General features: G+C 43.3%; 1 protein-coding gene across 1 annotated transcript; it reads right to left on the minus strand.

Annotated features, from left to right (window-relative positions):
* Positions 1 to 14,946: 14,946 nt before the first annotated feature.
* amotl2a (angiomotin like 2a) lies at positions 14,947 to 56,208 on the minus strand. Its single transcript, XM_080184954.1, has 12 exons — positions 56,030 to 56,208; positions 51,024 to 51,865; positions 46,763 to 47,012; positions 41,390 to 41,534; positions 40,692 to 40,784; positions 31,618 to 31,763; positions 31,370 to 31,519; positions 28,689 to 28,879; positions 27,268 to 27,405; positions 24,645 to 24,862; positions 18,258 to 18,467; positions 14,947 to 17,910 (listed from the first exon to the last, which is right to left on the minus strand). Exons 2-12 carry the CDS (start codon positions 51,839 to 51,841, stop codon positions 17,822 to 17,824), a joined length of 2,448 nt encoding a protein of 815 aa, XP_080041080.1. The 5' UTR covers positions 51,842 to 51,865; positions 56,030 to 56,208; the 3' UTR covers positions 14,947 to 17,821.
* Positions 56,209 to 72,089: the final 15,881 nt, after the last annotated feature.

Genomic DNA, 72,089 nt, shown 5'->3' on the forward strand with positions numbered 1-72,089 from the left:
TCCCTGCTTAAAAGGCCAGAATTGAATGGCCTTGTGCAATATTCTGGTACTCAGTGTGGGTCACATTCAATTAACATTACCAGTTTAGAAATATTTAAAGGCATATCTGGGAGCTACTTGCTTGATGCGAGATATTGAAAAACTGCTCAAGCAGTGGGAGAAAAAGTTGACATCTTGACAATAATGTATTAGATGTGGACTGAGTGATCACAGACAAGTTTATCCTGAAGACTGACCACAACAAACATCTGACAAACAGACTGGTGTTGGTCTGAGGCCGTAGATTTGACAAACAGGAATTAATGATCAATTACAATATTACTGCTATCCAACCTGGAGAAAAACCACTGAGGAATTTTAAAAGTAGTGTGCTTTATTTTGTCTTCTTCAGTCACATTCATCAATTGTGTGTGAATACCGAGGAGAGAACAACATTTCCCTCTGTCTAACAGCAAAGATTTATCCAATACAGTGATGAAAAGACTGCTCTTCTGGTGTGGGGAGCCAGTGCTCCAAGGATTTGCATTTTGTATGATTAATGGCGGAAGAGTGGCAGGTCAAGTGGTAAATCCTCCTGGAATACATCAGACCAGAGTTAGCAACCCGAGCTGGTGATCACAAAAATGTCAATGACTGGCGAGCTCAGTCACAATTATCTAGCATTTACTTACATCCCCAGAGCCACACATTGCCGCAAACAAATGACTTTTGAAATTTAGCCACTGTTGTTATGTAGCCAAACGCAACAGCGTATTTATGTACAGCAAGGCAGGGAGGACTGCAGTTTAATATCTTCATTCAAAAACAGCATCCTTCACTACTGCATCAGTGTCAGCCTTGTACTCAAGGTCTGGAATGCTCTTCCGGAGAGTCAAGGGGCTTAATGGCCTCTTTCTGCACTGTTGGGGTTCGACAGTTACTGTGTTCCTATATTTCTTTTTATTATTCATGGGATAAGTGCATCATTGGCTAGTATCAACTTTCAGATTTAGGGCTGCGCATTTATTTCTCACCCTCTTCCTGCTCTGTATAGAATCCAAGTTCTGGGAAAAGAAAATGTAGAAACCCCAGCATTTTGTGTAATTACTTTGGGAACCACAAGACATAACCTGGTGACAATAGATATTTGAATAAAAATCCAAATATTTAAAATGATTTAGAATCATAAAACCCTACAGTGCAGAAGGAGGCCATTCAGCCCATCGAGTCTGCACTGACCACAATCCCACCCAGGCCCTATCCCCATGCATTTACCCTAGCTAGTCCCCCTGACACAAATGTGCAATTTAGCATAGCCAATCCACCTAACTTGCAAATCTTTGGACTGTGCGAGGAAACCGGAGCACCTGGTGGAAACCCATACATACACAGGGGAGAATGTGCAAACTCCACACAGAAGTGACCCACATCAGGAATCAAACCTGCGTCCCTGGTGCTGTGAGGCAGCAGTGCTAACCACTGTGCCACCGTGCTGCCCTATAATGCTGATTAAATTGAAAAATCAACCCGTGCCAGTTAGAAAGAAAATTAGCACCAGTCAGAAAGAAAATAAACTGAGCAAATTGTATGAAAATGATATGGTCACTTGAGCAAATAAGCACACAGCTCCAACTCAAAGTGGTTAGCACTGCTGTCTCATGGTGGAAGGGGCTTGGGTTCAATTCTGGTCTTGGGTGACTGTCTGTATGGAGTTTGCACATTCTCCTGTGTCTGTGTGGGTTTCCCCTGGTTTCCTCTCACAGCCCAAAGATATGCGGGTTAGGTGAATTGACCATGATAAGTGCATGGGATTACTGGGGTAAGGTGGGGTTTGGGCCTGACTTGGATGCTCTTTTAGAGAGTTGGTGCAGGCTTGATGGGCTGAATGAACTCCTTCTAGACTGTAGGAATTCTATGGCTTATTTATTTCCCATTTTGCTGATTTCCTTCTCCAAGAACAACTCTTTATTGCGATCATCAGGGCGTTTTCTACCTTCCTTAACCCAGGAACCTGGTTCATCTTCATGATCTGCATTCTTGGCCTGATGCAGTAAATCAGCCAAGATCAGGTACCTTCCTACTCTCTATTGATTCATAGAATCTTACAGCACAGAGGGAGGCCATTGGACCCATCATACCTGTGTTGGGTCTTTGACAGGATTATCCAATTAGTGCCACTCCACTGATATTTCATAATAACCCTGTCAATTTTACTCTTTCAGCAATTTACCCAATTTCCTTTTGAAATTTATGATTGAATCTGCTTTCAACAGCCAAAAATAGGTGAGAAGGCGAATGACAAAGATGCCAGAAAGAGCCCACATAGGGACATTGACAGGTTAATTGAATGGGCAAAAACTTGGCAGATGGAATATAATGTAGAAAAATGTTAAGTTATGCACTTTGGTAGTAAGACTAAAGGAGCTGGATAGTACTTAAATTGGAGAAAAGCTGCAGAACTCTGCAGCACAGAGGGATTTGGAGCATTAATTGCCTTGTGCATTAATTGCAAAAAGCTTGTTCATCAGGTAATGTTAAGGCAAATGAAATGTTGGTCTTTATTTCAAAGGGAATGGAGTATAAAAATAGGGAATTTTTGTTGAAATTGTACAAGGTACTAGTTAGGCCACACGTGGAATTCTGTGAAGTTTTGGTTCCCTTATCTAACAAAAGATATACAAGATTGGAGGCAGTCCATAGAAGGTTCAGTAGTTTGACCTCAGATGTGGAGGGATTTTCTTATAAGGGTTCAGTAGGTTGGGCCTATACTCATTGAGTCATAGAGGTTTACAGCATGGGAACAGGCCCTTCAGCCCAACTTGTCCATGCTGCCCAGTTTTTACCATTAATCTCGTCCTAATTGCCCGCATTTGGCCCATATCTCTCCACACCCATCTTACCCATGTAGCTGTCTAAATGCTTTTTAAAAACAGAATTGTCTCTACTACTACCTCTGGCAGCTTGTCCCAGGTGCTCACCAGGTGTCCCAGGTGAGAAAAGACCTCTGGAAATTTTTTTATCTCTCACCTTAAACCTATGCCTTCTAGTTTTAGGCTCCCCTACTTTTCGGAAAAGATGTTGACTATCTACTGTATCTGTGCCCCTCATTATTTCATAGACTTCTATAAGATCACTCCTAAGCCTTCTACACTCCAGAGAAGAATGTCCCAATCTATTCAGCATCTCCCTATTACTCAGAGATTCAGGTTTCTCCATTGTTTGACCTGTAAGTTTCTCACACTGTAAGCAGTGTTTGCTGTGGTTCAGTTGAACTCTGAGTCAGAAGGTGCTGGGTTCAAATTCCATTACGGGACTCGAGCACAGAGATACAAACTGAGACACCAGTGCACCTCTGAGAGAGTGCTGCACTATCAAAAGTGCCATTCTTCTGATGAGAACTCAAACCACGGCCTAGTCTGTTCTCTAGGGTGGATGAAGATGACCTTGTGACACTATTTTGAGGAGCTAGGAAGTCCCCCATCATGATCTTACCCATGTAACTGTCTAAATGCTTTTTAAAAGAGAAATTGTACCCGCCTTTACTACTGCCTCTGGCAGCTTGTTCCAGACACTCACCACCCTCTGTGTGAAAAAATTGCCCCTCTGGCCCTTTTGTATTTCTCCCCTCTCACCTTAAACCTACGCCCTCTAGTTTTAGACTCCTCTAACTTTGGGAAAAGATATTGACTGTCTAACTGATCTATGCCCCTTACTATTTCATAGATTTCTATAAGATCACCCCTCAGTCTTCTACGCTCCAGCAAAAAAAAAACTGTCTATCCAGCCTCTTCTTATACTCAAATGATCAAGTTCTGGTAGCAGTCTAGTAAGTCTTTTCTGCACTCTTTCTAGTTTAATAATATCTTTTCTATAATAGGGTGACCAGAACCTTCCACAGTTTAGAGTTTAGAAGAGTTTTAGAAACATTTAAGAACATAAGAAATAGGAGCAGGAGTAGGCCATCTAGCCCTTCGAGCCTGCCCCACCATTCAATAAGATCATGGCTGATCTGAAGTGGATCAGTTCCACTTTCTCGCTTTCTCCCCATAACCCTTAATTCCCTTGTCTGTCAAAAACCTATCTACCCGTGACTTAAATATATTTAGCGAGGTAACCTCCACCACTTCAACAGGCAGAGAATTCCAGAGATTCACCACCCTTTGAGTGAAGAAGTTCCTCCTCAACTCCATTCTAAACTGCCCCCTCCCCCCTTTATCTTGAGGCTGTGCCCTCTAGTCCTGCTGTCCTTTCTGACCGGGAAGAATCTCTCTACCTCTACTCTATCCGTCCCCTTCGTTATCTTATACGTCTCTATAAGATCCCCCCTCATCCTTCTAAACTCCAATGAGTACAGACCCAGTCTAATCTCTCTTCATAGTCTAACCCCCTCATCTCCGGTATCAGCCTAGTGAACCTCCTCTGCACTACCTCCAAGGCCAAAATATCCTTGTGCAAGTGCGGCGACCAAAACTGCACACAGTACTCCAGCTGCGGCCTCACCAGTGCCCTGTACAGTTGCAGAAAGACCTCCCTGCTTTTATATTCTATCCCCCTCGCTATAAAGGCCAGAAGGAGTTTAGAAGAATGGCTAGAAGAAAGGCTAGAAGGAGTTTAGAAGAATGAGAGGTGAGTTTATTGAGGCACATGGGATCCTCAGGGGACTTGACAGGGTAGATGCTGAGAGGTCATTTCCCCATATAAGAGAGTCTAGGACTAGAGGGCATAATCTTAGAGTAGCTTGTTTGAGGGCAAAGGGACTTTCAGCAAGTGGGAGGCCTTTAAAAGTGAAATAGCTAGAGTTCAGGGTCTATATTTCCTGTTAGGGTAAAGGGTAAGGAGAAGGAAACCCTGGATGACAAAACATATTGAAGTTTTGGCCAGGAAAAAGAAGGAAGCATGGATCAGGTACAAGCAGCTGGGATCAAGAGGTTCGCTGGAGGTGTCCAGGGAATACAAAGGCATGCTTGAGAAGGAAATTAGGAAGGCAAAAAGGGGGCATGAGGTAGTTTTAGCTGAGAGGATTAAGATGAATCCAAAATAGTAAGTTAAAGGAAAAAGAATAACTGGAGAGAGAATAGGATCACTCAAGAACCAAAATGGATACGTATGTGTGGAACCACAGAAGATGGGCAAGATTCTCAATGAATATTTCTCCTCTGTGGTGGCTGTGGAGAAAGACATAAAAGCTTGGGAGCCTGGGAAAATTAGTGTCGATATATTGCGGACACTTTGCATTACAGTGAAAGAGGTGATGGACATATTAAAATGTATGAAGGTGGATCAATTCCTGCCCCTGACCAGGTATAGTCAAGAACACTGCGTGAGGCTAGAGAAGAAATCACGGAAGCCTTGGTTGAGATATTTGCATCATCGTTAGCCACAGGTTTGGTACCAGAAGACTGGAGGGTAGGAAATGTTGTGCCCTTATTTAAGGATTGCAAAGTAAAACCTGGGAATTTTAGACTGGTAAGCCTAACACCTGTGGTGGGTAAGTTACTCGACAGGATTCTGAGGGATAAAATATATAAGCATTTGGAAAGACAGAGTTTGATTAGGAGTAGTCAGCACGACTTTGTGTATGGGAGATCAAGCCTTACAAATTTGTTAGACTTCTTTGATGAAGTGACCAGAGAGATTGATGAGGGCAGGGTGGTAGACGTAGTCTAAATGGACTTCAGTAAAGCCTTTGGGCAGCATGGTGGCACAGTGGTTAGCACTGCTACCTCACAGTGCCAGGGATCCAGGTTTGATTCCTGGTTTGATTACTGTCTGTGTGGAGGTTGCACGTTCTCCCTGTGTCAGAATGGATTTCCTCCGGGTGCTCTGATTTCCTCCCACAATCTAAAGAAATGCAGGTTAGGTGGATTGGCCATGCTAAGTTGCTCCTTAGCATCAGGGGGACTAGCTATATTAAATGCATGGGGTAATGGGGATAGGGTCTGGGTGGATTGTGGTCAGTGCAGACTTGGTGGGCCAAATAGCTTCCTTTTGCACTGTAGATTCCATGTTAAAATTCCACACGGTAGGGTGTTCAGGTAGTTTATATCTATGGGATCCAGGGAGAGCTGGCAAATTAGATATACAATTGGCTTAATGGTAGGAAGCAGAGGGTTAAGGTGGAAGGATTTTGTCAGACTGGAGGCCTGTGACTAGTGGTGTCCCTCAGGGGTCAGTCATAGATTCATAGAGGTTTACAGCATGGATGCAGGCTCTTTGGCCCAACTTGTCCATGCCGCCCTTTTTTTTAAAACCCCTAAACTAATCCCAATTGCCCGCATTTAGCCCATATCCCTCTATACCCATCGTATCCATGTAACTATCTAAATGCTTTTAAAAAGATAAAATTGTACCCACCTCTACCATTATCCCTGGCAGCTTGTTCCAGACACTCACCACCATCTGTGTGAAAAAATTGCCCCTCTGGATACTTTTGCATATCTCCCCTCTCACGTTAAACCTATGCCCTCTAGTTTTAGACTCCCCTACCTTTGGGAAACCTTGTCTATGCCCTCATTGTTTTATAGACCTCTATAAGACCTCTGTCCACCATGCTACCAACCCTCAGCCTCATACGCTCCAGGGAAAAAAAGCCCCAGTCTGTTCAGCCTCTCCATATAACTCAATCCATCAAGTCCGGGTAGCATCCTAGTACATCTTTTCTGCACTCTTTCTAGTTTAATAATATCCTTTCTATAATAGGGTGGCCAGAATTGCACTCAGAATTCCAAGTGTGGCCTTACCAATATCTTGTACAACATCAACAAGGCGTCCCAACTCCTGTATTCAATGTTCTGACTGATAAAACCAAGCATGCCTTCTTCAGCACTCTGTCCACCTGTGACTCACTTTCAAGGAGCTATGAACATGTACCCTGAGATCTCTTTGTTCTGTAACTCTCCCCAGTGCCCTTCCATTAACTGAGTAAGTTCTGCCCTGGTTCAATCTATCAAAATGCATTTGTCTAAATTAAACTCCACCTGCCATTCGTCAGTCCACTGGCCCAATTGATCAAGATTCTGCTCCAATTGGAGATAACCTTCCTCACTGTCCACCATGCCACCAATCCTGGTGTCATCTGCGAACTTACTAACCATGCCCCCTATAGAACATAGAACATTCCAGCACAGTATAGGCCCTTCAGCCCTCAATGTTGTGCCGAGCTATGTCAAGCTATCCCCTCCCTATAATTCTGGAGTGCTCCATGTGCCTGTCCAATAACCGTTTGAAAGTTCCTAAAGTGTCCGACTCCACTATCACAGCAGGCAGTCTATTCTGCACCCCAACCATTCTCTGGGTGAAGAATCTACCTCGGACGTCCCTCCTATACGTCCCACCATGAACCTTATAGTTATGCCCCCTAGTAACAGTTACATCCACCTGAGGAAATAGTCTCTGCAAAACATTCTCATCCAAATCATTAATATAAATGACAAATAACAGTGGGCCCAGCACTGATCCCTGAGGCACACCAGTGGTCACAGGCCTCTAGTTTGAGTAGAATGTTAGGGAGAATCGTGGAACAGAGGGACTTGGGATTCAGGCGCACAGTACTCTAAAATTGGGGTCATAGGTAGATAGGGCAGTGAAGAAGGCTTTTGGCATGATGGCCTTCATCAGTTAGGGCATTGTGTATGGAAGTTGGGAAGTTATGTTGCAATTTTACAGAACATTGCTGAGGCTGCACCTGGAGTATTGTGTTCAGTTTTGGTTGCCTTGCCTTAGGAAAGATGGTATTAAACTGGAGAAAGTGCAGAAGAGATTTACAAGGATGTTTCCAGGACTCAAGGGACTGAGTTATACGGAGACATTGGGCTGGCTAGGACTTTCTTCTTTGGAGTGTAGGAGACCGATGGGTGTTCTTTTAGGTGTATAAAATCATGAGAGGCATGGATAAGGTGAATGCACTTGGTCTTTTTCCCAGCACTGGGGAATCAAGAACTAGAAAGCGTAGGTTCAAGTTAAGAGAGAAGAGAATTAATGGGAACCTGAGGAGCAACTTGTTTACATAGAGAGTGATACGTGTGTGGAATGAGCTGCCAGATGAAATGGTTGAGGCAGGGGCATTGACAACATTTAAAAGGCATTTGGACATGGATAGGAAAGGTTTAGAGGGATATGGGCCAAATGCAGGCAAATGGGGTTAGCTTAGATGGGTATTTTGGTTGGCATGAACCAGTTAGGTTCGAAGTGCCTGAGTCCGTGCCATAGATTTTATGATTCTAAGACCTCTGACATGTCTCCCTATCATGATCCTGAATAAGTCCCCCCCTTCACAACCCCCTGTCCTAGTTTCCCTCTGGCCCTACCCCTACTCAGGTACCGGTGTGCTGAGTTGACATTTTCAGGGTGCGATGTGGGCATTGCCCAGTCACGTCCCTAATTCCTTCAATGGCGTCTGAGCTTCCTGATGTGTGGAGGCCTGTAGTGATTTTTGTCAGTCTCATGCCACGCCTGAGGGTCAGAAGATCCTGGGAGCTGGGAAAATCTAGCGTAGAACAGGCTAAGCGTATTTAAATGTTACTTTAAATAAACTAATTGGCCTCCCGTCCTTTCTGGGTGTGAGCTGGTTTGCGCCAATAGAAAGGGACCAAGATGATGACAAATTGTTTGGAGCTAGGCGCAAAACACATTTTTTGGCCCACACGCAATTTTCTGGGATCGGTGTGACCCATGCCAGGCGCGGCAAGGCTGCAAAATCACACCCACACTGTTTCTTCTTCATCATTGTCTTCCTGAATTTCTGACTTTGTCTGGCTAGGTTCTTGGTTATGAGCTGCATGCTCATAGCACTTTGTAAGTCAGAACGGAGTGTGAGCAAGAGAGAGATGAAATGTTACTAGGTGGCTCAGGAAACAGAGAAAATGGGTGCTGGAGTAGGCCATTTGGCCCCTGATCCTGTACTTTCATGATCTTATTCACCCTTTTTCTCCATACCACTTGATCCCTTGGTCCCTGGGCCATGTCCAGCTCCCTCTTGAACATATGCAATGAATTGGCCCCAACAGCTTTCTGTAGTACTGAATTCCACAGGTTCATAACTCTGAGTGAAGAAGTGCTTCCTCATCTCAGTCCTGAATGGCTTGTCCCTTACTCTGAGACTGTGACCTCTAGTTCTTTACTTCCCCAACACTGGAGACATTCTTACTGCACCTAGCCTGTCCAGTCCCATCAGAATTTTATATGTTTCTATGAGATCCTCTCTCATTCTTCTAAGTTCCAGTGAATACAAGCCCTGTCGATCCAATCTCTCTTCATATTCAATTCCTTTGTCCAGGTCGTTAATGCATATTATGAATAGATGGGGTCCCAGCACTTAAACCTCGTATCCCATGAGTCACTGCCTGCCACTCTGAAAAGGACCCGTTTACTCCGGTTCTCTGCTTTCTGTCTGCCAACAAGTTCTCTATTCACATCAATACGTTACCCCAATACAATGAGCTTTAATTTTGCTCACTAATCTCTTGTGTAGGACCTTGTCAAAAGCCTTTTGAAAGTTCAGATAGACAACATCTGCTGGTTCATCCTTGCCCACTCTACTGGTCACACCATCAGAAGATTTGTCAAGGATGATTTCCCTTTAGTGAATCCATGCTGACTTGGTCTGGTCCTGTCACAGCTTTCCAAATGATCAGTTTATTGCATCCTTAATAATTGACTCCCCCTCTCTTCTCCCTCACACTCTCTCCCCCTAACACGCTGTCCTCCCCTCACACACTCTCTCACCCTTATTCACCCATTCTCTCACACAGACACACAGGCACCCCTCCCCTCACACACACACACCCCTCACAAACACTTCCCCCTCTCACACACACTCCCCCCTCACACACTCTTCCCCCCCACACACTCTCCTCTTACACTGTCACCCCTCACACACTTTCCCCTTATACTCTTCCTTCACATGTCACACTCTTCTTCACAATCTCACCCCCTCACACGCTTTCCCCCCCTCACACAATCTCTCTCTTGCACGACTCCACTGTCTCAGACTCACCCACCACCCTTTCACAAGCTCTCACTCACATCTCGCTTGCTTCTGTGTTCTTCCATCTATTCCATTGCCTTATGCACCCAGTAAACAGTGCGTGGGCCCAAAAATTGGACGTTGTGCAGAAGCTGTCTCTTTGCCGTCCTGAGTCTGTGTTCTCCTGCTGCCTGCCTCAGCTACAGTAAAAAGTCTGACAACACCAGGTTTTAGTCCAACCGATTTATTTGATAGTAAACTCACAAGCTTTCGAGGGGACTCCCTCTTCGTCGGGTGAATTCACCTGACGAAGAGGGATTCCCCTCGAAAGCTTGTGAGTTTACTATCAAATAAATCGGTTGGACCAAATCCTGGTGTTGTCAGACTTTTTACTTGTTTACCCCAGTCCAACGCCGGCACATCCACATCATGCCTCACCTACGCCAGCCTGCTGCTCACAGTGGCTGCCTCTCCCTATTTGCTACTCGGTGCTGTTCCCCCACTCGGTGTTCAGTATTTTTCCTCCCGCTCGGTGTTCGGTATTTTTCCTCCACTTGGTATTTTCCCCTGCTCGACGTTCGGTTTTTTCCCCACGCGGAGCTCGGTTTTGAGAATCTGGGTGCAGAGTTCTGAATTTCCGCAAGAGTCCAAAAGTCCCAGATTGTTTGACTTTATGAACATTGCCTGAATAGCCCTTTTTGAAGATTTCATTTTGACTGTGTATATCTGTATATACGAGATTTCTTTATATTGTAGGGGAACTTAAAGGGGGACGAATGTGGCCCCTTTGAGAACTGATCATTTGTGGGTCACATGATCCTCTTGGGGAGGGTCTTTCAGGTCACATGATCCCCTTGGGGTCTATTGGAACAGCGAACCTCAGCCTATTGTGTGTTGGGACACGGATCCAGGTAGATGGAACGTGCAGTGTGAGCCCGGGAGTTGGTGTGATCAGACCTGAATCTGTACTAAGCTTACAAGGATGTTGCCTGGACTGGGAGGCATGCCTTATGAAGTTAGGTTGAGGGAGCTGGGACTCTTTTCCCTGGAGAGACGAAGGTTGAGAGGCGACCTGATAGAAGTTTACAAAATGTTGAGAGGAATAGATAGGGTGGACTCTCAGAGGCTATTTCCCCGGGTTGAAATGGTTGCTACGAGAGGACACAGATTTAAGGTGCAGGGAGGGAGGTTCAGAAGTGATGTTAGGGGTAAGTTTTTCACTCAGAGGGTGGTGAGTGAATGGAATCGGCTGCCGTCAGTGGTGGTGGAGGCGAACTCGCTGGGGTCTTTTAAAAGACTCCTGGATGAGTATATAGGGTTTAATGAGATTGAGGGTTATAGATAGGTCTGTAGGTTGGTAGGTGATGATGTGATCGGCGCAACTTGTGGGCCGAAGGGCCTGTTTGTGCTGTAGTGTTCTATGTTCTATGTTCTATGTTCTATGTTTGTGTATAATAATAACTGTTGTTGTGGTTTAAAGCTTCCTCATTGTATTACCTTACACTACAATGTAGGTGATACATCTTGGTAGGAAGAACATGGACAGAGGATATAAAATAAGGGATAAAACTCAAGGGGATGCAGGAGCAGAGGGAGCTGGATGTATATGAACATCGATCATTAAGGATCACAGGACAGATGGAGAGAGCCATTAATAAAGCATATATTATCCTGGGCTTTGTTGGTAGGTGTATAGAGTACAACAGCAATGTGGTTATGCTGAACTTATACGAGACACTAGTTAGACCTCAGCTAGAATATTGTGTACAGTTCTGGGCACCACACTACAGGAAGGATGTGAATGCATTAGAGAGTGCAGAAGAGGTTTATAAGAATGGTTCCAGGGATGAGAAGCTTCAGTTATGAGAATAGATTGGAGAGGTTGGAACTGTTCTCCTTGGAGAGAAGACGAAAAGGAAATTTGATAGAGATGTTCAAAATCATGAGGGTTCTGGAGAGAGTAGATAGGGAGAAACTGTTTGATAAGGTTCCCCATGGTAGGCTCATGAAGAAAGCGGTGTGGGATAGAAGGAAATTTGGCCAATTGGATAAGTAACTGGCTGTCTTATAAAAGACAGAAGCTGGTGGTGGAGGAAAAATTTTCAGACGAGAGGCCAGTTACCAGCAGTGTAGCACAGGGATCAGTGCTGGGTTCTCTACTATTTGTGATTTTTATCAATGACTTGGCTGAAGGGTGGATTAGTAAATTTGCTGATGACACCAAGATTGGTGGAGTAGTGGATGAGGTGGAGGGCTCTTGTAGGCGGCAAAGAGACATCGATAGGATGCAGAGCTGGGCAGAAAAGTGGCAGATGGAGTTTAACCCTGATAAGTGTGAGGTGATTCATTTTGGTAGGACAAACTTGAATGCAGATTACAGGGACAACGGCAGGGTTCTGAGGAATGTGGAGGAACAGAGAGATCTTGGGGTTCATATCCACAGATCTCTGAAGGTTGCCACTCAAGTAGATAGAGCTGTGAAGAAGGCTTATAGTGTGTTAGCATTTATTAACGGGATTTGAGTTTGAGAGCCATGGGGTTATGCTGCAACTATTCTGGACGTTGGTGAGACCACATTTGGAATATTGTGTGCAGTTCTGGTCACCTCACTAAAAGGAAGTGGAAACATTGGAGAGAGTGCAGAGGAGATTTACCAGGATGCTGCCTGGTTTGGAGGGTAGTTCTTATGAGGAAAGGTTGAGGGAGCTGGGGCTTTTCTCTTTGGAACGGAGGAGGATGAGAGGCAACTTAATAGAGGTTTATAAGATGATGAGGGGGATAGATAGAGTGGATGCGCAGAGACTATTTCCTCGGGTGGATGTAGCTGTTACTAGGGGGCATAACTATAAGGTTCATGGTGGGACATATAGAAGGGATGTCCGAAGTAGATTCTTTACTCAGGGGGTGGTTGGGGTGTGGAATGCACTGCTTGCTGTGATAGTGCAGGTGGACACTTTAGGAACTTTCAAGCAGTTATTGGATAGGCACATGGAGCACAACAGAATGATAAGGAGTGGGATAGCTTGATCTTGGGTTTGGACATAGCTTGACACAACATGGAGGGCTGAAGGCCCTGCACTATGCTGTACTGTTCTATGTTTTATGTACTATGTTCCCACTTGTAAAATGATCGCGAATGTGAGGCCACAGATATAAAGTGATTTGCAAAAGAAGCAAATGTGACACGAGAGTGGGTTGAGTCTGGAACCACTGCCTGGAAATGTGGTTCAATCGAGACATTCAAGAGGGCATTAGATGATTATTTGAATAGCAACAATGTGCAGCGTTACAAGGAAAAAGGGAATGACACTAAATCATAATGCTCATTTGGAGAGCCGGTGCAAACATGATGGCCTCCTGCTGCACCATAACAATTCTGTGATGTAGAAAATAGGAATTTAAATTGTTAAAGTACATCCTCGATGCTGAATTTTAAGATCTAACATTTAATAACCCATGGCTTCAAGAAGCTCGTATTGGGAAGGCCTGAGATTAACTTGCCCTGTTTAGTGGACAGTCTAGTGGAGTTTGTAGCTTCCATCAGTACACTTACACCCACACCTTGGGCAAGATAGAAGGGTTATGCAGCTGATGCTGAATCACAAGGTGAGTAGAGAATTGGATCAGGCTCTTTCCATACCTCCTTTCATAGTGGTACAGCCCATTGGGAGAGGGTGCAGAGGGAGATTTACATGAATGGGACCAGGATGAGGGACTTCAGTTAATGTGGAAACTGGAGAAGCTGGATTGTTCTCCTTAGAGCACAGAAAGCTTAGGGCAGATTTAATAGAGGTGTTCAAAATCAGGTGGGATTTGATGGAGTAAAGAAAAATTGTTTGAAGTGCCATCATTCTATGGTCGATAAACAAAGGACAGAGGTTAGGGGGTGAAGGTAGCATGGTAGTAATGTCATGAGGCACATGATCCAGAGGCCCAGGCTTATGATTCAGGACAAGGGTTCAAGGCAACTGGTGGAATATGTATTCAGTTAATAAATCAGGAAAATATAGCTAGTCTCAGTAATGGTGGCCATAAAACTATTATGGATTGTCATAAAAACCCATCAGGTTCACCAATGTCCTTTAGGGAAGGCGATGGTCTAGAGGCATTTTTGCTAGACTATAAATCCAGAAGCTCAATTAATTTTCCAGAAACCAGGTTCAAATCTTGCTCTAGTTCACTAATGCAGTTGTAAATGCGCCTAGTTTGGGGGCGTTTAAGAGATTGGTGGATAGGTTTATGGACGAAAAGGGATTGGTTTAGATTAGTGGGTCAATGTTTTTTTTTAAAAATAAGACTGGTCGGCGCAACATTGTGGGCCGAAGGGCCTGTTCCGCGCTGTAATGTTCTATGATTCTATAATGTCCTTTTGGGAAGGAAATTTGCTGCCCTTATGTGTTCTAGCCACGTGTAACTCCACAGCCACAGCAACGTGGTTGACACTCAACTGCCCTCGGGCAACTAGGAATGGGCAATAAATGCTGGCCAGCCAGTGACACACATGTCCCACGAATGAATTTTTAAAAACGATGTCCTTTTGGGAGGGAAGTCCCTAAAGTCCTACCTGGTGTGGCCAATATGTAACTCCAGATCTATTACAATGTGGTTGACTCTTAACTGCCCTTCTGAAATGGCCAAGCAAGCCAAGGACAATTAAGGATGGGTCTGTCAAGAATACCCATATTCCATGAAAAATTAAAAGGGAATTGGCAAAAGCACCAAATACGATGAGGATTTTTTAAAACTGAGATTCTTTGTAATCTAACTTTTGGAAGAGAGTTGGAGGTGTAATTTGAGGGAGCAATGGAGGAAAAGGAGGGGAGTGCAGTAATTTAGAAACATTGAAGGAGCTGACAGCAGGCATGGTGAATGGCCTGCTCTTCAATCCCAACTCAGAGCCCCAGCAGGAGGGAAAAGGATGTGATTTTACATTTGGCTCATTGCTGCACTTAAGCTTCAGTTTTTATTATTTAAAACGAAGAATCAGACAGCAAAGGATGGAATGGTAGTTACTTTTGATTTTATTACTGAAATGTGTACTGACATTCTAATACAAAAATCCCCGTGACTGGGGAACAACTGCATACCATACAGAATGCTGCAGCAATCTCAGGATATGGTGCCTTAACGCAAACACTAAAATTTACATTTAAATACTTATATAAGTTACTCAATAATAACGTAGTTTGTCATCTTTGGCATGAAGATCAATGGCACTAGAATGCAGCCGGTGTCAGGTACAAATATTAATACAAAATATATTAACATCTTTTTCTTTTTTTTTGCTTCACAATATTTTTTGTAAACGGTGTGAATGCTGTCACAAAGTAAAGGCAATGGCCAGCAATTGCACATTATCTGAGAAAAAAAAAATCACAATCTAAAAGGCTTAGCAATTCCAACTACTGAATTAAGTGAATTCTGCCCCCCCTCCCTTCACTGTGCTGTTCAGATCCCAGTCACTTCTGATAGGTTTGCACCACTCACCATGTATGGTGAAAATTGATGCCTCAACCACCTCCCTTCATGCAGATCCCTTGGATCAAGATCCAAGGAAATTCCTTTTCAGCCCGATATTTTGTCAGCTGGCTATCTGACCATGTGTGGCATCACAGTTGCATCTCTAGCTCGCAGCTACCGCCACATGCTTCCCAGAATATGCATTGGGCAGACACCAGGTCTTAGCTGTAGCCAAGCTCAACAGTTGACAAAGGGATAATCAGGTGAAGCCTATAGTTCCACCTGGTTTACACTCCAGGTGCCCAGGTTTTGTAAATGACCAATCCTAGTCATTGTGGCAGAAACCAGCTGCCACTATTCACCTTAGGTAACTCTGCCTTGCTCTGCATCCTCCTGAACTGGAATACATGAATCTTCTATATTCTCAGGGCATTGTGAGAGTGTAATAAACACCAGGATAATTCAGAACACATGGCCATGGAACACTGCAAATCAAGGTTTGCTCTTGTCAAACCAGATAACAAAGTGGAACCATATGGGCAGGCAAAACTAAGTTATAAGGGAAAGCCCCACAGCCCCCCCACAAAAAAAATCATTTACATTTCTGGTAACTTATGCATGAAATAGTGATGAATCACATACTCAATTATGTTGTCACCTTAGGAATCAGACCTCCACCTATGGCTTCTACTTCCATCAATTCCAACCAAGTAGGGTGGCAGAGTGAGGGAGTGAGAGTGACAGGGCTTGAGGAACACAATTAGAACTCCATCACTGATTCCAATCTGAAACCTGCAGGTTGAGAGCTGCCACTATAAGAAACAGAGGCTGGAATTTTACCGCCCTGCCCACCAAAGGCATCAGAGCAGGCGAGAGGTGGACAATGGAAAGTCCATTGAGCCTGGCTGAGAACTTACGGTTTCCGGGACAAGTGAGGCCATAAAATCCCGCTCAGTCTTTCTCTAAAACAATCGAGCAGGCAGACTGGAACACATCTCCTCAGCACAGCTGAGAAGACTGGCAGTACTGGTTTCTGAATGTTCTGGAAACTGATGGTCAAATACCCAACAACAGTGTTTTGTTTGACTAAGAGGAGCACAGGGCTGTCTGTGTACTGACATATCCCATTATAATGCACTCAAATAACCGTTTAAATTTTATTACTGAGGTGTGATAAAACTGAAAGTGAGATGTAAGTACATTGGTTGGAATTCTACCACCTCGTCCACCACAGAATCGCAGCAGATGAAGGGTGGATAGTGGAAATGTGTGTTGGCCTTGGGCAGGTCTTGCTTGAGTGAGGCTGTAAAATCCCGCACATTGTCTCAGTCCTGCTGACTGAACTGGAATCTCGAACTGACAATTGGTTCCATGTCATTGGGAGCATGCATTACCAGCTTGCAATTACTGTGGAGACCCTTGCAGATGGCATCAGCTGGCAGCGGCCATTACATTTTTACATTTGAAAGGTTTGTCTTATTAAAGAATGTGTAGATTGTAACACTGAGTGATGCTATCCTGTTGCACACACACACAAATCACCAGAGGCAAAATCTGTGCCCAAAAGGTGCTGAGTGTCCCCTTTGTGGAAGGTTACCCAATGAAGCCTGATTGCTACAAATGAAGCAGCAATCTGGGCTCTGTCACAGTGTATGCTGCCTGGAAAAACTGCTTTGATTCATTTCCAGTTAAAACTGAATGCAAGAATCTCCTAGTCACAAATAGAAATCTTGGGAACTGTTCAAATTAAAATGGAATTTATGTACTCTAAATATAGCTGTTGAGTAATAGTTTCATGGAATAGAGAACAGAAGAAAATAGAAAACACATATCTGGGCAAAGGAGGAGTGAATGTATCTGTGGCCAGCAGAAAACTGAAGTTAGTTTTTAAAGAATGTCACTAGCAACAGCAAAGGATTATAGAGTCTAAAGCTGAAAGAAAAAAGGTGCTAAAAAGGTCAGATTTATGGCATTATGTACAGTATATATTATGCATAGCACCATCAAGTGCTATGTATTTTATTTATATATATTTATGGTGCTGTGAAGCTTTTATGCTTGGCAGTTATGTGAAAAAATACTGACTCTTACGAGATCTTCTTGCCCATCACAGAATTCAGCTTCACAGCAGTTTGAATTTTTGAGTTAATTCATGAGTGGTACACACTTGGCACAAAGAACAGCTCCAGCTCTTCCCATGTGTACAGAAGTCTTTATAGCAGCTTATGGATATGGTAATTTAGGCTACATCTCCCCTTGCTTTTCCCCAAACAAAGTTTCATCTCAAAGACTTTCAGGCGCTGAACTCTCATTTTTCTTGTTGTTTTGACTCTAGGTGGAGGAGAAAAAAAGGCTTTCTAAAGAAGGAGATATTTATGTTTCACAGAAATCCTTCATTTCCTGCTATGATAGTCTTTTTCAAATAAGAATTTCAACCATTTCGCTGTCTGATGATTCCTGGTTTCTGGTATTGCTGGGGACCATATGAGCCACTGGCTGCAAAGTATCTGTGAGGATGAAAAGCAAAAGAACATTCCTCATCAATTTTTCTTCTCTTCAACTAACAAAGAACCTTTTCCCTTTGCCTCCCCCCACCTCCCCGCCCAGAGTTTCAGGATCACCTGCATTTCATCTAAATTGCATAGCTGGAATTCCTTGAGATTAACCCAATCTGCAGGGGTCTAATGTCAAGAGGCCAGAAATGGGAATGTACACAACTCCAAATTTACAATCTATGGCTAGGTTGCTTGGTAGTGAATCACAAGCCCATATGTGCCTTTACCAACTCACTCAATCCCTCCTTTTGTATGACCTCCTCTAACCCGATGTTTCTAACAACTACGCAGGCACTCACTTGATATAGTTGCTGGAGGTTTGATGATCTGTAAGCTGACTGCAGCTTCACTGTCTTGTGAGTTTTCCTGGGCTGAGGCTGCAGACTCGAGCTCTGCCACTTCCTCAGTCTGTGTGCTGCCGTCCCTACTCCCATGCTTGGCATGGGATGTCAGAGGATGGGAGGTCAAACTGGCTGCCTGATCCCCTGTGAAGTCTTTGTTCAAAGCACCTGGAGAAATGAAAACATTTTCAGCATTTCGTTACACTGTGAAAACTCACATTAATTAAAACCATGTTTTCACTGATAATATCTTTGCTGTCTGTTTCAATGTAGCTTTTTGCAGGTCACATGAAGCAAACCTTAATGCTCTAAACAGATGAAAAAAGTTGCAGGTCAATTGAATATTTTCATATGTGCTAACACCTTGCTCCTAAAAACTGGCATGAAATACCAGGCAAACTTCCCAGATTGCTTGCACTGGCTAGTGGGTGACTTATTTTTACTTGTGATGAGTTCTTTTGAAGCTGGTTGTTTCAGAACATAGGAAGTAGAAGCAATAGGCTATTCAGCCCATCAAGCTTGCTCTGCCATTCAGACAGATCAGGATTGATCATCTTATGCTTTTCGCCACTATTCCAATATCCCTCGATGTCATGAATATCCAGAAATTTATCCATCTTTGTCTTGAACGTGCTCAGAGATTGCACTTCCACATCCCTCTGGGATACAGAATTCCTAAGATTCACTATTCTCTAAGTGAGGAAATTCCTCCTTATCTCAGTCCTAAATGGCCTATCCCTTATTCTTTGAGGGAGGGTCCCCTGGTTCTAGACCCCCAGCCGGGGGAAACATTCTATTCATATTTACCTTATCAGGCAATGAAATAATTTTGTAAGTTTCAATGAAATCACCTCTCCTCCAAAACTCTAGGGAAAACAGGCCCAGTCTCCTCACTCTCTTCTTATATGAGAGGTAACTCTCAAGAGGAGAGAGATCTCTTCTCTTATGAGGGATGACTATCTTGTGACAGTCCCACAATTTCACAGGTTAGTCTGGTGAACTTCTGTTGCACTCTCTCTAGGCAGGTATATCATACTTTAGATTAGAAGGCTAAAACTATATATAGAACATAGAACATTACAGCGCAGCACAGGCCCTTTGGCCCTCGATGTTGCGCCGACCAGTGGAACCAATCTAATGACCCTCAAACCTAAACTATTCCAATGTTATCCATATGCCTATCCACTGACCATTTGAACTCCCTTAAAGTTGGCAAGTCCACAACTGCTGCAGGCAGGGCATTCCACGCCCTTACTACCCTCTGAGTAAAGAACCTATCTCTGACATCCGTCCTATAATTACCACCCCTTAATTTGAAGCTATGTCCCCTCATGTTAGCCATCACCATCCGAGGAAAAAACTATCCACCCTATCCAATCCTTTGATCATCTTGTATGCCTCAATTAGGTCACCTCTTAACCTTCTTCTCTCCAATGAAAATAACCTCAAGTCCCTCAGCCTTTCCTCATAAGACCTTCCCACCATACCAGGCAACATCCTGGTAAACCTCCTCTGCACCCTTTCCAATGCCTCCACATCCTTCTTATAATGCGGCGACCAGAACTGTACGCAATACTCCAAGTGCGGCTGCACCAGAGTTTTGTACAGTTGCAACATGATCTCATGGCTCTGAAATTCAATCCCTCTACCAATAAAAGCTAACACACTGTATGCCTTCTTAACAACCTTATCAACCTGGGTGCCAACCTTCAGGGATCTATGCACATGCACACCGAGATCTCTCTGCTTGTCAACACTACCAAGAGCCCTTCCATTAGCCCTACATTCTGTACTCCTGTTACTCTTACCAAAGTGAATCACCTCACACTTTTCCACATTAAACTCCATTTGCCACCTCTCAGCCTAGCTCTGCAGCTTATCTATGTCCCTCTGCAAACTGTAACATCCATCCTCACTGTCTACAACTCCTCCGACTTTGGTGTCGTCAGCAAATTTACTAATCCATCCTTCTACACCCTCATCTAGGTCATTTATAAAAATGACAAACAGCAGTGGCCCCAAAATGGATCCTTGAGGTACACCACTTGTAACTGAACTCCAGGTTGAATATTTCCCATCAATCACCACCCTCTGTCTTCTATCAGCTAGCCAATTCCTGATCCAAACTGCTAAATCACCCTCAGTCCCATGCATCTGCAGTTTCTGCAGTAGCCTACCATGGGGAACCTTATCAAACACTTTGCTAAAATCCATATACACCACGTCAACTGCCTTACCCCTATCCACCTCTTTGGTCACCTTTTCAAAGAATTCAATAAGGTTTGTGAGGCACGACCTACCCTTCACAAAACCGTGTTGACTATCCCTAATCAAGTTATTTCTCTCTAGGTGATTAAGAACATAAGAACATAAGAAATAGGAGCAGGAGTAGGCCATCTAGCCCTTCGAGCCTGCCCCGCCATTCAATAAGATCATGGCTGATCTGTTGTGGCTCAGTTCCACTTTCCCGCCCTCTCCCCATAACCCTTAATCCCCTCTCTTATCAAGAACCCATCAACCCGCTTCTTAAAAATATTTAGCGAGGCAGCCTCCACCACTTCAACGGGCAGAGAATTCCAGAGATTTACCACCCTTTGAGTGAAGAAGTTCCTCCTCAACTCCGTTCTAAACCGCCTCCCCTTTATCTTGAGGCTGTGCCCCCTAGTCCTACTGTCTTTTTTGAGCGGGAAGAGTCTCTCCACCTCTATCCTATCCATCCCATTCATCATCTTATACGTCTCAATGAGATCTCCCCTCATTCTTCTAAACTCTAACGAGTACAAGCCTAGTTTATTCAGCCTCTCCTCATAGCCTCTCCTTATAAATCCTATCTCTTATAATTCTTTCCAAAAACTCTGCCCACAACAGAAGTAAGGCTCGCTGGTCTATAATTGCCAGGATGGTCTCTACTCCCCTTCTTAACAAGGGGACAACATTTGCTATCCTCCGGTCTTCCAGCACTATACCTGTAGCCAATGATGACATGAAGATCAAAGCCAAAGGCTCTGCAATCTCCTTCCTAGCCTCCCAGAGAATCCTAGGGTAAATCTCATCCGGCCCAGGGGACTTATCTATTTTCATACTCTCAAGAATTGCCAACACCTCCTCCTTATGTACCTCAATCCCGTCTAGTCTAAAAGCCTGTATCTCAGGATTCTCCTCGACTACATTGACTTTTTCCTGTGTGAATACTGACGAAAAATATTCATTTAGTGCCTCTCCTATCTCTTCAGGCTCCACGCACAACTTCCCACCACTGTCTCTGACTGGCCCTAATCGTGTCCTAACCAATCTTTTATTCTTGACATACCGATAGAAAGCTTTAGGGTTCTCCTTGATCCTACCCGCCAAAGTCTTCTCCTGTCCTCTTCTAGCTCTTTTTAACTCTCTCTTTAGCTCCTTCCTGGCTAATTTGTAACTCTCCAGTGCCCTAACTGAGCCTTCACATAAGCCTCCAAACTTTATCTTGACATAAGCCTCCTTCTTCCTCTTCACCAGAGATTCAACTTCCTTAGTACACCACGGTTCCCTCGCTCGACCACTTCCTCCCTGCCTGACAGGTACATATTTATCAAGGACACGCAGTTGTTCCCAGCCCCTGCAATTTCCTGTTCCACCCTATGTATCCTAAATCTTGCCTAATCGCCTCATAATTACCTTTCCCCCAGCTATAACTTCTGCCCTTTGGTATATACCTATCTCTTTCCATCACTAAGGTAAACGTAACCAATTTGTGGTCACTATCACCGAAGTGTTCACCTACCTCCAAGTCTAACACCTGGTCTGGTTCATTATCCAGTACCAAATCCAATGTGGCCTCACCCCTTGTTGGCCTATCTACATACTGTGTCAGGAAACCTTCCTGCACACATTGGACAAAAACTGACCTCTCTAACATGCTTGAACTATAGCTTTTCCAATCGGTATTTGTGAAGTTAAAGCCCCTGACTTTATGTAATTACATTTGTTCAACCTCACACAGCCTAATGTTTCTCATGCTAAACTTTTCTTTGAGACACAGTATTTTATGGGAGAGTGAGTTGACCAGTATAGCAAGAGGGTGAAACTACTTAGATATCTCATTCAAACAACCAACACAGGCACAATGGGTTGAATGGCCCCTTCTTGTGCTATATCATTCTATCACTCACTCTCCAGTAGCCTCCATGCCTCCTCCTCACTTCATACAAACATCAATAATAAAAAATAAAAGAAAGATCTTGTCTTTCCTCAGAAGCTTTATGACCAGCTTCATAGGTCAATGATGTTATTTTGAAGTGTCATTACTGTGGTGATACAGGGAACCAATCTGTACACAGCAAGATCCCATAAATACCAATAAGGTAAAGGAGCAATAAATACTGTCCACTTTTCACTAGATAGGTAAAGATGGCATCAACTAAACAGGCTAACAACGAGTAGAATTGTCCCATCCCGCCCACCATGGGAATTGTAGCAGGGACAGAAAATTCAGTGGACCATTTAAAATTCATTGACCCGGGCAAGAATTTTCAGGCTTGGGGCTCACGTGATTGGAAAATCCCACTCAAGGTGTCAGATTAACATTCCATCTAAACACCTGCAACAGTGCAGCATTCTCTTAGCCTGAATTTTGTGCTCAGGTGTCCGGAGTCTGGCTTGAATCCACAATCCTCCAGCACAGAGGTGAGAGCACCACCCACAAAAACAAGGATACTGCTTCAAATAGACCATAAACAATTTGATATCTAGCATTGGAAAAATGGTAGAATCCATTTCATGTACAAGGTAGAACATTTGGAAAATAATATTATCAAAGTCAACATGGTTTTGTGAAAGGGAAGTTGTGTTTGACAAAATTATTACAGTTTTTTGAGGATGTAACAAGCAGGGAGGATAAAAGGGAACAAGTAGATGTAGTGTATTTGGATTTCTAAAAGGCATTTGATAAGGTGCCACATAAAAATTTATTGCAGCATATGGTGTTGGGGTTGATATATTAGTATGGAGAGAGGACTGGCTAATTAATAGAGAGTCAGGATAAATGGATCATTTTCTCATTTGCAAACTGTAATGAGTGGAGTGCCACAGGAATCATACTGGGGCTTCAACTATTTACAATCTATGTTAATGACTTGGTCTTGTGGTACAGTGGTTCTGCCTCTGAGCCAGCATGTCCCACCCCAAGGCTTGATGGTCAAGGAAGGTGTTTCCACAATGTGGTCAAACAGGCCGAGTCTCAACCTGCAAATCCTGCCAAACATGCCAATGGCTGGCAATAAGAGCAGGCGAGATTCCTGGTCAGCCACGCATGACATAAAGTGGTATCCAACAAGCTATAAGCCCCTGGCAACAGACAATTGACCAGTCCTGGGAATAACTTGCTATGGAAACAGATGAAAGTCTACCTTAGTGTACCACTAGTTCCAGGAAGAGAATTTGGAGACGTGGTTGAAGGCTCTGGCTGGACTGTAGCCAGATTTTTGTTGTGAAGAGGATACAAAATATTTTCAAAAGGATACAGAAAGATTAGGTGAGTGGGCAAAAATTTGATAGATGGAGCACAACATAGAAAATGTGAAATTGTCCACTTTGGTAGGAAGAACGAAGAAACAGAATATGATTCAAATGTAGAGAAATTGTATAATGTAGAACAGAGGTTCTGGGTATTCTTGTACATGAATCACAAAACATTGACAAGAAAGGACAGCAAGTAATTAGAGAGGCAAATGGAATTTTGGTCTTTATTGCAGATGGGATGGAATATAAAAATAGAGAAGTTTTGTTACAATTATACAGTGCATTGGTCAGATCATATTTAACAGAACTGTGCGCAGTTTTGTTCAGCTTACTTAAAAAGGTACATACTTGCATTGGAAGCAGCTCAGAGGAGGTTCATTTGGTTCTTGGGATGAAGGCTTTGTCTCTTTAGGAAAGGTTGAGCCGGTTGGGCCTATGCGCATTGACATTTAGGAGAATGAGAAGTGATCTGAGGAGGCTTGGCAAGGAAATTATGTTTCCCTCAGGAGGGATCTAGAACTAAGGACCAGTTTTAGAATAAGGGGTCTCCCATTTAAGATGGAGATGATGGAGGAATTTCTTCTCTCAGCGGGCTTTGGAATTTTCTTCCCAGACAGCAGTGGAGGCTGGGCCATTAAATATATTCAAGGCTAAGTTAGGCAGGATCTACAAGTGAATCAAAGGTCATGAGGGACAGGTAAGAAAGTGGAGTTAAGGCCACAATCAGTTTAACCATGATCTTATTAAATAGTAGAGCAGGCTCGATGGGCTGAATGGCCTATCCTGCTCCGATTTCTTATGAAATGAGAAGATATTTCTGTTAAAGAACAAAAAATATTTAATTACCTGATGTGACTTTTGTTGCTTTGTCAAGGAATTTCTCACTGCTCAGTTGGTTGATGGAACCGGCATGGCTCACTCCAGTGGCCATTGTGATAGATGGGACTGATCTTGCAGGCCGGAGAGTAGGCTGTTCGGTCTTTACTTGGTCCCTTCTCGAGCGCTGCTGGAGGACTTTAATGATGGCATCCTTCTCCAAGATTTGTGCATGCAAGGCTTTAATTCTAAAAGGAAGAGAAGCACACCTTTACTTAATTCCAGCATTTCTTCTGATATTTTTATGTGTGTGGATGACCTTTTTAAGTGCAGACACTTTAATTTTTTTTATGTGGTCATGTACACATGATAATTTCTTAACCCAGAGAATGGTGAATGTGTGAAATTCACTACCATGGAAAGTAAATGAGGCCAAAACATTGTGCGATTTCAAGATGAAATTAGACAAAGCTCTTGAGGCTAATGGTAATCACTCATTAGGAACTGGGGGGAAGGTGGGATTAGATATGATTTGGTTTAATATTGACACAGATATTAGCATACAGTGAAAAGTACTGTTTCTTGTGTGCTATAGAGACAAAGCATATCATTCAAAGAGAAGGAGATGAGAGAGTACAGTTTGTAGTGTTACAATCATAGCTAGGGTGTACAGAAAGATCAACTTAATGGAAGGTAGGTCCATTCAAAAGTCTCATAACAACAAGGAAGAAGCTGTTCTTCAGTCAGTTGATAGGTGACCTCAGACTTTTGTATCTTTTTCCTGAAGGAAGAAGTTGGAAGAGGGAATGTCTGGGGTGTTGGGGTCCTTAATTATGCTGGCTGCTTTGCTGAGGCAACGGGAAGTGTAGACAGAGTCAATGGATAGGAGGCTGGTTTGTGTGATGGATTAGGCTACATTCACGACCTTTTGTAGCTTCTTGCAGTCTTGGGCAGAGCAGGAGCCATACCAAGCTGTGATACAACCAGAAAGAATGCTTTCTATGGTGCATCTGTAAAAGTTGGTGAGAGTCATAGCTGACATGCCAAATTTCCTTAGTCTTCTAAGAAAGTAGAGGCGTTGGTGGGCTTTTCAACTATAGTGTCAGCATGGGGGGGACCAGGACAGGTTGTTTGTGACCTGGACACCTAAAAACTTGAGGCTTTCAACCCTTTCTACTTTGTCCCCGTTGATGTAGACTTGGGCATGTTCTCCTCTATGCTTCCTGAAATCGATGACAATCTCCTTCATTTTGTTGACATTGAGGGAGAGATTATTGTCGCTGCAACAGTTCACCAGATTCCCTATCTCCTTGTCTCATCATTGTACTCTGTCTCGTCACTGTTTGAGACCTGTCCCACTACAGTGATATCATCAGCAAACTTGAAAATTGAATTGGAGGGGAATTTGGCCATGCAGTCATAGGTGTTTAAGGAGTATAGTAGGGGGCTGAGGACACATCTTTGTAGGGCACCGGTGTTGAGGGTGATCGTGGAGGAGGTGTTGTTGCCTATCCTTACTGACTGTGGTCTGTGAGTTAGGAACTTCAGGATGCAGTTGCAGACGGAAGAGCCAAGATCTGGAATTTGGAGCCGAATTTCATGGGAATAATAGTGTTGAAGGCTGAGCTGTAGTCAATAAATAGGATTTTGACATAGATGGCTTTGTTGTCTAGGTGTTCCAGGGTTGAGTGCAAGGCCAGGGAAATGGCATCTGCTGTGGACCTGTTGTGGTGATAGGCAAATTGTAGTGGATCCAGGTGGTCTGGGAAATGCCAATGACTAGCCTTTCAAAGCACTTCCTAATGATGGATGTCAGAGCCACAGGACGATAGTCATTAAGGCATGCTGCTTGGTTTTTCTCAGGCACCAGGATGATGGTTGTCTTCTTAAAGCAGATAGGGACCTCAGATTGTTGTAAAGAGAGGTTGAAGATGTCTGTGAATACCCCCGCCAGCTGTCCCTGCAGGATCTGAGTGCTTATCCGGTTACCCCATCCAGGCCAGTTGCTTTCTGTGGGTAGACTTTCAAGAAAGCTGCTCTGACATCTGCAATGGTGACCCACAGATACAGATTCATCCAGGCTTCCAGGGTGGAGGGCACGCTCTCACTGACCTCTTGCTCAAAACGGACATAGAATGCATTGAGCTCATCAGGAAGGAGTACACTGGGGCCAACGGTTTTATATGCCTTCATCTTGTGGCCTGTTATTTCTTGTAGACCTTGCCATAGGCGGGGGTCTGTGTGGCAAACCTGGGACTCTAGCTTGGTCAGGTATTGTCTTTGATGGATCTCCTTAGATCGTATCTGGTTTTCTTGTATAGTTCAGGGTCGCCTCACTTACAGGGTATTGAATTTGATGATCAGTCCAAAGATGTACGGGTTAGGTTGATTGGTCATGTTAAATTGACCCTCGTGTCAAGGGATTAACAGGGTAAATTTGTGGGGTTATGGGAATAGGGCTAGGGTTGTTGTCAGTCCAAATGGCCTCCTTCTGCACTGTAAGGATTCTATGATCAGCCATGATCAAAATGAATGGTGGAGCAGGCTTGAAGAACCGAATGGCCTACTCCTGCTTCTATTTCCTATGTTTCATAAGTGTGGTCAGTATCGAGATAGATACTCAGTTCTGAAGAAATTTATCAGTATAACTTACCTGCTCTCCATCTCTTGATGACGATGACTGCTCGCAATGATCTCTCCACTCTCGTAGTAAACATGCTTCCCTAAGGAGCCACCGTTGAAACTGCTGTTCGGGGAATGACGAGGTGAGTGATTGATGATTGTGGTGTCTCTGTAGAAATAAAGAAACCACTCATCTTTCTAGTGAAGGCTGAAGGTGACATGATAGAAGTCTTTAATATTTCTTCAGGCCAGAAAAGGATATTGCCTCTTCAAACCAATAGCAGACACTGGCTCTTATATCAAGACCCCAGGGGTGGGAGTCTCACCAACTGAGAGCGACCACCCAATCAGATCTTGACATCTCCTGGACCAGAGGTAGTTTCGAGGTTTGAGGTTCACAGGGAGAAAGGGGAGGGGGGTGGTGGTTGGCAACAAGAATAGTGTATGGCTTCCAGGGGGCATCCCTTCTCAATGTCAAGTCCCCGCGTGTACCACGTGGCTACAAACCCACCTGCAGCTAGCTCCACCACAGGTAGTGGTGGGATGGGATTCTTAAGTGGTCGCTAATTGGTGACTTAAGAATCTTAATTGGTGATAGGTTGGCAAAGTCAATCAAGGGCTTTCCCACTCAGAACTTAATTCTGGCGGAGGTGGGAATGTGGTGGGGTTTCAATATTTCCCCATCCCACCTCATCCCACTGTGGGCGGCACAGTGGTTAGCACTGCTGCTTCACAGCTCCAGGGACCTGGGTTTGATTCCCGGCTTGGGCCACTGTCTGTGTGGAGTTTGCGCATTCTCCTCGTGTCTGTGTGGGTTTCCTCCGGGTGCTCCGGTTTCCTCCCACAGTCCAAAGATGTGCGGGTTAGGTTGATTGGCCATGCTAAAAATTGTCCTTAGTGTCCTGGGATGCACAGGTTAGAGGGATAAGTGGGTAAATATGTAGAGATATGGGGATAGGGCCTGGGTGGGATTGTGGTCGGTGCAGACTCAATGGGCCGAATGGCCTCTTTTTGTACTGTAAGGTTGCTATGATTCTATGACTCACCTAATGACCTACCATTCCTGCCTCCAAGCTGACCACTAGAAGATTCTGCCCTCACTAACGCAAGGGGTAACTGAGATGAATAGCTTAGATATTAAGAGAGAGAAAGGAATATGGTGATAGGGTGGGGTGAAGTATGATGGGTGGATTCTTGTATGGAGAATTAACACGCATGAAATTGCCAGACCGAATGGCCTATCCCAAGTTTTAGCAATTACACCTTTTTCAAAAGGTAGATAAAGACTGTTTCGGAAAGTGGGACAGTAAAAAAAAAGAAAAATTAAAGAAGGGGGTTAAATTCACAGTCTATCCAATGCCAGTACAAAATATCTGAAGTAATTGAGACGGAAGGAAGGAGAATTTATTCAGAGATGCAGTGATGGGGAGTTTGTTTGAACGTAGCACCTACCGCTGGGTAGCTGCAGTGGCAGCAGCATCCATTGCAAATTGCCTCATGGTGCTCTCTTCCAGATACTTCTGTTCCCATTTGGTCATGTCAGCTTCCAGAGCTAGGATCCGCTCTTCTTTCTCCCGGAGCAGCTCCATCAGTGCTGGAACACTGTATTCCGAGGTTCCAGGATTCTGGATCATTGCCTGACGCTGCCGAGGAAAAGACAGCGTGAACTTTTATTGCACAGAAACAAACAGATCAGTTGCTCCTATAGGCTGATGTGCAAATGAAGTATTGAGGGAGTGCTACACTGCCGTACTTCAGGTGAAATGTTAAACTGAGATCCCATTTGCTTTCTTGGGTGGATGTAGAAGATCACACAGCACTACTTTGAAAAACAGAAGGGGAGTTTTCCTTGTAATCTTGGCCACATTCACCTGATCACTATGCATTGGCTGTTTGTGGGAGCTTGCTGTGCATAAATTGGCTGCTGCGTTTGTTTGATCGTAACAGCGACTACAGTTCAAAAGCACACCTGCAAAGCACTTTTGGACAACCTGAGGATATAAATGGCGCTATATAAATGCAAATTATTCATAATCGAAGCAGCAACTACATGTTATACATGAATTTTTGATTTAAATGTCTTCAAGAGTCAATTTTATTTTGGGGTGATTCCATTATCTGGTGCCTTTTTTGCTCATTAAATCACAGGACATAAACCCCTATGGTGGGATTTTCCATCCTGCCAAAATTGGGTTTCCTACTGGCGGGACAAGTGAGCAATACAAAACACTGTAAACTTCAGCGGGACCGGAAGATTCCACCGGTGGCTAATGACAGGCCACCTCCACCGCCGGAAAACGCAAGTGACCAGAAAATCCTGCTCACAATATCCTAAAGCTGGGTGGCAAAATTCCCTCTTGTTGATCAGTCATAATCTAGTTTTTGGTCAATAAATCCATCTACTTCCACGCCAGTCTATGTACTTCCACACCATAGTGCAAGTGAGGATGGGAATAGGGGGAGAGAGCAATTGAACACATGGCTATAGGGATGGTGTAGGAGGGAGGGATTCAGATACCTGGATAATTAGGGGTCATTCTGGGGTAGGTGGAATCTCTACAACTGGATGGTCTAAACCTGAACCAGAAGGGTACCAATATCCTGGGGAGAAAATTTGCTAATGCTCTTCCGGAGTGCCAGAAGAGTGGTGGATAGCAAATGTTGTCCCCTTGTTCAAGGAGGGGAGTAGAGACAACCCTGGTAATTATAGACCTGCAAGCCTTACTTCTGTTGTGGACAAAGTTTTGGAAAGGGTTATAAAGGGTTATATTTATAATCATCTAGAGAGAAATAATTTGATTAGGGATAGTCAACACTGTGAAGGATATGTCGTGCCTCGCAAACCTTATTGAGTTCTATGAGAAGGTAACCAAAGAGGTGGATGAGGGTAAAGCAGTTGATGTGGTGTATATGGATTTCAGTAAAACATTTGATAAAGTTCCTCACGCTAAGCTACTGCAGAAGATACGGAAGCATGGGATTTAACGATTTGGATCAGAAATTGGCTAGCTGTAAGAGGACAGATGGTGGTGGTTGATGGATAATGTTCATCCTGGAGTTCAGTTACTAGTGGTGTACCACAAGGATCTGGTTTGGGGTCACTGCTGTTTGTCATTTTTATAAATGACCTAGATGAGGGTGTAGAAAGATGGATTAGTAAATTTGCTGATGACACTAAAGTCGGTGGAGTTGTGGACAGTGTGAAAGGATGTTGTAGGTTACAGAGGGACATAGATAAGCTGCAGAGCTGGGCTGAGAGGTGGCAAATGAAGTTTAATGCGAAAAGTGTGAAGTGATTCACTTTGGAAGGAGTAACAGGAATACAGAGTACTGGGCAAATGGTAAGATACTTGGTAATGCGGATGAGTAGAGAGATTTTGGTGTCCATGTGCATAGCTCCCTGAAAATTGGCAACCAGGTTGATAAGGTTGTCAAGAAGGTGTACAGTGTGTTAGCTTTTATTGGTAGAGGGATTGAGTTTCAGAGCCATGAGGTGATGTTGCAGCTGTACACAACTCTGGTGCAGCTGCACTTGGAGTATTGTGTACAGTTCTGGTCGCCGCATGATAGGAAAGATGTGGCAGCATTGGAAAGGGTGCAGAGGAGATTTACCAGGATGTTGCCTGGTATGGTGGGAAAGTCTTATGAGGAAAGGCTGAGGGACTTGAGGCTGTTTTTGTTAGAGAGAAAAAAGTTAAAAGGTGACTTAATAGAGGCATACAAGATGATCAGAGGATTAGATAGGGTGGACAGTCGGAGTCTTTTTCCTCGGATGGAGATGGCTAGCATGAGGGGACATAGCTTTAAATTGAGGGGTGACAGATATAGGACAGATGTCAGAGGTAGGTTCTTTACTCAGAGAGTAGTAAGGGTGTGGAATGCCCTGCCTGCAACAGTAGTGGATTCGCCAACAGTAAGGGCATTTAAATGGTCATTGGATAAACATATGGATGATATTGGAATAGTGTAAGTTGGATGGGCATTAGATTAGTTTCACAGGTCGGCGCAACATTGAGGACTGTAATGTTCTATGTTTTATATTCTAAGTCACCAAGGAGGAATTCAACAGTATAAAAGACAATCTGAAAGGCACATCTGTACAATTAACTGAAAGGTTTGGGCTCGTCAATTACCTGCTGCGTTCGCAGACTCTTTAATTCCTGCTCCAGTCGATTCCTCAGTCGCAGTTCCAGTTGTTCTCGTTTCTCACATGCTGCCTGTAGCTGAGTCAGTGCGTGCTGCAGTTTTTCGACCTTTTCAACATACGCTCTCTTCCTCCTCAGCTGTAAGATAGGTAGAAGAAACATGCCGAGGTTAAGTGATCCCACTTTTTCATTGTGGTCTTTAATTCAGGAATTTGGATAGAATTTGTGCTAAATACCTCATCTTCCAGCCGCACGACTTTAAACTGTGTGCTGTTGAGCGCCTGGTCAAGAAGCTCCATTCGTTTGTGCTGTTCTTCACTCCTGCTGTGTGACAGGGTCAACTCCCTTCGAAGCTGTTCCTTTTCTTGCTGTTGTTCTCGATCTGTCAGAGCACAAACAGTAAAATAATCATTCCCAGCTCCTTTTTGAATTCAGAAAACGATTTTAACACAAATGTGTTCTGGGAATGTATTCTGATTTTTGAAAAATCAAACACCTTTAAAAAATCGGCGGAGATGGCAAGTCAAAATAGATATCCTCTTGAAGATGAGTTAATGGACTGTAGCAAGTGCTGGAAATAGCTGCACAAAAAAAAAACTTCCACAATCCCAACAAGAACTGTTCTGAATGTTAAGAGGGTGAATTGCCCAGAGGAACTGGAACAGCAGCACTGCGTTGGGCTGGGGAGTGCAGGAGAAGCATCTTTCCCCAGTTGCTTTAAATAAGCTACAACCTAACACCAAACACAGACCAGGCTATCCATACAGGCTGAGTTATGGAGATAGAAGCTGCCAAGGACATGGTCCTCTGATGGCTCTGTAGTACCACAGGAAATCCAGTTTCTGCTGATGACATTGATCACAGATTTGGCTCACTTTGAATGACTGCAGCATCCACTGGATTCAATAAAAATCTGGAATTAAAAGTCTAATGATAACCATAAACCATTGATGATTGTTGTAAAAACCCATCTGGTTTACTAATGACCTTGAGGGAAGGAAATCTGCCATCCTTACTGGTCTGATCTACATGTGACTCCAGACCCACAGCAATGTGGTTGACTCTTAACTGCCCCCTGCAATGACTGATCGAGCTACTCAGTTCAAGGGATGGACAATAAATGCTGGCCAGCTGACACCCATGTTGACACCCAAATCCCCTGAATGAATAAAGTGCCAATATATATTAATATCTTATTCCAATGTTTATATCCACCCATTCCCCAGGATACTTGGAAGTAACATTCACAGAGCAGGGCTTTGCAAAGTTATATGACAGTGTGTGATGTGGATTAATTGCTGCAGTTGACTCATCTGGCTGTCTGGTGTTGCTGTGGGGGAATATTTCCCTTGTAACCCAGGCTCACTGCAATAGTGGCTGATTATCCAGTTATGTCATTTATTTTGAGTTGCCGAGTTTGTTTCTCTTACATAAAGGACAATGGAGAAATTGCATTTTTATAGCATATATCTACATTCCAGTTACAACCAATGAGGTACTTCCGAATTGTAGCTACTGCTATACTATAGGAAATGTAGCCATCAATTTGAGCACAGCACGATCCCATTGAGAGCAATGAGATATTGACCATATATTCTAGTCATACTGTTGAGGGATAAAATTGGCCAGGACATCTCCCACCTCTTCTTCAAAGCAGTGCCATGAGCTCTTTCATACCCACCTGAGAGGCATATGTATCCTTGGTTTAATGCTCATCTAAAAGAAAACGCAGCATTCCCACAGTATGACAGTGGAATGTCAGTCTAGATTATGTTCAGGTCCCTGGAGTGGGATTGGAATCCATAGTCTTCTGACTCAGAATCAAGGGTGCCAAATATGTGGCCTTTAATTTCAGTATCTGTATTTCCTCCATTTTAACAATTAATATAAAATTATTTAAGTCTTTCATTTACATTTTGTGTGGCCTGAGGCCAGAGCTATCCCAGAGGATACTGTTGTTTCCCTTGGAACATCTGCTTGCTCTTAAGACATAGCTTATCAAAAGAACTCAAATTCCAACCCTCACTAGCCCCATCCTTTCACTGGTTCCACACTTTCCATACTGCTGTATCCCCTTTCTGTCCCCTTTATCCCTACTGTATCCCTACAGTTCTCAATTGACCAAAGGTTGACAGCATCAAACAGTAACTCTTGTAACTCATCTCAACTTTAACTAGCAACTCAGCTTAAGTTTACTTTAATTGCACTTCCTGCCCCTGAGTGCCAGAGGAACAATATTGTGGACTAGCTATCATTTCCAAGCCACTCACTACCCTGATTTTATTGGTACGAGTGGCACTGGCTGGGCCATCATTTCTTGTCTATCCATAGTGGCCAATGAACTGAATTTCAAACACATTGCAGTGGATCTGGCGAGACCACGCATTAATGAACCAGATGGGTTTTTACAACAATGGTTTCATTAGACTTTTAATTCCAGATATTTTTATTGAATTCAGACTTCAACATCTGTCATGGTAGGATTTGAACTCAGATCCCCAGAGCATTGCACTGGGCTACTAGTCGAATGACAATACCACTACACTACCACCTGCTTACCCTCCATCTGACTTGGAAATGTATCACTGTTTCTGCATTGTTGCTGTGTCAAAATCCTGGAATTCCCTTCCCAACAGCGCTGAGAGTTTACCTACACTACATGGATGGCAGATGTTTGAGAAGACCCACCTTTTGCACATTCCCCACCACTACAGCCTGCGCCTTCAACATCTCAGCCTGGAAATTCACTGAATCATGGAATCCCTTCGGTGCCATTTGGCCCAACAAGTCTGCACCAACTCTCTGACAGAGCATCTGACCCAAGCCTACCTCCCATGCACTGTCCCTGTAACTCCATGCGTTTACCCCAGTAATCCATCAAACCTACACGTCTTGGGACATTAAGTGATAATTTAGCATGGTCAATTCACCTAACCTGCGCAACTGTGGAGTGTGGGAGGAAACCAAGAACACCCGGAGAAAACTGACGCAGACATGGGGAGAATGTGCAAACCCCACACAGTCACCCAAGGCCGTAATTGAACCCGGGTCCCTGGAGCTGTGAGGCAGCAGTGCTAATCACTGTGCTGCCTGAATTCTGTCCCTAAAACACTCCTCCTTTAAGATGGTCCAAAAACCCATGTTTTTGACAAGCTTTCAGCCAACCCTTTCGATGTTTCCCTCTTTGGCTTGGTGTTAGATGACGTCTGGTGCTGCTCAAGAAGCACCTCTGAATGAGTATTACATTCAAAGTGCTATACAAAGGCAAGTTGTTGTTATGGGGACAACTAGGGAATTATAATTAAGGAACACCCCAACTCCATTTTTGTTTAATATGTAACAGTCATAGGAGACCAATCATTTGTGATTCACAAATCCATCTCAGGCTGGGCATTGTCAGCCAAGTTCTGCATGATTCACACAGCAGTACAAAGACGCCTGTTTGAGCAGTGTTCCTCACTGACTATTCACAGAACACGGTCCTAGATAAAACAAATGTTAGGAACTTTGTCTACCCAATGTTGAAGAACAAATTGTAATCCTGCATTCTATAATTAAGGAAACAGCATCGAGTCCAGGGACACTGGACTAATTGCTGCAGACTGCTGGAGTCACGACTCATTGAAATGGAACAGTTTGAGAGAGAAAGGCTGTGCTTTATGTTCCAGCTCATAATCCTTCTTTAGCAAGTTTGCAAATAATTGTGCTAAAGCATTACAAATGCTGACATATTTTCTTGTTTAACTTAACTGTTCCAGTTAAAATTCCATGTATTAATATCAACAGAAACCCACATCCCACATTCCTATCCCCTCCCTTACCCTCAAGGGAATGACGGAAAGGCCTGAGTAGGCTCCTAACTTCCTGCTATAAAGTTTAAGCATTTAACAAAGAATGTGCTTCAGGGCGGGAAGACGGGAGGAGGGGAAGCTCGGCTGTTGGTGCAAGTCATGGGACACATTCCTCCTGACCTACATACTTAACAATCACATACATTCCAACAGCAATACCTCCCAGAGCAAACCCAAATTAACACTTTCCTGACCATGGCATGCTCAGAAAAATCCTAAAGATATGGGCTGAGACAAAACAAGGGTTGGAAATACAATGAGCAACTCAGGTTTTGACTTTTTAAGAAATCCTGATCTCGAGCTGAGTAGAGGTGAAATGAAGAGACCTTGAATAGATCTCAGCCTGTGTTACACCACTCAATATTCAATGAAGTATTTCTGTGGCAGTAATTTTAGAGTGATCTTTTCAGTATTCATTTGTTTTACTCTGCAGTCTGGTTTACATCTCTCTTATTTTTTAATATTTTAATTTGTTGTGATTTCAACAGATCTAATGAGGTACCATGTATGTGATTAGTGGGACTGCAGATATAGCTGACCCCTTTTTGTTCCTGTGTCCAGAGTCTGACAACAGCTTAGCATTTCCCCCTGAGATTGTGCCTTAACCAGACTGCTGGTATTATTTTTAGAACTTCAATGTAACCAATTGCGTTACAAAACCCTATTGCGTTATTCCAGGGCATAAATTCTGCCAATCCTCTGCCCAAATGTATCACCACTCGCTCGCTCCCTCATTCACTTGCACATTCACTCACACATTTAAAAACATACAAACAAGTATAACACACACTCATACCCAGACTCATACATACAGAATCACACTCACTTACACAACAAATTATACCACTGACTGTTGTTCAGTGGTCAGAAGAAAGATGAGAATGTTGAGTAGGACAAGGAAGAAATGCAATTGGATCAGGGTAAATGGTGCAGATTCCCTTCATACTACATTTTGTTTATTGGGCATGGCAATTGTTCCAACTGTGACTAACAGGATCGCACTCTGTGTCGGTTACAACCAACATTGCACAACTGAGTCACAGACTGAATACCCAAACACATTTGGACTGACTCCCAAAGGCTGGGGAGCAGGAATTCAATTGGGGTTTTCAGACAGTGTTGGGTAAGGTTGGAGGGAAAAGTAAGATCCAAGTTCTCATTCCTGGAGTCTGGCAATGATCTGGAAAAGTCATTAAGGGTCATGCACATAAAGCAGTGTTGGTATCCCAATAATTCCATGGCAGAGGAACAGTAACTGCATGAATGTATTTAGGAACACACTGTGCCAAGAGCTAGCTCAGTGAGAATGTCTAGAAAACCTTGCTACAATTCCAACCTATCTGATTGCATTGTTGTCTTGAAACAGAGTATTTCTCATACATGCAATCACCTTTAATGATTCACCAACCCAAAAATTGATTTCCGCACAGTCCTGGGTAAGGCTGCTTGTTTACTTGCCTGTCTTTATCACATCTTCAGGGTGTGGGTATCACTGACAATGCTGCCTTTTGTTATCCATTCTTAGTTGCCCTAACTGTGACCTTGTAGGCACTTTGGAGGGCATTTGTGTGTCTGGAGTCACATAGCACAGACTGGGCAAGGGTGGCAGGTTTTCTTCCCTGAAGAAATAGTAAACAGTTGGAAGTCTCTACCCCAGAGGTCTGCAGAGTCTCAGTCAGTGAATATCTTCAAGGCAGAGACTGATAGATTTCCAAATATAAAGGTATCAAGGGAAATGGGGAAAATGGCCTTGAGGAGGAAGATCAGCCATGATCGAGTTGAATGGTGGAGCAGGCTGAAGGGACCCAATGGCCTACTCCTGCCATATTTTCTGTGTTCCTATGTTGGATTTTTGCCACAATCTGAAAGCTTCATTGCCACTTTTACTGATCCAAGCTTTTAATTTCCCAATATATTAAACTGAATTCAAATTTCCAAACTGCCATGGTGGGATTGGAGTTCAGGCTGTTTGCATCATTCATCCAGGTGGAACAATGATTGTTCAGACAAACACTGGCATTAGCTGTGCTGCTATAGTCACTGTCAATACACACTCAAAAGGAAGAGAAAAACAGAAAAACCTAGATATACATTTACCACCTTTAAACGTACAATTCAAATTAAACATAGCACCACCCAATAAATGTGAAACAGATCTTGCTGTTTTTAAATTGCTGCTTTCTATTCCTGATATAGGGTGGCTTACACATCCAGACTTTGAGTGCCAGCAGGCTTATCTGAACCAGGAATGCATCAATGTGAGAAATGAGCAAAGAATGAGGAGTAAATGACGAGTACAGGAGGAGTGAGCGAAGCTGAGGGAGGAGTGAGCAAGGAATGCATCATAAGTAGGACATTATCTCCTGCAGCCTATACCCCAGCACACACACACATTCCAACAGCAGTGACTGCACAGCCATGAGGTCTGGAGTCTTCCCTAGCCGAGATACTGACATTGATTGTCTCTCAATGGCGCTTCTGGATGAGGGCAGTTAATTTCACACTTGGCAGTGTATTAATGACTTGTGCCATTGGGAAAAGACTAGGTGAGGCTGTGAGACTCAAACATCTGACATCCATGTCATTACAAATGTCTGACCCAGGAATCTTTTTAGAAAAATTAAAATGCCCATCTCCAGCTTATATCTAGTTCAGTAGAAAGAATCTGCATGCATTCAGACAGTAACATTGTATGGTCAAAGTGCCGTTCATATCTGTTTTTCATAACTAAACAGTCACCAATTAGCTCCACACATTATTGATTTTTGTGCTAAATTAATCAACAAAAGATGTGATAGATTCCTAGCCATTTAATTGAATAATCAGCCTTTTCAGCAGAATGGGTTGTCTGTTTTCGATGTTGCATTATATCTGCTTTGCTGTTTGTTTTGGAAAGTGCAGCAGCCACAGGCTCAAACACAGCTCTCAGGAGATTGGAAGCTTTCGAAAGATTCCAATCAGCCAGTGAATAGTGCCTGCTCTCAGCCTCCCCTTCTGACCTTACCACAAGGACACGTTAGCAAGGGCAAGAGCAAACACGTCTGCTTATGCTACAGTACATGTGAGCGTCGTGTTAATAATGCTGCATAAACTTAAGCTGTCCATTAATTCTGCCCATGTTATTTAAGAGCAAATTAGTGGTGTTTGAGGATTGGCAGAGGGAGGGACACAACAGCCAGAATCACCTGAGGTATGCTTGGAATTTAAACTGCCTTTATTATCACAGGGGATAAGTGTTCCTGTGCCAAGAGCAGCTTGTTTAGCCCTCAGCTCCTGAAGCTGTTCACTGTCTTTGTACAACTGAACTAAACCCTGAGGAATTTACCAATTTGAGTACCTTTGAGAGTGGAGTGGAGTGGTAGGGAATTGCAGGAAGGGAAGGGGAGGTTACTATTTGATAACATTATACTTAAAGCTGTGAGGGTGACTTTAATAAAAATAGAAAATACTGGAAAGCTCAGCAGGTCTGACAACATTTGTGAGGGAGCTTTATTTTCAAGTCAGGATGACCTGCTGAGATGTTCCAGCATTTTCTGTTTTTATTTCGGATTCCAGCACCTGCAGTATGTTGCTTTTATATTATTTCTGGTTACTGGGGAAGGCTATTGGGTCTTTTGCCTTCAACAGCCTGGTTGCTCAAACCCATCAGTGATGCAGTGGTCAACGTTTCCTCAGACCAGGCTGGAGGTGAGTTACAGAATCCATCCCCAGCACGCATTGTAAAACCAAAGATCATATAGCACCATATTGTGCTGACATTGGCTGAAACCAATGGCATAAACCAAGATCCTTTACTCCACGGACTGATCAAGTGATTAGCTGAGCTGCTCAAACCAGGATGGTCCCAGGATCAATCATGTGTTGTGTTAGCCGCTCAGCATTAAGGGAGGGAGACAAGGACAAGGAAAGACAGGAGCACTTGAGGATGACCATGGAAAAGCTGACCGGGCTTCCATGTCCAAAATGCACCAGAAACATGCATTTTGCTTGAATGTGAATGGAGGTTGTGAACAGTGAGGTGCAGAATACATGGAATATTCCCCACTGAAGGAGTTGGAAGGAGAGGAATGGATAGGGATAAGATTAGCTGAGAAAAACGAAGGGAGCAGGAAGTTAGAGTCATAGGAGTTTACAGCATGAAAGCAGGCCCCTCAGCCTAACTTGTTCATGCCATCCTTTTTTTAAACCCCTAAGGTTGTTCCAATTGCCCGCATTTGGCCCATATCCCTTTATACCCATCTTACCCATGTAACTGTCTAAATGCTTTTTAAAAGACAAATTGTACCCGCCTCTACTACTACCTCTGGCAGCTTGTTTCAGACATTCTGTGTGAAAAAATTTCCCCCCGGACTCTTTTGTATCTCTCCCCTTAAACCTATGTCCTCTAGTTTTCGACTCCCCTATCTTTAGGAAAAGATATTGACTATCTAGTTGATTTATGTCCCTCATTATTTTATAGACCTCTAAAAGGTTACCTTCTATGCTCCAGAGAAAAAACTCCCAGTCTATCAAGCCTGTCTTTAAAATTAAAACCATCAGGTCCCGGTAGCATCCAAGTAAATGTCTTCTGCACTCTTTCTAGTTTAATAATATCCTTTCTATAATAGGGTGACCAGAACTGGACACAGTATTCCAAATGTGGCCTTACCAATGTCTTGTACAACTTCAAGAAGACATCCCAACTCCTGTATTCAGTGTTCTGATCAATGAAACCAAGCATGCTGAATTCCTTCTTCACCACTCTGTCCACCTGTGACTTCACTTTCAAGGAGCTATGAACATGTACCCATCGATCTCTTTGTTCTGTAACTCTCCCCAGTGCCCTACCATTAACTGAGCAAGTCCTGCCCTGGTTCAATCTACCAAAACGCATCACCTCGCATTTATCTAAATTAAACTCCACCTGCCATTCATCAGCCACTGGCCCAATTGATCAAGATCCTGTTGCAATTGGAAATAACCTTCTTCACTGTCTGCTATGCCACCAATCTTGATGTTACCTGCGAGCTTACTAACCATGTCTCCTATATTCTCATCCAAATTATTTATATAAATGACAAATAACAGTGGATCCAGCACCGATCCCTGAGGCACATCACTGCTCACAGATCTCCAGTTTGAAAAACAACACTCCACAACCACCCTCTGGCTTCTGTCATCAAACCCGTTTTTTATCCATTTAGCTACCTCACCCTGCATCCTGTGAGATTTAACCTTATGCAACAACCTATCTTGTTAAAGTTCTTTAAGAATTCTAACCTTACCTCAATATATGGACAATAAATAAAAATATTTAATCAGATAAGTCACTTGAAATTATCTGAAACCTGTCTGAAAACTCAAAGAACAATTTAAGAAAAATAATTTCATGTCTTTGTTTAAACAAACACTTGCCTTCACCAAGCCAGAAAAACCTTAATTGAAAACAGTTATATAATTTGAATGGATGATGAACTTACTTTGAGTAATGAGCTTGCTGACAATGCTTTGTCCATTTTCTGAGATCTCACATTCTTTGCTGGTCAGCAGTTTATTGGCAGAGTCAAGCTTTTCTGAAAAAAATTATTGGCCAGAAAATAACATTATTAATTGAATAGCCAATCGAATTGCAAGCTCAAAGTAGCTAGCTCCACTCAGAACAGTCAAAAGCCATCAATTAATTTACCTGCCCACTACCTAGTACATACAGCTCTTTTCACATCCTCATCACCTTCTTATAATATTTTAGTTTAATTATTCCTATGATGTTATTTCAAATAGCAGTCAAAAACCCTCCTTTACAGTCTCTTGTTTCCATTTTGACAAATTTAATCATGTTCTCGAAGTTATTTCTTCTCCCAATAATTCAATGTGTCCCAGTTTGGTAGACTTCAGCCATTTGGTCTCCACACATTAGAGATGCAATATAGTGAAGTTCTCAATGGATGGTGCAATGTTTCTTTGGAAATATATGAAAGTATATATGTCAAGCAATGCTTAACCCACATGAACTGCATTAACCCTTTAAAGATGCAATTCCCTGGCAATCTCAGTTTAGCTTAACTGTAAGTAATTCCCACATTTACTTGTATTAAATCTTCTAGCCATTTCCATTGGTGAAATGGGAAACTTGGAATATGCTAGCCACCAATTTCTGGGTGACAGAAGGTTTGACTACCTTTCAGATCACGATTGAAATCATGAAGCCTCCTGATCTCTCCTTCCATTTTGTTTCTCATTGTCTTTTCCAGTGCCTCCCGCTTTGAAGATGCCTTCATGAGGTTATCATAGGCTTGAGAAATTCGCTGGATCTCTCGCTCCAACTGCAAGGCAAACACAAGGACAAGTTGGATTGAGAAGAATAAAATGGGACAAAATTCGATCAATAACTTGGCTCCTTATGACAATATGAACAGTAAGATGCTTTTATCTGAGAAGAAATATTTGGTTGAAATCAATGCAAAAGTGCTGAGATGTCCCATCATATTTTCTTCAAGTTTTCACATAATGATACATCGCAGAAGAAGGCCATTCAGCCAATACTTCTTCTGTTGGCTCTTTGGGAGTTACCTAATTCATCTTTCCATGTTATTGTGATTCCTTAAACAAACCATCCAATAATTGGTTCATCTGTTTTAGAAAACATATGAAATGCTAGGTTTGGCAGGATTAACTATGGGAAAATATCAGATCCTGGACTCAAAATCAACTTAAGATTCATTGAAATAGCTGGCAAAACTAATAAAACTAATAAGTCTCACAACACCAGGTTAAAGTCCAACAGGTTTATCTGGTAGCAAAAGCCATTAGCTTTTGGAGCACTGCTCCTTCATCAGGTGAGTGGGAGTTCGGTTCACAAACAGGGCATATACAGACACAAACTCAATTTACAAAATAATGGTTGGAACGCAAGTCTTTATAGATAATCAAATCTCAGAATACAGACAACGAGTGGAGAAAGCGTTAAGCACAGGTTAAAGAGATATATATTGTCTCCAGACAGGACACCTTGAAGAACGCTTACCCGATTGTCCAGCGGGACAATCACAAGGCAAGAGTGTTCTCTTCTGTTGGGGAACACTTCAGAGGTCATGAGTATTTGATCTTCGAGTTAGCGTTCTCCAAGGTGGCCTTCACGACACACGACAATGCAGAGTCGCTGAGCAGAGATTGATAGCCAAGTTCCGCACACATGAGGACGGCCTCAACCAGGATCTTGGATTCATGTCACACTCTCTGTAACCCCCATGACTTGCCTGGGCTTGCAAAATCTCACTAACTGTCCTGTCTGGAGACAATACACATCTCCTTAACCTGTGCTTAACCCTGTCTCCACTCACATTGTCTGTACCTTTGAGAATTGATTACCTGTAAAGGCTCGCGTTCCAACCATTATTTTGTAAATTGAGTTTGTGTCTGTATATGCCCTGTTTGTGAATAGAACTCTCACTCACTTGATGAAGGAGCAGCCAGTGCTCTGAAAGCTAGTGGTTTTTGCTACCAAATAAACCTGTTGGACTTTAACCTGGTGTTGTGAGGCTTCTTACTCTGTTTACCCCAATCCAACACCGGCATCTCCACATCAAAACTAATAAAAACCAAGACTCAGGCACATAATTTGTGATGCAAATCCTGTAGCACGCAGCCATGATTTGAAGGAAGTAATGGGGAAAGCTGCAATGATTCATTTCTTTTATAACAGTGATGTGTGAGTTCTGTGCCCAAGCAGAACTTCGCAGCTGAAGGATTAATATACAGATCCATAAGCAAGAGACCACACTCAAAGGGGCAGTAGGTCAGAGATGGACTCACAACATGGATTCTGTAGATTACATTCTCTTTGGGACAGTGGGGAACTTACCTCAACTTATCCAACATTAAACACTTCCACAAATAGAATCTTTCCTCATTAATTCCACTGACTCTGACACCAATCTACTGCTGCAGTGAGGCTTTGTTTAACACTCAAACTTAACACTTAACAATTTAAGGTAATGATCCTCAGTTGCAAATGTTGCAAACTGTTCGGTGCTGTGGGTGTCTCAGAGCTGAAATTTCCCCTGGGCTCATCTGACATTCTTATATACGGCACTCAGTAGATCTCTGTGGCCAGCAATCAGAGGTGCGGAACCCTAGATGGTTTTCCAGTTCCCTTACCCTTGTGGTACTGAGGTCAATGACAGACTTCCTGGCACCACGCCCACCCACTCCTGTCTGCACTTCTCCAGGCTCTGGGTCACGTCAGCTAAGCCAACACAAACTAGCAATCAAAGCTGGGACTTTTCCAGTTCAGTTACTCACTGGGCTTTTTGCTTGAGCCTGTTGAATACTGGTAATCACCATTTACACAAGATCCTGAAACATTCCGAAACCAGGGGCAAAACCTGGAAAAGCTTATGTTTTTGGAAACCTACTTTCACAAAGAGCTTCTATTTCTAACTCAACAAAGGTTACAGAGATGGAAAAGTCTCCATGCACCTAGCTGAGAAGCAAATGAAAGAGGGTCTTTCATATGAAAAAAAACTGTTGTCTCCTTCAAGTCTCGAACAAATGTAAGATAATGCATTTAGGAAGGTCTAATACACATAGCAACTATATAGCAAATGGCAGAACCCTTAAAAGTATTGATAGGCAAAGGGATCTGGGTGTACAGGTACACAGGTCACTGAAAATGGCAATGCAGGTGGAGAACGTAGTCAAGAAGGCATATGGCATGCTTGCCTTCATTGGCCGGGGCACTGAGTTTACAAATTGGCAAGTCATGTTGCAGCTTTATAGAACCTTAGTTAGGCCGCACTTGGAATATAGTGTTCAATTCTGGTCGCCACACTACCAAAAGGATGTGGAGGCTTTGGAGAGGGTACAGAAAAGATTTACCAGGATGTTGCCTCGTATGGAGGGCATTAGCTATGAGGAGAGGTTGGAGAAACTTGGTTTGTTCTCATTGGAATGACGGAGGTTGAGGGGCGACCTGATCTGAGGGGCATGCTCAGAGTGGATAGTCATAAGCTTTTTCCCAGGGTTGAAGAGTCAATTACTAGGGGGCATACGTTTAAGTACAACGGGCAAATTTTAAAGGAGATGTACGAGGCAAGTTTTTTACACAGAGGGTGATGGGTGCCTGGAACTTGTTGCCAGAAGAGGTAGTGAAAGCAGATATGATAGTGAGTTTTAAGGGGCGTCTAGACAAATAGATGAATAGGATGGGAAAAGAGGGATATGGTCCTCGGAAGGGTCAGGGGTTTTAGGTCAGTCAGGCAACATGCTCGGCGCAGTCTTGGAGGGTCAAATGGTTTGTTCCTGTGCTGTAATTTTCTTTGCTCTTTGTCTCAGCGAATATCATTCCTTAACTATTACAGCTAAGGTTAGATGAGGAAATGGCACAAGTTTAAATTCACTGTGCATCTGCTTCTCTGATCAGAACTTTCCACATACTTGATGAAGGAACAGCATTTCTGAAAGCTTATGGGTTTACTATCAAATAAACTGGTTGGACTTTAACCTGGTGTTGTGAGACTTCTTACTATGAAGAACATAGTCAGTCACCTACTTTGGTGTTGTCTGATCCTTGCTTGATGCTGTTTACTGACTTTCCTCATTGAAACTCCAGTGTATAGAATACAGATTGGCCCATAGCAGGAGCAGTCCCACCTCTCCTGATCACTCAGATTCCACTCTGATTCTACTGTAAACACTAGAAGGAGGCCTTGCTAAACCTGCCATTCCTTTCTCAGAGTTTTCAGTTTAATGTCTTCCCAAACACAGGCAACTGTTGCATTTTCAGAAACTAAAAATCTGCTGGGAAATAAATGGTTTCAATTGCTTATCAACTAGCAGGGTGGCAGTGGAAGGGTATGTTTCTGAATGGAAGGCTGTGACAAGTGGCATTCCTCAGGGATCAGTGCTGGGACCTTTACTGTTTGTGATATGTATAAGTGATTTGAAGGAAAATGTAACTGGTTTGTTTAGTAAATTTGCAGATGACACAAAGGTTGATGGAGTTTTGGATTGTGATGAGGACCATCAAAGGATATAGCAGGATATAGTTTGGTTGGAGACTTGGGTGGAGAGATGGCAGATGGAGTTTAATTTGGATAAATGAGAGGTAATACCTTTTGGCAGGTCTAATAAATATGAGAAATATACAGTAAATGGCAGAACCCTTAAACCCTTAGGCAGAGGGATCTGGGTGTACAGGTGCACAGGTCACAGAAAGTGGCAACGCAGGTGAAGAAGGGAGTCAAGAAGACATACTGCATGCTTGCCTTCATCAGCCAGGGCATTGAGTTTAAAAATTGGCAAGTCATGCTTTATAGAACCTTGGTTGGGCTGCACTTGGAATATAGTGTTCAGTTCTGGTTGCCACACGACCAGAAAAACGTGGAGGTTTTGGAGAGGATGCAGAAAAGATTTACCAGGATGTTGCCTGGTATGGAGGGCATTAGCTATGAGGAGAGGTTGGAAAAACATGGTTTGTTCTCACTGGAACAACGGAGGTTGAGGAGCGACCTGATAGAAGTCTACAAGATTATGCAGGGCATGGATAAAGTGAATAATCAGAAGCCTTTCCGAGGGTGGAGGAACCAGTTACTAGGGGGCATTGGTTTAAGATACGGGGGCAAGGTTTAAAGAAGATGTACGAGGCAGATTTTTTTACACAGAGTGTGAGTGCTTGGAACTCGCTGCCAGGGGAGATAGTGGAAACAGATACAAAAGTGAGTTTTAAGGGGCATTTTGACAAATACATGAATAGGATGGAAATGGAGGGATATGGTCCTGGTGCAGGCTTGAAGGGTCAAAGAGCCTGTTTCTGTGCTATAATTTTTTTTGTTCTTTGTATCCAAAACTCAATCTTTTGTTTTAATAAACCTGGTTTAGTAGAGGGTGAATCAGGTGCTGATTATATGCTGTTGTAATTCAAATCTGTAAATTGCAGGAGTGAGGAAAGTATTGCACAAATCTGGCTTTCTAAAACCCTGCAGAACATTCCTACTGCGGGTGACAATTTATCAATGAAGATTGATTAACATATTGATTAACATATTAGCAAACAGACGAACAATATAACAGATATTATTAGTTTCAGTAGTTAAAATGACACGTGACCATAAAAAATAACAGACGCAGGTACACCTGATTGGACAATGAGACCATAGCTGTCAGGTACAGGTAGTTCTTGGAAAGCTACAGAAGAGCACACTGTCAATAGCTGTACATCCAACCAAGCCCGGCAAACAGCAGTAGTCAAAAGGTTTAGTTCATCTCAAACTGCTCACAACTATCTAATCCAAGGGCAGCAAAGATATAGCAGCAAATGGAAGTCAGATATTTCCTAACGACAGAAAATTTGCCATAATCAGCTTCCATTGCCTCACCATTCAATATTGTAGAATATTCAACCCGACAACTTGGATTGCATTTTGTTTTAACTGCAAATAATTCCAAACTGGGTCCACCGGTATTGAGCGATGCAATCAGGACGCTAGTGTACATACCCAATTGGTCAGCATTAGCTGAAAAAGAGACAGTTTATGAAAATATTCCTTCATACCTTCTGGATTTTGGCTGATTTTTCAGTGTGGCCGTCGAGTTCTTTCCTCAGATTTTCATTCTCCTTAAGCAGCATCTCAACCATTTGCTGGGCACGATGTATGAGTGCTACATGGTCAACCATCACCATCTGGCTGCTGCCCTGAAGCTCCTCAGTAACTATCACTGTTTCCATTTGTGAAGAGATTGGAGGGGACAGGAGGCTGTGTCTCTGCTGTTGGGCAGGATGCAGAGCCTGAGCTTGAGTCATCCTAATCAAAACATTGATACAAATGAACAAGATGTCACAAAAGGTTCTATATTAACCTTGCTGCACCAACAGCTTATTATTTGCTTCAGTATTTAATTGCAAACTGCAGATTTCTACATCATCACTGGCTCAGGGTCAGACAAAAGTCTTGTTTTAAAAGGAAAGTTTGATTAAATAAGAAGTATAATTTAAATATCCCTGTTCATAAAACTCAGGGAGAAATCTGAATAGAAATTGTCAAACTCTATCCAAGTTCAATAAACCTAAACAAACCATTGGGAAAATAGAATGGATCAAAAATTCCAATATTATTACAAACATTCCTTGGATGATTTCTAAATAAGTCAGAGCCTCTTAGATCACAAGCAGCAGTGACTTTGCAAAGATTGTTTGCAAATGTAAAGCAATATACTGTACTAACAAGTGGAATATGTTCCATAGGTTCTTTCAAAGCTATAAAACAGTGTTCTCAATTACAACACATTGCATTATCTGATACTCAGTTAAATCATAGGATCACACTGTCCCAGACCTTTCAAACCTCTCTCACTGTGACTGCAGCTCAATAAAAGTAACATCTCCAGAAGAGTTTTAATACTATGGAGTTAATGAGACTATCAGTTCGTACTACTTTGTTCTTTCTTTGTTCTTTGTTCTACACTAACCATCAGCTGACTATCAATGAACAAACAGCACAACCTCTTTTAAATCTCTTCATTTATCATAAGTGATGGTAATTTGTCAATGAGAATTTCTGCCTTCTGTACAAATTGAACATTCTATGAAGACTGACCTCTTGTTTCATGGATTTTTTGGTCCTAAATAATAGTTCTGAAACTGGTTCTCATTTTGCTCTGAGAAAATAATGAACAAGATTCAGAATTCCATGCCTGAACATTGTTGTTATTCTGTTCAAGTCTATATAGACAGTAAATCTGTTCAAGCTTAAGTCTCCCTTGGAATGTACTCATCTCAGTTGACATTTCCAACAACCTTTTGTTGCTTTCCCTGGAAGATGATGAGAGTGATCAGCATCTTACAGACTCAGCATGAAGGCTGAAGATGGACCCACAGAAGAGATTTTCTGGCACACGAAATAAAACCTCTAGTTTACAATCTCTCAGTCTCATTGATCACAAATTTCACTCCTAACAATTCTCCAATTCAATGTCAGATTCCTGTTGGTGAACAAGCTGTGAATTACACACATTTCTGGAATGCAACAATACACAACTTCGCATTGCTGCTTGTTCCACTATATCAATGCTTTCAAATAGCTTTGAAAAAAAACTCATGCAACAGTCAATAGCCCTTTGGTAAACTAATACATTTATTTAATTGACAAAATCAACGGAGTAAAATGCTAGCAGAAAGGTTCTGTTTTGCTCATTTTAATTAGAATAGTTTATAGAAACTCTACAGTGCAGAAAGAGGCCATTTGGCCCATTGAGTCTGCACCGACCACAATCCCACCCAGGTCCACCCCCACAACCCTACATATTTACCCGCTAATCCAGCTAACCTACACATCTCAGGACACTAAGGGGCAACTTTAGCATGGCCAATCAACCTAACCCGCATATCTTTGGACTGCGGGAGGAAACCCATGCAGACATGAGGAGAATGTGCAAACTCCACACAGAAATGACCCAAGCCGAGAATCGAACCCAGGCCCGTGGAGCTGTGAAGCAGCAGTGCTACCCACTGTGCTGCCCAAATATGTTAAAAAAGGTTACATTTGTAAAAGGATGTGACGCGGTCATGGCTTGTTTACCATTGGTCCAACATTAATATCTCATACACCAGGCATTCTCAGTCTATAGCAAACAAGCAAAATGATTTCTTCTTCCTGGATTTGGTTCCAACTAATTGACAATAATAGAGGTTGCAAAGGAACTCCGAACTGCTCAAACAAAGAATTACAACTTCTGACAAGGGCCATGAATGCACAATGTAGGTCACTGAAGGTGTCAGTTCATTCCACACAAGAAGACCAGATTTCTCTTCTAAGATTATCTCACTTGGACACTAGGTGCAGGGGACTACGATTTATGATTTACTTAGATGATTTGGTTGTTTATGATTTACATACATAGATGATTTAGAGTTGGGGACCAAGTGTAGCGTATCAAAATTCACAGATGACACTAAGATGAGTGACAGAGTAAAGTGCAGAGGACGCTGAAAGTCTGCAAAGGGTTATAATCTAAGTGAGTGGGCGAGGGTCTGGCAGATGGAATACAATGTTGGTAAATGTGAGGTTATCCATTTTGGTAGGAATAACAGCAAAATGGACAATTATTTAAATGGTAAAAAATTGCAGCATGCTGCTGTACAGAGGGACCTGGGTGTTCTTGTGCAGGAATCTCAAGGAGTTGGTTTGCAGGTGCAGCAGGTAATTAAGAAGGCAATGGAATTTTGTCCTTCATTGCCAGAGGGATGGAGTTTAAAAACAGCGAAGTTATGTTGCAGCTATATAAGGTGCTGGTGAGACCATACCAGGAGTACTGTGTACAGTTTTGGTCTCCTTACTTGAGTAAGGATATACTGGCACTGGAGGGGGTGCAGAGGAGATTCACTAGGTTAATTCTGAAGTTGAGAGGGTTGGTTTGTGAGGAGAGACTAAATAAACTATACTCCTTAGAATTCAGAAGGATGAAGGGAGATCTTGTAGGAACATCTAAGGCTATGAAGGGAATAGACAAGATAGAAGCAGGAAGTTGTTTTCATTGGCAGGTGAAACTAGAATTAGGGGGTGTGACCTCAAAATAAGGGGAAGCAAATTGAGTTGAAAAGGAACCTCTTCCCACAAAGGATTGTGAATCTGTGGAATTGCCTGCCCAGTGACGCAGTTGAGGCGACCTCATTGAATGTTTTTAAGGCAAGGATAGATACATTTTTGAACAGTAAAGGAATTAAGGGTTATGGTGAGCGGGCAGGTAAGCGAAGCTGAGTCCGCAAAAAGATCAGCCACGATCTTATTGAATGGTGGAGCAGGCTCGAGGGGTCAGATGGCCTACTCCTGCTCCTAGTTCTTACGTTCACATGACTAGCTCAACACTACTTTACCTGTCAGTGTTCGACCCAACAAGTGATTAATGACCAAAGAAAGGAAGGGCATGGCAGGAAAGAGTTTAGTGAAAGGAAAATCACCAGCTGATATTCATTTTTTTCTGGCAGGGTTGTGCTTCAGGACCAGTTAAATAAATGGATCATTGGATGGTTAGGCTGAAATGTGTCAGTGTAATGATCTGTGCTCTTCAAATCCTTCTGTATGAGACAACGAAGGCTGATCTTACAAACAAATAATGCTGTGTATATCTCCAGGATTCTGCGTAAATGCTCTTAGTTGAGGATGGGCATGGCTTATTAGTAACTAAACATAATTAGTAATTAATATCTAGTTATTACTCAAATTGATAATACCAAATATTCTTAAATTGATTGTTCATGGATTAGGGACTTATAATTTGTAATTATTCCAGCGGTGGGATCTTTCTACTCACATCCTGGTTCTATTGGATCTTATCTTCTCTATTCAGGATCATAGCTAAAGAAGAACGTTGATTGCCAAATCAAACCCAGCAAGCAAGCAATTTGAGGAGATTCAGCTTCTTTGCTAAACCTAGGCTACCTCATACTAACAATTGGGTTTCACTTTAGTTCTCTTCTTTCTCGTTGGAGCCAATGATTGCACTTCTGTTCCCTGGACACTGATAACAGAGCTTCATCTGTGGGCATTCTTCAGATGAGAGTCTTTCCTGGTGGTCATAATCTATTTGACCATGAGGATGTCAGAGTTGAAACATTAATGGGAACAGGAGGAGGCCATTCAATTCCTTGAGCCATTTAATAAGATCATGACTGACCCTGATGTGCTCTGATCCATTGCCCCAAAACATGCATAAACTCCATCACATGTATCTGGGCAGTAATGAGGGAAAGGAGTGCAGGCAGAGTCCTTTAGGCCATTATCCCCTCTGAAGTGTGAGATTGTATAGAGTATATTTACCTGTCTGCTTGTATTTGGTTGCCATAATCATAGCCACCAGGCGCATTCTGTTGACAGCTGACGTATGGAGTTGCAGACTCATGGTAAAAATGGCCATGTTGCTGAGAATGGCTGAGCATTGGAGCTGCTGCCTTCATTCGGAAAGGGTAATCTGGGGGAGGACCACGGGGCTCTGTGGAATTGCAGGACACCTGACTCCCTGCAAGAACTGGCTGCTTCTGATGCTTGGATAGCTGAGGGAAACTCTGTGAGGAGCTCATCATCTTTTGATCTTTAGCTCCATTCCTCTCCAGAGAAAGCTGCATGAGTCTCTCACTAAGAGACCGCACATGCCCATGTTTTAACTCCTTGAGGATATCGTCGTGAAGGCTGTGGTCAGGACAGACATCATGTGTCACTGACTTCTCTTCAGTAGAGGCATTCTGGTTTGTGCCAGCAACCATGTAAGACCCAGTGCCCCCAGCCTGCTGGTTCCTCTGCACTGCCAGAAGCTGAGACTGGGCTTTGGCTTCTTCATAGGAAGGAAGTTCTTCGCCGTTGAACTGAAGTTGGTGCAAGCGATGCAGCAGATTTTCTGAATGTGTGTGGTCACCCTGATACTCTTGGCCCTGTGGTTCCTGTCGTGTGGAATGCTGTACTATTTGACATTCCTCCTGAGTGAGGCTCTCCAAAGAGGAGCGAGGGCTGCCCATTCCTCCCCTCATTGCCTGTTGTTGGATAGCCAACAGTGTGCGGTTATCTGTAAGATTTCCATAGCGTAGCTGCTCCTGGATCAGTCTGTGGAGAACAGTACCTGACGAGTCTTCCGCTGTTCTCATTGTGGTTCAGTTAATGGATATATCCTAAAAGACAAGAACAGGACAATGAGTTTCAGGCATTCACTCATACATCTTGACACACACACACACACACCGACACACAAACACACCCTGAGACACACACACACACACACACACACACACACACACAAACACACACACACACACTGACATACACACACACACACCAACACACACTCACATCGACATACACACACACATAAACACACACACACACACACAAACACATACACACTCATTTCAACACATGCACACTCACACTGACACACCCACATATTAACACACACACATCCACACCAACACACCCACACCGACACCGATACACACACCAACAACAAACTCATGCCAATAAACACACTCACACCGACACACAGATACACACACACATGCCCACACACACTGACATACACATGGTGACACAGAGACACATTCTAATACACACTGACACACAGATACATACAGACTAATACACACACACACTGACTCACACTCAGACACATATTTACACACACTGACACCAACACAATGACATACACATACTGACATACATGCACACACTGACACGCACACACTGAGGAGATGCAGCTTCTTTGTTAAACCTGGACTATCCCATACTAACAATTGGGTCTCACTTTCTCTCTTGTTGGAGTCAATGATTGGACTGCGGTTCTGTTCCCTGGACACTGATAACAGAGCTCATGTGAATAAACTCACCCTGACATATGCATTCTTACAAATAAACTCACACTGACGTACAAACACAATCACACACACACCGACACACACAGAGACTGGCACACACACTCACACAAATGCACTCAAGACTGACATGCACCCACACAAGCACACATACGCTGACATACACACAGTGACACATACATATTGATTGACACACACATACAAACAGACACATTCACAGGCACACATTCTGACAGCACACAAACACTGGCGTACACAAACCCAGTAATGTTGACATATAAAGAAACATACACACACATACATGCAAACGTAAACACTCACAAGCACACATTCACACAGGTATAGACTTAAATGGTAAAATCATTCAGTTGAATGGTTATATACTCAATAGAATTTTACAGAACGTAACAAAGTAGCCAGTTGGTCCATTTTGCTCTTTGAACGAACTTCAGTCTCACATTCCATGTTCTTTCCCCATTTCCTTGATTTATTTTTTTCCATTTCAATGATACATTTGATTCCCTTTTGAAAGTAATTATGAAACTGCTTGTCTTTCAGGCAGATGGTAACTGTTCACTCCACTCCAGTATTCTTCAGCATGCTAATTCTGTGTCCTTCGGTTATCGACCCTCCCACATTGGAAACTGCAGATCCACTTGAACTGAGTTTGAACAGGTACCAAATCCCACAACTCTCCCCCCTGCCCCCCGCCTCCCCACCTCCCGAATCTTCACTCCTTTACAGAGAACCATCCCACTTTCCTCAATCTCTCTGCAAAACCGAAGCTCTTCACACACCAACAACAAACTCAATTGTAATGCAATGTTCTAATCAATCTCTCCATCCTTTCCATGGCCTTAGTATCCTTAATCAATACATTTAAATTAGAGTTTGAAATCTGGCAAAGTTGACATGATCAATGAACCCTCAGAGAGAGCAAAGTCCGTGAAGTGATTGATTTATTCAGGACATACTGTCCGGCCTGACACAATCAGTGTCAGGCCGGGCAGTGCATACACAATCCCTTTCCCTCCGTCTAGCTGCAAATCCTCCACCTATGCCCAACAAAATGAAAGGAGACAATTTAGCAGCACTCACCCGGTCACATTCTGTTTCTGAGACTCCCCTAGCCCAGTAACTGCCCTGGGAACCGTCTCCTGTGACAGCACGTCAGGCTGACAAAAATAGCCACCCAGACTGGCGGTAGGTGTTTCAATAATCACAAGATCATGGTATGAATTTGAGGAATGTTAGGCATTAAATTGCAAGTATGAAATGGAGGAGAGTCTCATAGACATTGGCTGTTGGGAAGCTGAGCAAACATTAACCTGAATATTCAACAGGAAATTTCTACAGTAAACTGTGAAAACTAAATATAATGCTGCGATTGAAAGGACCCACATTTTATCTTGACTCACAAACATTTAACGATATAGAGCAATGTACAATAAAACTGGCGAGAGTGAAAAGGTGGATTTTTTTTTACTTTTTAAACGTTTAAATCTCGTTAATCAGGAATTCGGGCAATAAACACTTGTGTTTTTTTAGTTTGATAGGATTATTTCAAAAACTACACACAGGACTACATGTAGCAACCCATTGCCCAGAGCTGCCGGCACTATGAAGGAACACTGACACAATTGAAAATATAATTAAATATAAATCATTGAGGAAAAAGCATTCAGAGAATGGGGGATGGGATTACTTAGGCGAGAAAAGATCCCAGATTAATTTCTGACAAATCATTTCATTTCTCTCTGCTTCTAATATTATTGCCGATAGCCTATCGTGTTTAAAATGGCAATGACCATTTCCTAACCACCCAAATATACATGCATAGGGAACAGAATCAGTTCCCAAAACACATTTACAGGGAAAAAAGACATCTGCAACTAACAACAGTAGATTCACAAATAAACGTATGTTCTTTGAGAGCAGGACAACAGATCTTCTCGGCGGTGTGTGATTAGCCCTGAAAGAAGCCATCGAGAAAACACAACAGCCTTACAAACGGAACTGCATTCCTGAAGGGCTCCAAAAACAATAGCTCATTCACCTATCTGTACCATCTTCGGGCATTGTCTGAATTCCAAAGTGAAACGTGAAAACATCTCCGCTGTACAGGCTTCCTCCGAGTACTCCGGTTTCCTCCCACACTCCAAAAATGCACAGATTAGGTGGATTAACCAAGCTAAATTGTCCTTTAGTGTGCCAAAATGTGTAGGCTAGGGGATTTGTGGAGCAAGTCGGTGGGGTTCCAGGGACAAGGCCTGGTTGGGATGCTCTGTCGGAGAATCGGTGCAGACTCGATGGGCCGAATGGCCCCCTTCCGCACTGTAAGGAACTGCTCCTCAATCTGAGAACCTGCTAATTTAACTCTCCAGACTAATCCATCTCTTTGGGTTTAAATACAAAATTCATGTTTATTGTGACAAAGAGTTCTAAACGCTGCTTTCCATTCTGTAAAGATAGTTGAAGCAATTCCATATACGAGCAAAGATGCAGCAGAACAAAGAATTTCATTAGCGATTGGTTTAACTATTATAACAGCCCCTCCATAAATTACATCAGATTAAGATTCATTATTGAGTTTTGTTTTATATTTACGTAGATACTCTGTTAAATCTGTCTTCTAACAGAGGAAATATTACAATCTGTGATCTTTACTAACACTGTGGGGAATATTACAATTTATAATTTTTACTAACACTTGGAATATTACAATCTGTGATTTTTACAAGGGGATATTACAATCTTTAACACAATGGAATATTATAATATGATCTTTACCAACACAGTGGAATATTACAATCTGTGATCTTTACTAACACAAGATTATAATCTGTGGTCTTTACTAACACAGTGGAATATTATAACCTGTAATCTTTACTAACACAGAACTATTACAATCTGTGATCTTTACTAACACTGTGGAGAATGTTACAATCTGTGATCTTTATCACAGTGGAATATTACAATATGATCTTTACTGACACAGTGGAATATTGCAATCTGTAATCTTTACTAACACAGGGAATATTACAATCTGATCTTTACTGACACATTGGGGAATATTACAAACGGTGGACTTTACTAAAACTATGGAATATTTCCTTAACTCTGGCTCCTTTTTGTTAACACATTTTTGTTGAATGACATCATTGCCAGTGGCAGTATGATCCGGGCAGCAGGGGAAAGAGGAATTAGCCAATTTAGACGATAATATGAAGCTGAAATCTCTGAAATGCGGCTATTTCCGTCTGCGCTAAGTGTAAATCTTTTCTGTTGCATTTAGGAAAAGAACGCCAACAGCCAGATGTAATAATGTGTAACAGTGTGAAGCTTCTCCAAGTGCAATATGATTTCTTTAAAGCAATTCGGCATTGGGAAAATAAAGTTAATGGGACAGGGTGAAACCATGCACAAGGCTGACTCGAACACAGTACCAAAGAGAAATCTGAGACTGACCTGAAATTGCAGTTTACTATCATGAAGCGAATCGCGGTGTGCAGTGAAAACACCGAATAATCAATCTTCAGGGTCGGGACCGTGCTGGATGTCCCCCAGAAGCTGGAATCGGTAACGAGGAGCTGTGATACTGAGCTGCCTGTGTGCCTGTCTGCCTGCTGTGGAATGGCTGGATCCCAGCAGCGGCCAGCGATGGAGCTAGGACAGGAATGTTAGGAATGCTGATCTGCGTGTTCCTCGGTTTATCAAAGGCAGTCTGCCAGCAACCAGGATCCGAGCTCACTGAGGCGCAACAAGACTCAACCTGCAGAGGGCAGCTCACAATCCAACAGTCTCGAAAGCACAGCACACGTTACAGCCAGTCTCGCAGACACGAGTATCGACAAAAGGTGTCCTGAAGCAGTCGCATCCAGCCAGGACTCTGGGTTAACCATTCAAGTAGGCATGTTAAGAAGCATTTGTTCCCATGAAGGAGACTGGAAATTTGAAACTCACTCCCTCAAAATGATAGGGTCAATTACATATTGTAGCCCTAACATCGATGTATTGTTTCTACTTAGGGTATCGAGGAACATGTAACAGGAGAGTAAATGGAGATAAAATCCCTTTAGCCAACCCAATGGCGGACTAGACTGGACTGGAGGCAGCGGGCTGAATGGCCTCTGGCTCTTCCAGTTTCTAAATATCCAGTTGTTTTCATGTGTGGTGAAATATTCACTGTGAATTCATGCATAGTAAATTTGTTTTGCATTTCATACTCTCAGTCATTTGTCACTGCAAATGCTCCCATCAGAACTGCAAACTTTGCAGTGAACATGTTCTAAAGCTTCAGTGTAAGTTTAAATCCACTCTCTAAAATCCCAAACCACTTGCAATAGGAAACCTGACAGATTAACCTGCAAACTTACATGACATTTTCCTTAATCAAAAGTGCAACTCTTCCTTCTCTCTTATCTCCTGTTCTATCTTTCCAATAGCATCTGTACCCTGGAACATTAAGCTGCTAATCCTGAACTTTCCTTAGCCACGTTTCAGTAATTGCTATAATATACCCAGTTTCATGTACCCACCCAGGCTTTGCCCTTCAGGCCTCTTGCATTGAAATAAATGCAGTTTAATCTGGACTTCCCTTGCTCTCAGTCTTGCTTTTGCCTGATCTGTCTAGTACTAGCATCACTGACATTGCCTTTACTATTTAATGTGCTCTCTTTAACTTCTGTGATGTCCTCAACCTTCCCTTCTGTCTCCCTCCTGCTTTGGGTCCCACCCTCCTGCCAAACTACTATAACGCTTCCGAGTGGCTCTAGCAAATATCCCCACCAGGATATTAGCCTCCTCTAGTTCAGACCTATCCCGTCCTTCCTGGACAAGCCACCCCTTCCGGAGGAGATCCCAATGAACCAAAAATCTAAATCCCTGCCGCTTGCACCAGTTCTCAAGCCAGGCATTCATCTGCTGAATCTTCCTATTCCTACTCTCACTAGCACGTGGCACCGGTAGTAGTCCAGAAATTAATACCTTCGAAATCCTGCACTTTAGCCTTCTGCCTAACTCGCTATCTTCACATTTCAGGACCTCATCCCTTTTCCTACTTATGTTGTTGGTACCAAAATGTACAATGACCTATGGCTGCTTTGTGTGGAACTTCAAAAAGACACAGGCAGACTGATGAAATGGACAGAAAAATGACCAAAGAAAATGTCATGAAGAAGTGTGGTAAGTAGTCTCACAGCACCAGGTTAAAGTCCAACAGGTTTATTTGGTAGCATGAGCTTTCGGAGCCTCTTCATCAGGTGAGTGAAGAGTTTGGTTCATAAACAGGGCATATATAGACACAAACTCAATTACAAGATAATGTTTGGGATGCGAGTCTTAACAGCTAATCAAGTCTATACAGTGCAGAGAATGTGAGTGGAGAGCGGGTTAAACAAAGGTTAAAGAGGCATGAATTGTCTTCAGCCAGGACAGTTAGTGAGATTTTGCAAACTCAGGCAAGTTGTGGGGGTTACAGATAGTGTGTTACGAATCCAAGATCCTGGTTAAGGCTATCCCATGTATGCGGAACTTGGCTATCAGTCCTGCTCAGCGATTCAGTTGCCATGTGTCATGAAGCCCACCTTGGAGAACGCTGAACCGAAGATCAGAGGCTGAATGTACTTGACTGCTGAAGTGCTCCCTACAAGGAAGAGAACAGTCCAGCCTGGTGATTGTCGAGCAGTGTCCATTCATCTGTTATCGTGGCATCTGCATGGTCTCACCAATGTACCATGCCTTGGGACATCCTTTCCTGCAGTGTTCTCAGCAACATTCTCAGCAAACACAGGCAACTCAAATGTTACAACTTAAACTTTAAGAAATATAATTGTGAAAATAGAAGTGAGCTCCACTCTTCAGGGAATGGATTGTGTTTTTTTATTCATTCATGGGAGGTGGGTGACACTGGCTGAACCAATATTTGTTGCCCATGCCTAATTGCCCTTCGATGAGTGGCTCACTCAGTCATTTTAGAGTCAATCATATTGCTGTGGGTCTGGATACACATGGAGATAGTCATGGACTTCAAGAAACATAGTGAAGAAAATGCCCCTGTCCACATCGAAGGCGATGAAGTGAAAATGGTTGAGAGCTTCAAGTTTCTAGGTGTCCAGACCACCAACTGCCTGTCCTGGTTCCTCCCTGCCAATGATATGCCATGTCTCCACTTTCTCAGGTGGCTGACGAAATTCACCATGTCCATTACGACTCCCACAAGTTTTTATAGATGCACCATAGAAAGCATTCTTTATGGATGTATCACAGCTTGGTATGGCTCCTGCTCTGACCAAGACTGCAAGAAACTACAAGGGGTTGTGAATGTAGCCTTTTCCACTGCATAAACCAGCCTCCTATCCTTTGACTCTATCTACATTTCCCATTGCCACGGAAAAGCAGCCAGCATGACCAAGGACCTCATGTACCCCGGACGTTCTCTCTCCCACCTTTTTCTGTTGGGAAAAAGATACAAGTCTGAGAATATGTACCAACCAACTCAAGAACAGCTTCTTCCCTGCTGACAATAGACTTTTGAATGGACCTATCTTACATTAAGCTGATCTTTCACTATACCCTAGCTATGACTTTAAAACACTATATTCCACACCCACTCCATTCCTTCTCCCCTATGTATTCTATGGATGGTATGTTTTGTCCATATAGCGCACAAGAAACAAGATTCTCCCATTCCACTATGCTGATGTTTTAGGCCAGGAGATTTTAGCAAGATCCGCACTGAGTGTCCTGCCCTGAGTGTGTTTCCCAGTGCAAGGTTTTCGGCATGGAGCTGCACTAGATATTCAAGATGTTATTTATATCTATTTTAAATATAATTAGTGGGCCTGGGACTGAAGTCTCTGAGTCTGCTAGCCTCTCCCTTGCCAACCAGGAATGGTTCACTCAAGCAGGGTTTACAGTAGCTCCCCACTTGCAGGGAACTGGCGGCCTGAACCAGCTGGATTGAAAGGGGGGCAATCAAAGTCCCCAAAGGGTCAGGTGCTAGGAGGGTGCCCATGGGCATTGGCACCTTGACAGTGCCAGCATAGGCCCCAGGAATTGCCCATTACCAGGAGACACTGGGCATCGGGCAGTGCCAAGGGAGTGGGACCCCAAGGGGGCAGGGCCTCATGGAGGCAGTGCCTCAGGGATGATTGCTGAGGGTGGGGAGTCCCGCTGCCATTCTGCATAAAGAGGGAGGGAGGCCAACTTTGGGGCTGGCCATTGGGGTAGGGGAGCAGGTTCGTGGAACTGTGAGGGGTGGTCAGGACTGCGGGGGGAAGGTTGGAGGAAAGTTTGCGCTGCAGGGGGAGGGTCGATGCTGTTGGGGGGGGGAGGGTGGGTGGCGAGCAGTGATTGGGCCTGGGGGTGGGAGAGCGGCGATGACTGGCCAACCCCCAGAATGCAAGCTGGCCTCTTCAGTGGGCAGCCCCACTCAATGGTTTCAATGTGATTGTGCATTGCCAAATGCACTAGCATAAGACTGTGGGAGATTCTCTGAACTCCCACTGAAAAACCAATGTGATTTACTCTAATTTTGCACGGAAAGTTGACATTTAGAATTGTTTTGGAAGAACCCCCCAATACTTATCACGGTATCCGAATTACAGGGGACAAGAATAAATCAAATCAAAAGTAGGTCAAGCCAAGTAAGGGTAGCAGATTTCCATCCCTAAAGGACATTAGTGAATCAGATGGGTTTTTGCAACTGTCAGTGAGAGTTTCAGGATCATCATCACTGAGACTAGCTTTCAATTCCAGATTTTTTAAAAAACTGTCATGGGTTGTAGTATGTAGTATGCTAGTAGTATGATTAAAATAAGAGTTTTGGAATTGAAGACAGACAGAGCGGTTAGTTTGGCAGAAATATTATGACCTGGCCCTGCGCACCAGAATAAAACAGAGCATCAATTAGCAGGGGCAAAGCTGGGGTCAGAGGATTCTAAGGGATGGATGGCTTTGCAAGGGCTCAGTTCAGATTTGGATAATTAGTCAATATATTTAATTAGTCAATAAACTGGGACAGGTCTGTGTGGGACTACAGAGCCAAACTATGTGTTAGGCATGAAAGCAGAGTCTTATGTGGTTTGTGTCACTCTTAGTAACATGAATATATAAAGCACTTTGAATGTTTCTCAGGTATGTTATCAAACAGAATTTAACACTGAACCATATAAGGAGGTTGCAGGTCAAAGGTTTGGTCAATGAGGAATATCCTAAAGGGAGTAAATGAAGTAGAGAGATGGAGAGAGAGTATTCCAGAACTTAGGACCTAGATTACCAATGGCGGAAAGTTGGGCCCTGATCCTGTGAAATGGCAGCAGAGTGTGGTCAGGGCCACCCCCTTTTCAGGTTGGGTGAGAACAGTACAATGCATTCCCAAGGTCAGGTCTCAGTTGGGGGGGGGGGGGGGGGGGGGTGGGGGCTGGGGGGTGGGTGTTTGCCAAGACAGTGGTCAATTGGTGAATCAGGCCCTCTTTCAAGGTCAAACCAAATAAACAAACTCAAACTAAATTAGGACAAAGTAAAAGGGGCAGCTTCCCAAAAGGAAGGGGAACAGCCCAAACAAAAACAAAAGTACAAAGGAAAGTTAAAAACGTCAAATTAAAATGTAATTGGTGAATCAGGTAGTCAAGGGGGTCCTGAGGTGCTGTGAGGAATCTAATAGGAGGTGGAGGTAGCTGGAAGCGTTAGGTGGGGGGAGGAGGTGGAAGGAGGCTTGTGATAGGCTTGGGTCTTGAACACTAAAGTTACAAGGTTGTTTTAATTATCCTAATTTTTCCTGGGTAACTATCACTGTATGTCAGTCAGAACCATCCGAAGGTTAGGGCAATTTCCCAATGAAAGTTTGAACTTCCCAGGCCATTGTTGTGCAATCCTTACTTAGGGACATCCCAGCTTATTGCTGAAATTCCACCCCCTCTCCGACCACCTTCTGGGACTGGAGGAGATAAACAGAGAAAGGAAGGGGTGAGGTAGGGAGAACTATGAATACAAAGTAAAAAGTTTGCAAATTGAGACATTTATCAACCAATCAATATACACAGGAAATCGGAATTGTGTGTTGCATTACACCTGAACTCTGGAATGCACTGCACTGTTCCCACCCAACCTGAAAAAGGAGTGGCCCTGACCACATTGTGTTGCCATTTCACAGGATCAAGGCCCAACTATCTACCATTGGTAATCTAGGTCCCAAGGTTCTGGAATACTCTCTCTCCACCTTTCTACTTCATTTACTTCCTTTATATATTATATTATGTATAATATATAATAATACAGAGAATGGTGTAAACATGTTGTAGGTTCATTTATTAAGACTAGACACGAGAACAATTGTACATGGGTATAAAACATCAGAGCTGTGTGTGTGTGCTGCTCAAAGAAAAGTCTCTGCTAAGACTGGATCACATGACAGCTTTCCCTCCCAGTGATATTATATTAATACCCCTTAAAAACAGGTTACAACGTTTTGTTCCCTGATTAGTTTGTGGATGAGACTGTCACTGCCTAGGCCAGCATTTGTTGCCCATCCCTAATTTCCCTCAAGAAGGAGGCTGTGAGCTGCCTTCTTGAACTGTAGCAGTCCATGTACTGTAAGTACACCCACAGTTAGGGAAAGAATTCCAGGATTTAAAGTTTTTTAAATTTAAAGTTTTAAGTTTATTTATTAGTGTCACAAGTAGGCCAACATAAACATTGTAATGAAGTTACTCTGAAAATTCCCTAGTCACCGCACTCTGTCACGTGTTCTAGTGCACAATGCATGGCCAATGTAACTAACCAGTGCGATTTTTGGACTGTGGGAGGAAACTGGAGCACCCAGAGGGTACCCACACAGACATGGGGAGAACATGCAGACTCTACACAGACAGTGACCTAAGCTGGGAATTGAACCTGGGTCCCTGGCACTAGGAGGCAACAGTGCTAACCACTGTGCCACCATGTCACCTATAGACCTACTAACAGTGGAGGAATGGTGATGTATTTCCGAGTCAGGGTGATGAGTGACTTGGAGGGGCACTGCCTGGTGATGGTGTTCCCAGATACCTGCTACTCTTGTGCTAAGTGGTAGTTGTTATGAGTTTAGAAGGAGCTTTGGTGAGCTTTGGTGCATCTTGTAGGTGGTACACATGGCTACTACGATGCATCAATAGTGGAGAGAGTGAATGTTGAAGGTGGTAAACAGGATGACAACCAATCAGACTGTTTTGTCCTGAATGATGTCTCACTTCTTGGGTATTGTTGGATCTGCACTCATCCAGGCAAGTGGAGAGTATTCCATCACACTCCTTACTTGTACCTCATAGTTGGCGCACAGGCTTTGAGGAGTCAGGAGGTGAGTTACTTGCTGTAGGATTCCCAGCCTCTAACCTGCTCTTGTAGCCACAGTATTTATTTGGCTATTCCAGTTCAGTTTCTGGTCAATGGTAATACCCAGCAAGCTGATAGTAGAGCATTCAATGATGGTAATGCCATTGATTGTCAAGAGACGATAGTTGGCTTCTCTTTTGTTGGAGATGGTCATTACCTGGCACTTGTAACTTGCCACTTATCAGCCCAAACCTGAATGATGTCAAGCTCTCGCTGCATTTGGACATAGAGCTCTTCAGTATCTGAGGGATCGCCAAAGGTGCTGGACATTGTGCAATTATCAATGAACATCCCAACATATGGTGGAGGTTGCACTATAGCCATGGGTGATGAGAATGACACTCAGGACCACTCCTTTTTCAGGTTGGGTGGGAACAGTGCAGTGCATTCCCGAATTCAGGTGTAACGCGACACATAATTCCTATTTCCTGTGTGTATTGATTGGTTGATAAATGTTTCCATTTGCAAACTCTCTACTTTGTATTCATAGTTCTCCCTACCTCACCCCTTCCTTTCTCTGTTATCCCTTCCAGTCCCAGAAGCGGGGAGGGGGGTGGTGGTGGGAATCTCAACAATAAGCTGGGATGTCCCTAATTAAGGATGCGCAACAATGGCCTGGAAAGTTCAAACTCCCATTGGGAAATTGCCCTGTACTGCGAACCATCTGAAAGTACAATATAAGTTGCAAAAGTATAATATAAATTACTTTCCCTTACGCTCTAGCCTATTGAACCTTCTCCTGGCTGTGTCAAGAGCCTCTTGGCTACAGTCAAAAAGAGCAATCATGTAAACCAACTGTCAGGAAAAGCCAAAGAGCTGTGGACAGGGAAGGTTAAGACAGTGTAACAGATGTACAAAGTGGGACAGGAAAGGGACAGACAGTTCAATTGTACGTGGATACCAGTGAGTGAGTTCCATGGAGGCATTTAAAAAAATGAAGGCACTGAAGGAGTGGTGCATTTGCAAGAAGGTAGATGGACTAGTGGCACAAGTACAAATAAACAATTTTATTATTTGTTGTCAACCGATGTGTAAACTATGTGTAGTATCTGGTGACATCATCAGAGACATTCATGGGATTTTCCCTCTCTTCCATTCTGGACCTATCTAATAAATCTCCATGAACTGGTTAAATAACCAACTACGGCAACCTTTTCATCCTTTTTTCTGTTAAAGTGAACTGACTATTTCAGTAAACAATGGAGGCGATTCTGCCAGCCTGCTTTGTTGCTGGGAGGCTCAAGCAGAGGCCATTTATCAGGCTTCACGCCGGTGCTGTAGTCTCCGCGAGTGTCTGGGCCCTGTCAGCTCCCCACCAAAAATCGGCAAAAGCTGTAAAAGTTATGCTAACGGGTATTATGTTGCAAAGTTGGGTAGAGTAATTGTAGATTGGTGTTTGTAAAATTGTAAAATGCTAGAGAGAAAGCAATTCATGTTCGCTTTAAAAAGGTGGTGCATTTCTGTGCTTAGAAAGTTAAAAAAAAATGCAAGTACAGATAGAGTGCCAAAAATGTAACATTTGTATTGAAAGGCCAAGCGACATGGGTACCAAGGCAATGGGCTTTCAGGCATTTGAATTATTTGAATTCAGCCTATCAAATTGAATTAGGCACTTAGACACCAAAAACATATTAAATTTAAATCCGATGGTTTTGGCAACCTAGGACCAATCCTATTGTGGGAAATACTGATATGCCATCACAGGTATAAAAGGAAGGGAGCAGTGCCACAGAGGAGGAGAGCACCTGTCACCTGTCATAGCTCATAGTTTTTATCTCAATGCCTCACTGAGATAGCAAAGAAAAAAGAATGAAGAAAAAAGAAAAACAGAGGTGGCCTAGAATATTCCTGAAGACGCAAAGCCTAGTTGCAATTTCGAGAATGACTAAAATTATTATTTTTTGTTCATCAGTCCTTTTATTTTGTCAATAAGCGGGAATTATATTAATCTGAACAGCATTCCATTAGAATCGTGTTTTATTTGATTTGTTAATAGTTTAGCTACATTGTTCACTGCTGGATAGATAAATAAATTGTTACTTGTTGATTTTAGAGGGCGTGTCAGGGGATTATTTTGACTTAACCACTAAAAGTTGCTGAAGAGCAGATCATATCTCTTCACACTCACTTTAACAGATTATGGGGCAAAGTACTCTTCTTTGAGCGGTTAGGTATTAGTTCTCGGCGGCGGGGGTGGAGATCCATCTCCGCTTCATATCAATTAGCATAGCATCATCGGGGTTTACAACAGTGAAGTTTACAACAGCTTCCCAGTTGTAGGGAACTGGCAGCCTGACCTCGCTGGAGTGAAGGGGGGCCATCAAGACTCCCCCCAGAGGTCAGGGTAAGGGGGATGCCCCCTGGGCATTGCCAGCTTGGCAGTGTCAGCCTGGCCCCCTAGTATTGCCCAAGAGGCAAAGTGGCAATGCAGGAGGCACACTGCACTGCCTACCGTGCATCGGGCAGTGCCAAGTGGAGGGGCCAGAGGGGAGCATGGCCCAAAGTGACAGGGCCTCTGGGAGAAATTGGTGGTGGTTGGAGTCCCACTGCTACTCTGATTGAGGTTGTTGTTGGAGGGAGGGAATCCAGTGACTGGGGCTGGCTATCAGGGTAGGAGAGTTAGCCTGCCAGGGGGAAAGCAGTGGCAGGGTGGGGGGGTGGGGGGGTGTGGAGGGAGTAGGGGAGGAGATTGGGACCACTGAGGGTAGTCACAGCTGGATCGGACACATCTGGGAGGCCAGCAATCAGGGAGTGGGAGGTGGGGGGTGGCCGGAGGGGCAATTGAGCTGGCCTGTGTTCAAGAGGTCAACAGTGTGGGCCTACTGCGCATGTGCTGATCTCGGCACTGACAAAATGGCACATTCACAGTGGCCTGCTCAGCACTATGATACTGGTCTCTCTAGCGGGATAGGCACTGTCCACTGATTTTACCTCAGTTTTTATGCAAATTTGACACCGGGGAGGTGACTTTACCATAAATGCTGTAAAATCAGGCATAAAACAACTCATGTGAATGGGACAGGCTTTCACGCCTGGTGGGATTTTACAGCAGCTGAATTTCCAGCTCAGTCAGTCTTTCACTGAAAATGGGCAAAAGGCTGGTTAATTTATTTAAATTTATTTTAATGCTCATTTTAATATGTTTAATGAGCCTGGTGCTCAATCGTCTGGACTCACTTGCTTTTATGGTCTCATTGTGAAAGGTTCTTTCCGGCAAGGAAAACAGCTACTCCCCATGAACGGGAGAACAGTCATGTTGGCCTTGCCGGAGGCCATTGAGGTCCCCCAGGGTGGCCAAGGGCAAAGCAGGGGTGCCCCTTAGTCAGTGCCAGACTGGCAATACCACCTTGGCATTTTGGCAACATCAGCCGGGCACCTGTGTGATGCACACTGGGCATTGTCAGGGGGCCAATGGGAATGGGATGTGGTCAATAGAGGGGTGTGTCCAGGAGCAGGGCCTGTGGGTACAGTGGCAGGGGCAGGGCCTGTGGGTGGGCAGGGTCTGTAGGGGGAGGAGAGCCCACCGCCAGTCTGTACGCAATCGATGGAGAAGGGTGGGGGCTGCGATTGATGGGGGAGGGGGATCTCCATGATCGGTCTGGTCTGCAGTGGGGTCACAATCGGTCTGGGTGATGGAGGGATTGGAGGGGCTCCATCTCGGGTCGTGGACCCCCACGGTTTCTGGGGGTAGGAGGGGAGCTGCTTGGTTCTGCCTATAGTAGCGGGGGCCTGACAGCTCTCTGTCTGTCAGGCCCCTGTTACTGCTAATGAAATGTGCAACATCAGAGGTCTGCGCATGCTTTACAGGGTGCATTAAGCCTCTCCCACAGCCTTTCTGGCCTGTAGCAGACTCGCCCAAAATTTTGCAGAAAAAATGCATACGATTGCACCTGAAAACATGCCCAAAAAATGGATCTGAAACTCTCCCAGTTTCATGCCCACCCAACACCTAGAAAAAAATCTCAGAAAATTCCACCCTTAGAATTTTTTGGCTGCAATCCCACCCAACATGTTTAGATCAAATCATGATCAGAAACTGAAGCCAGAATGATAGCTGCACATGCTGATTGGAAAGTTGGTGGGAGCCTTCCTCTACTGGCTCTTGAAACTCTCATCCTATTTGCTTTTGCTTTGCATGAGATTGTGGTTTCCATTGCCCTGAGACAAGATGTCTGCCAAGAACTGCCAGCCAATGCAAGGGTTGATGGTTTCCCATTCCCTGTCTGTCTATCAGACCCCTGTTACTGCTAATGCAAATATGCAGCATCAGAGGTCTTGCATGTGCAATACCTCCCCCTACAGGTGCACTACACATTCCCCATAGTGCCATCAGGAGGAGTGACTTCCGCTGGGAATGCTGCAGGCCATGGACAGAAGCAGTGTAGGAAACCTGGAAGGGAAGTAAGTGAGGCAGGATCTCCAGTGTCAGTCAGGTAGGCCCTGATGTGTGGTGGGGGGTCAGTGGTTGGGGGTCGGTGCGATATCAAAAGCAAAGATAGAAGTCAGGTCTTCCAGTGGAGGAGAACCTTGCTGCTGGCAGAGCTCCCCCAGGGGCAGAGGATGACTAAGTAGGAGCAATCCACATCTGAATCCCACAGGCAGATCACCAGTGTGTATCTAACTGCCACACCACATGACATGACCACATCTGGTAAAGTACCAATAGACCTTGCACAGACAGTGATCCAAGCCTGGAATTGAACCTGGGTCTTCAGTGCTGTGAGGCAGTAATGCTAACCACTGTGCCGCCCAAGATGATATTGAGAACATGTTGCAATAAAGTGTGTAAACAAAAGTGTTTTGAAAATATGCATGGGATAGAGTTTAGGAGTCATTCCATTGAAAATGTGTTTCTCATGGAAACTGACCAAACTGTGAGCAAGAGCTGGACCTAGAGGGAAACCCATAGCAACACTATCTTGGGCACACTGTGTCATTGAAGTTGAACTCAACTGCACCAGTTATAAGTTCAAAAAATGTAGGTTCAGAACATGGTGGAAAGTTGAGGTTGCCATGATACAGTGACGTGGTGCAAATTTGTATAGCACATTAGTAAACAAGCTCACAATGTCAAAGTAGCACATAGGCACGGCACTGCTCTCAATACATAGGTTTCATATCGTCTTTGGGGAAGTGAAGGAATCCTTCATCACATATGTGGAACACTCAGAACTGGTTGGAGCAATTCAGTCAACCATTTGGCCAATTCCATAGAATCCCCACAGTGCAGAAGGGGGCAGTTTGGCCATTGAATCTGCACCGACTCTCCAAAAGAGCATCTTACCCAATCCCAGTTACCATGGCTAATCCACATAATTTGGACTGTTGTTGGACTGTGGGAGGAAATGGAGCAGCTGGAAGAAACCCATGCAGACACAGGGAGAATATGCTACCTCCACACACACAGTCACCCAAGGCTGGCAGCTGTGAGGCAGCAGTGTTAATCGATGTGCCACTGTGCCACCCCATTTTATGTTATGTAGAACCAGTCAGAAACAAGATCGGGCACAATCACTTTTGTGGGTCTTGGGAAGTCCACTACATGGACACTGTGAATCTGTAAGGGTGAATTTTTTCAGATGTGTCACAAGGGAACTCATTATTCTTACATCAGTCTAACAATCATTTTTGTAATTTGCTTTTGAGCAGCATTTTGAGATCATATTGAACGGTGTGTTCAATGGAAACATATTTAGATCTGTTATTAAGAACAGCATGCATTTTGTTAATATTGTTGTGTTTGTTAAAGTTGTCTATTCCAGCGTTGCTCAAGTTGTAAATATATATATATGCGTTGGCTTAAAGCCCCACAGTGCCACCAGAGATTCACACTGCATAGGAAAATTGGGCAAGTTATTATTGGAGGTTACCCTAGGTGTACTTTCAAGGACTCAACATTTTTATTGCACATTGATTTGTGGTGGGACAGCGAAGAACAGAGGAGTTTAAACTCCTCAAGTATCTTTTCCTTTTGACGAGGGACGCAGGAACACTAACATTGAAACCTTGTGTGAGGACAGCCTCCTTGCTTTCCTCATTTTTAGGATTACTGATTCATGTCATGTCCTATACTGTGCTTGATCTGAGCTGCACACATTTCTTTAACTTTTTGATTTGATCTCTATGCCATTATATTGCCTTGATAAATGACTGCACTTTAAGTAATATTCATTTGAAACACACACACAGTGACTTACATAGGAGCATTTTGGCAGTGTAATTATGACATCGCCAAATATGTAGTGAATTTGTCCGATCATGTAGTCTCCAAAAGCAAGGAGTCTGTCCTCCCTCATGGCTTCAATTTTAATCTTTCGACACCCTACATCAAACCCGCAGAAAATCTTCAATCCTTACAATTCTATCCAATGCCCATCTCCAGTCCATGGAATTCCATCCAATATCCTTTTCTGGTTCCCAGATTGGGGATGAAAAAGGAAAATCTTATAGGGTAATGTGTGAAAAGGGGAAAAGCACTAATTGAAAAGTTGTTTTGAAGAGCTCACTTAGGCACAATGGGCCAAAATGACCTTTTTCTGTGCTGTACCATGCTATGATTTTAATCTACATTGTATATAAATGTGATATTGCTTTCGATAAGCATTTTCCTGGATGTCTTTGACAAGGGAATTTGAAGCAGGAGGTAATGTAGTATTGAATTGGTTGCCTCTTAGAGTTAATTATTCCCATTTCATCTGATGGTAAATGTGTTCCCCATTCATGGAAATTTGTGTCCAAATTTTAGCAGCAGCATTGAGTCAATACAATTAGCTTCTCTAATCTTTATGTTTTGCATCTTCAGGGTCAATGTAATTTTGATTACAAACTTTATAAACAGCAAACAGAATCTTCACCCATTAGAGAGAATTAATTAACAGTCCATTATCTAATATGGATTGCATTTTTCAGATAAATATTTTGTGTAAAAATATAACTCTAGACAGGGTGAGTAAATGTTTACTCTAAAATAATCTGCATTGACTTATTTATAGTTTATTTAAGACAAATTATTGCAAAAAAATTTAAAGTGGAAATAGTGAAATTGCATTTCTGGGATTTACTTGATTTTGTTTCCCTCTTGAACATGTTTTCTGTTAGCTGGGCACGTTCAATCAGTGCTGATCTGTCCTGGCATCTCCCCCACATAATTACTGGCACAGTATCAGTAAAGTTTAAAGTTTAAACAGGTGCCGAACTGTGACAACTAGGAGATTTAAATTTTATTGTTTATTAGTGTCACAAGCAGGCTTACATTAACACTGCAATGAAGTTACTGTGAAAACCTCCTAGTCATCCAGTCCGGCAACTGTTTGGGTATACTGAGGGATAATTTAGTATGGCCAGTGCATCTGACCAGCATGTCTTTTGGACTGTGGGAGAAAACCAGAGGACCTGGAGAAAGCCCATGCAAACATGGGGGAGATTGTGCAGAATCCGCACAGCCAATAACCTAAACTGGGAATTGAACCCAGGTCCTTGGTGCTGTGAAGCAGCAGCGGTAACCACTGTGCCACAGTAAATTCATTGACAGGTGAATGGATATGAAGTCAAAATCTCAACCGAAACAGGTACACCCATGTACTCCATCAAGAACATGGGAATGAGAGGAGGCTATTCAGCCCCTCAAGCCTTTGCCACCATTCAATTAAACCATAACTCCCAGTATATTATGAACTTTTAGTTAATACTTTTAGAAATAGACACAGATCATTAAAATAGCTGCTTAAAATCATGTGACCTGTGGAAGCTTGTGTTTCAGACACTCCTGATTCTGAGATAAATACCTAATTTAATATGGTCATTCACCACCATCTGGGGAATTCACACATCCCTTTGTTTAAGGATGAATCAACACAAATGGATTATACAAATCCCTGCCTTTCTATTCATCCTGGATAAAAGGCAAATTGAAATTTGGATACGTTCATAGTATGTATAAATAATTTGGAGGAAAATGTAGTTGGGCTGGTTAGTAAGTTTGCAGACTACACAAAAATTGGTGGAATTGCAGATAGTGAGGAGGATTGTCAGAGGATACAGCACGACACAGACCGGCTGGAGACTTGGGTGGAGAAATGACAGGTGGAGTTTAATCTACACAAGTGTGAGATAATACATTTTGCAAGGTCCAATGTGTGTAGGAATTATATAGTAAATGGTAGAACCTTTAGAAGTATTGACAGGCAGAGAGATCTGGGCTGGCATGTCCACCAATCACTGAAATTGGCAACATAGGTGGAGAAGATAATCAAGAAAGCATACAGCATGCTTGCCTTCATTGGTCGGGGCAGTGAGAATAAAAGTTGGCAGGTCATGCTGCAGCTGTACAGAACCTTAGTTAGGCCTCATTTAAAATATTATGTACAATTCTGGCCTCCACGCTACCAGAAGGATGTAGATGCTTTGGAGAGAGTGCAGAAGAGGTTTATCAGGATGTTGCCTGGTCTGGAGGGTATTAGCCATAAGAAGAGGTTGGGTAAACTTGGTTTGTTCTCACTGGAATGACAGAGGTTGAGGGGTGACCTGATAGAGGTCTTAAAAATTATGAGTGGCATGGACAGATTGGATAGTCAGATGCTCCTTCCTAGGGTTGAAGACTCAAGTACTAGGTGACATATGTTTAAGGTTGATAGGATCTATTCAAAGAACAAAAGATCAAAGAACAGTACAGCACAGAAACAGGCCCTTCGGCCCTCTAAGCCTGCACCAATCATGATCATGATCCTCCCCCGCCTGCCTAAATTAAAACCGTATGCACTAGTGGAATCCATATCCTTCCATCCCCATCCTAGTCATGTATTCATTTAAGGTGCATGGAGAAAAGTTTAGAAGGGATGTGCGAGCTGTTTTTTACACAGAGGGTAGTGGATATTTGGAACTTGCTGCCTGGGGAGGTGATGGGAGCAGGTATGATAGTGCCATTGAAGGGGTAAATAGAAGAATACATGAATAGGATGGGAATAAGAACATAAGAACATAAGAAATAGGAGCAGGGGTAGGCCATCTAGCCCCTCGAGCCTGCCCTGCCATTCAATAAGATCATGGCTGATCTGTCGTGTCTCAGTTCCACCTTCCTGCCCTCTCCCCATAACCCTTAATCCCCTTGCTTATCAAAAACCTATCAACCCTCGTCTTAAATATACTTAGCGAGGCAGCC

Source organism: Carcharhinus amblyrhynchos, chromosome 3 (assembly GCF_965287045.1).
Source record: "Carcharhinus amblyrhynchos chromosome 3, sCarAmb.v2.hapA, whole genome shotgun sequence".
In the NCBI taxonomy this organism is placed as follows: Eukaryota; Metazoa; Chordata; class Chondrichthyes; order Carcharhiniformes; family Carcharhinidae; genus Carcharhinus; species Carcharhinus amblyrhynchos.

Bases quoted from the DNA above. Each gene is read 5' to 3' on its own strand.
- amotl2a (XM_080184954.1), bottom strand. From the start codon at position 51,841: ATGAGAACAGCGGAAGACTCGTCAGGTACTGTTCTCCACAGACTGATC. The intron at 47,013-51,023 runs GTAAATATACTC...TGTTTTGATTAG, and splicing joins AACCAAATACAAGCAGACAG to GATGACTCAAGCTCAGGCTC. The intron at 18,468-24,644 runs GTAATTAAATAT...TCATTTCTCCAG, and splicing joins AGCAACAAAAGTCACATCAG to GTGCTTTGAACAAAGACTTC.